Source organism: Penicillium cataractarum (genome assembly GCF_028827025.1).
Source record: "Penicillium cataractarum strain IBT 29864 chromosome Unknown utg000008l, whole genome shotgun sequence".
In the NCBI taxonomy this organism is placed as follows: domain Eukaryota; kingdom Fungi; phylum Ascomycota; class Eurotiomycetes; order Eurotiales; family Aspergillaceae; genus Penicillium; species Penicillium cataractarum.
Window position 1 is genome coordinate 705 of NW_026622744.1, and position 71,223 is coordinate 71,927.

The window sequence follows — 71,223 nt, forward strand, 5'->3', positions numbered from 1 at the left end:
GCTGCGGGGCTTAATATCCGTGGAGTTATCTAATTGATGAGAATACCGGCTAAATTATAGGCAGTCCGAGCTAGGACCACCGTTTTGGTACGAAGCCGAGTCGATGGGATTTCCGCGACTAGTATATAGCACACGGGTCCGACCGTTATGTCGTATATAAATGTCAGAATTAAAAGTAAAGAACCAAGAGTCTAGAGCTGGCCGTGGGATGTTGGAAGAGTGCCGACAATGCTACTAACTAATAAAATAGTTAGTAGGGCTGAGAGGCCGCAAAGATATAGCCGACGACGTCCGAAACGTGATAAGAGCGACTAGGAAATCATAGCACTAACTATGGCTATTCCGTAGGTGCCTAGTGAGAGATTGAAGGCGTTGTCTATACTGAACCCTGCTTGCTCGTAGAATGTTGACGCCTAGCCTATTAAGCTAGTCCCGTAAATCTGTTGTGTGATCTATACTATACAGGCGATCTCAGTTCGTCGGCGATTAACTCCTTTGAAGGTATCAAAGTATAACATACCGCCACCATCTTCTTTTAAGTACTTTTCAATCTCATTAGTTTACACTATTAGAGCCACTGTCTAGTCAATATTAATCTTGTGCTTCCTGGTTAGCCTTCTCAAAGACTTTTCGGTATCCTTTTGTTTCCTGTGGCGGATCAGCCACTATGGGGATTCCGGGGCGAATGTAACTGCGACTAGGATAGGTAGACAAATAGCCCACTGAAGTGTAAAAGGGACCCGATATGACTACTGGGATGCGTTGTCGACGAACTTTCTTAGTATTCCCGTAGCCAAAAACTGGCCAAGAACCTAATATAGGTTGATATTACTGAGTAGGTATGCGCGAAGCGTGATAGGCATTACTTCCGTAGCGTATGTGATTGCTAATGTCTGAAAAACGCCCTATGGAACACCACACAAAATTTGGGCCGCTAGTAATATCTGTATATCTACTGCAAAAAATGGTAATAAAATACTCAACATTAGGAATGTTAACGCGGACACTATGGTCTAGCGGTAGCCGATTCGATTAGTAAAATAGCTATTTGTAAGTAGCCCGACTATCTCGCCGGCCTCTGCTGCGGTTGATAAGGCGAATTGCCACGTCGAAGAAATTTGATACCCGGAGTTAGATGTTGGCGTTCCGTATCTTTGTTTGAATGTAGGGAAAGCGAAGAAGTTAAAAATTAGAAGGGTATCGAATCCTTCTATTATTAAGGTGGAAGATAATATGAATGACTAGGCTATAGCCTTAGGGTATAAGCGACACCCACGAAGGAAGGTTAATTCCTGTTTAGCCCGGGTGGCTGCTCTAGCGGGGAAATCGAGAGGTCGTAATCCCGGTAATGCCGTCGCGAACTGTGCGGTGAGGACGGCGGTATTAGTTAGACCGAGAGTCCCACTGTTGGGGCTACCTTGCTCTGTGTGTAAGTAGAATGGAGAAGAGGTTGTGCCGTCGAGGACCTCGTTTCTCTGAGTAATATTTGAAATGTTTTCTAAATTATTCGAAGGATACACCTCAGAAAAGGAAGCGGGGCTAATGACACCTGATATGTTATTTTCTTGGGATGTCGGCAGCATATTTTCCTTGGTATGATAAGGAAAGCTATCGTTCTAGCCTTTTTTCATCTAAATACGAGTAGCTTAATTGATAGACCTACTTGACGCCGTTAAATATTATCCGAGTGACGACGTATTAATGTATGAAGAGGTGGTAATAGGCTTTATGCTGAGGATACCTTAGGTGAACGTGACGCTACCTGGGAAGGTTCTCGCCTTGCTAAAAAGTTGAAAACCTTGGACTATATAAGCCATAGCTCTGCCGACTCGTGGTTGTTCCGGACGCGGCTTACGTCGCGAAAGCCACTGGATGTATAGCCTTGGCGTCCTATAAGATGGGGCGGGGTAACTATGTTAGTGGAGCGCCGAGTTCCGATATGGTCTAGAAGTCGAAGCCAAACTTTATTACGCTAGCGTACTAAGGCGGGCGCTTTTAATTATTTAACTATAAGGTCTTAAACACTCTGTCTGATCTAGTTCTAGCTAAATCGTGTAACCTTATCCTTACGATATCCCCCACACTACTAGGTCGTCGCCTCGCCTAGGACGGAACTAGCCTCTATTATCGGCACTTAAACTAGAAATTACTCACTTTAATATATAGCTTCTCGTAGTTCTACAAGTAGCAGAATTATTACACTCAACGCTCCTAGGGTACGATTACTACCTATTACTCCTATCGATTAATCTTCTCTAGTAGTTCTAGTCGTTCTCAAAAGCTAAATAATTCTCGATTTTCCTATATCGACTATCTTACCAAGACAGACCTCGGAAACCTAAAGCCGGGCGGTTAGATTCGCGAGCTACTAGACTGTGGCTAATTTCGAGCTCTAAGGTTTGCAAAAACCATAACAGTTTCCATGAAAAGAAACACCCATAGAGATATTCAAAAAAAGAAGTACAATAGCATCGGTGACTTAGGAGAGCAATTTAACTAATATAGGATTCGTGGGGTCAGTTTATACGGAGAGCACTTAATTAATACCTTTATACGCGCCAATTTAAAGGCATTAGTCTTACAAAGCCTCCAACGAATAAATACCCAGGATAGTATACACTTTATACGGGCTTTCAATATCAGTAAGTTCTCTTCCTTAACGCTAGCCTTGATTTAATGTGCGATGAAGAGATATATTCCTAGCCTCCCGCCTACACTGCTATCGTTCTCTATAAATATACACTCTATAAGAAAATACAATAACAAACCATACGCGACGGAGGATCTTAGAGCTTACTACGGTAGTCTTATTTAAAAGTCCTTAGCTACCACCTAGGCTTTTTCTTAACAATTTCCAATATTTCCGATGCTGCTATGTTATAGATAAAAGATATTGAAAGTATATTAAATCTGAAATAAGCACCTTGCTTTGCTCTAAATAGAATAAATAGAACAGCTATATAGCATAATAATGAACTATCTAGATAAGTCACTATTCATCCGCCCGGAGGTAAACTTAAACAGAATTATGCGATCCTATCTCTTAAGAAAAAGAATCAGGCCGAGTCTATGGCACCACAGTCCGATTTTGATGCTTAAGGGTGGAACCTATAAGCCTCAGTTCCCAACATTAGGCCGTTTTTAAGGTCGAATTTCAGTTTCTACCTATATAATTACTTGACAAATTGAGCTAAAGTCATTTCAGACTAAGTAAAGTACAGGTTTCATTACACTACCAGTCACTAATGTCCACCTTCAGAATTTGGGAAGCTGAGTGAGAACATTCTGCTTTAAAAGCGACTAGAAGAGCCTATTATAGAACAAGGCTTTTTATATTATGATGATCGCCAATTCAACCTTATAAAATCTACTAGATGTTAATTCTATGTATAAGAGGCTGTGGGTAATAGCCCACGGTAAGCCCGGACGGAGAACTGTATTGGGTAATACCAAGTTTTATGTCTTTGCTCTATTTGAGTTAGTGCTAGAAACTTGCTGAAGCTTATATATTAGTTTAGTTCGATTGCTAACGGGACTATGCTCCCTTCCGTTGCCTAGTCGCGACCTTCCTTGCCTTCCACTACCTAGAATAATTGATGATATCCCTAAGAGCAACTTATATGTAGATATATAGGATAGACAAAGTCCGCCCTAAGGACACAGTGTCCTTAATCACCCTAGGCGATTACTGATTATGTTTGTGTAAAATACCCTTTTACACTAGCCCACCTTACTCCTAGGAGCGCCTTATGTATAGGGGTCTACTCCTGGGAAGCATATGTGTAATACTTCTTATTAGTCGTACGTGACTCCTGCGGGTATCGTCTTTCTTGCGGGTTTGGTTGGCTGACGTTGTCCCCCGCGGGTTTCTAACGGTTTGCCTGGTAATATAAGCCTTCGCGTCTTCTACTCCCTACTTATAGAGAAATGTGCATAAGCCGTGCGAACCCTTTACCCCACATTAGAAGAACCAATGTCTATAGTACCTGTATAGAGTGTCGAAAGAAAAGAGTCAAGGTTCGGAAGCATTCACGTTCGTGTGGAAAAGAAACTAAAAAAGTGGCAGTGTTCCCGTATAATTCCCTGTGCACGGTACACAGTAACAGGATACATATATATTTTTGACCTAGCACGGATCGCAGACGCCGTGGCCATTTCCTTAAGTTATATAAATCTAATTAAGTACTTTGTATTATAATTAACTAACTCCGATATAGAAATTCGGATATACTTAAATCGTTAATTCTGGTAATTCGTAGGTTTAGAACGGACCAAGATACGATAACCTATAGAGTGCAAAGAAACGGATTCTCTAATAATTAAGCTAGGGTGTGATATTTACTTTCGTTTTATTTGAACTCAATGTTGTTTCGAGAGTGTATAGCCCAGACCTATTAGGTGATGTATTAGATCGTAGCTTAAAGATATCAACTAAACTAAAGATACTATAATCCGCTCGGCTACCAACTCTGCTTAAAAGAGGAATAAAGGATCTTTTTTTCATCGTGTTCGTTTAACGCTACGGCATTACTAAAAAGGTGGATACCAAGAGCTTTTGCGAAACCTGTAGTTAGAATATATTTTAATATCTAAGGCGTTAACGCTATTGTATACTTCGTTAGGAATTTCTACGCGTAGCATAATTCTCCGTTACCTAACCCGTCTTCATTTCATAGTACGAACAACCTTATCTAGAGGTTTTAGCATACGAGTATTAGTACAGCTAGTATCTTAGTAGACGCTCGATTATTATAAGATCAGGAAACGGTTGAAGCTAATGCTGTGGATAGCAATTTGAAAATTCGAAGGCTCTTACTTGAAGGAGTCTAGTAACGGTGGAGGAATTCTTAGCCTGTAGTCATAAGCCTAAGCGCTATTTACTAAAGCGACAGAGAGCTTCCAAATTTCATTCCACGTAGTAAGCTGAATATAGTATTTTAAGCAGAATTTAATAGTATATTGTAGCCAAGAGTGCTGCCGAGCTGATTTTGTTTCATATTACCAGTAACTAATAACAAGACGAAATTGTAAGATAACTTAGCCATCGATCGGGACTCCACCATTTAATCTAGGCCTGATGAGGACGGATGGTGTTAGTTCTCTCCGATAGAAACCGGAATATCCCCTATAGTACCGAATTCTTTCCATTTTCTAATATCGACTCGGTATTTCGGGTTGTGGTTACGGATCAGAATTGAATTCTGTTCTCTAGGCTACGTAGTTGCACGCTAAGTGAGAGTGTAAATTCTCGTATCCCTTATATCGTCAATAAGGTCTATTACACTAGAGGGCCCTAATATGGAACCCGGTTCGCTTATAGAGTAAATCTCCCGATAGCCACCGTTATAACGAATACTCATATTATTAATATCGTCGGTGGTTAGGATATTATTTGGGTTACCGAGTCTGTAGAACTCCCCGCTAAGTTAACGTTAGGAATTACATAAAATCATAACTTAAATCGGTTTGTGAAAGAGGCACCTTTCTATTTAAGCATTTTCAAGGCGGATATTATACTTTATATTATCTTGAATGATAATGTCGAGATATTGGTGGGTATCTATATCGAGGTTTGACTAAAATGGTAACACTTAGTAGGTGAATAAGGTAGTCAAGATTAATTAATACGTATAGTAGGGTGGCTTTGTATACTGTTAACAGAGTATTAGTAGAGGAGTAATACTTTCTTATACTAAAATTATTTTTACGAGGAAAATACTCTTCGAGTAAATATCATAATAACGTAGGCTATTTCTTCCTTCACCTAAGGTAGCGTTCATTAAATAATTAGAATTGTATCCGTAGTCCTAATCTAGGCGGTACTAAAAGTTAGTTAACATCTCAAAGTGCAGACTTCTATGCTAGTCATAAGATAAGGTCATAAAAGTTCGTAAGTATAATTTAATAGTTTTTAGTCAAGGCTATTATCCAATATTTCTTACAAAACTAGTAATTTAGGCTAAATCTATCTTATCGTAGCACTAGGATTAGTGGGTACTCGGAGAAAGGAGATACTATAGACCCGCTAGGATTAGTCATATATTTAGACTATCTAAATTGCCAGCTAGGGGCTTAGGAGCAATTCAAACTCTATGACTTCTATTGGTACACCTATACGGATAACTCATCTCTGTTCCTAACACATATTAGTGTTTAGTGTATCACGTGGTCAGGATATTAAGGAATATGGCTGGAACAGCTAGATTCGTGGGTGTTCGGCGAAAGGAGATACTGTTGTACTTCGTATATCTAGCAGGATTAGTTATATAATACGGCCCACTCAATTGACAATCAGGGCTATGGTAGTTGATATCCTGTTGGTGTACTAATTCGACTAATAGTTAGTCGCTATGCCGTAGGATATGTCCCGATAAAGGGCTATTTAGGGATGGTTGGTGATTAGCACGCGTCGGACCTAAAATTACGTGTGATTTTAGGGAAGGGCCGAAGCGGCGTATTTTTGCTTATCCCTAAATGTGGGTGTATATAGCAGCCTAAATATATTCTCGCTATCCCCCCCCTAAGTACCCTAAATCTTGGTATTTTCCGATTAGGTCTTTAAGATCTTTTAATAAAGCGGTCTGATCTATCTTTCTGCTAAATTAGATTTTAAGATTTCTATCTAGAAGGGGCTAACTATAGGGGAAGTAGTTTATATGGGGGATTTTTTTGATGGGGGATGCTAAGGCTAGGTCCCGCGGGTAGGCTATACCCTTTACGGCGACCCTTCTAAGCACACCTTAGTAGCCTTAGTAATCTGGTACTCTAGGGTTTCTAGGGCCTATAGTAAGATAGCTATCAACATATGGATGTTGTGGGGTTATATGACGAAGGACCCACTCATATAACCCCTCTCTTATCTAGATCTTCTCTAAAAAGATCTATCAGATTGATCCTTAACGATCTTGTATTGAATTGTATACTCGCATTGAATTGCCTACCTAGGCAGGAGACTATCTAACACTCTAATACTCTTTGCTTTCTTATGTGATCTTTTACCATGTTTCTAAGATATAAATACTGCTATGTTTCCTAACTAAATTGAATCAAGTTTATTATCCTTTGTGATCTCTCTTCTAGATCGGTGGTACTCTTCCACAATCGTGGTACTTCTCCTTTATAGAAGTGCGCACGACCGATAGACTTATAACCGTGTATTCAGACACTATATTGAGTATTTACTAATCCTTATGCACACTATCGTCTTGTGTGTATAACCACGACTTTATGGTCACCGCCTAAAGTCCGATAATTCTATAAAGGCCCTACTTATACGAGTTAGTTATTAAAAGAATTAGTGCATTATCTAGAATTTTGGGGATACGCTACTATTTATTTACTAAATAAATTCTATAAAGGCCCTATATATAGTCCACGTTGAACACTAGCGGTGTTCACAAACTCTACTAACAAAGCAATCCCGGCGCTAAACTAGGATAGTATTAGTACCCGCTGGTATTCAGGGGTAACTCCGCTGGTATTCATACCTTTGAAATAGCAACTAAGGTATATAATATTGATTTTCTTAAACGCCTCTTTCTTTATTAATTCCGGCAAGATATTAAGCATTATTTCTGTAAGTCAAAGCCGGAAGTTATGAGAAAGGGTAGTAGTATTAATCTTGTTAGTATTAATCTCCTATATACCACCGATAGATTGCCGACTGTGTTAAGGTACCCTTATAGCTAATCCCTATAGTAACCATAAGTAATAGATAGCCTATAGTAATTCAAAAACCTTAGTATTAGGAAAGTAAAGTATTAAGCTAAATAGAAACTAGATTTCTACTAGAGATAATAACGAAAGGCTATATATCGAGACGTATTCTTGCTAGCTAATTCGATGATCCTACCGCTTTAACGATAAATAACATAAAAGAGATAAATTCCCGTGATCTAAGCGTAATTTAATATCAGACACTTTACCTAATTATAGCGTGCTCGGAAACAATCAAAATCATTACCTAAAGATTATTAAAAACATAAAAATGAATTAACAACGCTCGTTAAGAATTAGCTAGTAAGTCTGTGAGTAGGCTATGAAATGATTAGCGTATAGGAAGCTTATAGGTATACTTAACCTTCGTGTATAGCTATATGATATAGCTATATAGGATAGTATAGGTAGGTAGGTGAAATGGATAGTTGCCTAAATAGGTAAGTGAAGTGGTATATAGATTAAAAGAATAAATTAAGACTTAGGATTTAAAACTGTTTAATAGGAATTCACGGTCCTTTTTATAATTTAAAAAACGGGATAGTCTGGCAGATTTATCTGATTCTACTAGATTCTATATGACCTAGTTTAATTATATGATATCTAGTCTTGAGATCTTCTAGAAGTATATTAGGAGTTCTGTTTAGACCGGTCCTTATAGGGTAATCTCTATCTATATTAATACTCCCCTGTAATCTATATATAGTTAGATATATAGATTAGTAGGTAGTAGATAGATAGATTAGCTTTTCTTAGTAGGAGTATTAATCTCTACTAGATTAGCTAGTTTTATGAATTCTTTAAATAGGACTTTATTAACATTTTTTGTTAATAGATTAGCTAGTTGATGTTTTGTATTTATATAGGTTAATTTAACCTTAGCTTCTTGAATAGCTTCTCGTATATAGTGATATTGGATATTAATATGTGTCGGACTCTAGGCGGTGACTATAAAGTCGTGATTATACACATAAGACGATAGTGTGTATAAGGATTGGTAAATACTTAATGTGGTATCTGAATACACGGTTATGAGTCTATCGGTCGTGCGTACTAGCAGAAGTACCACGATTGTGGAAGAGTACCACCGATCTAGAAGAGAGATTAAAAGGAATGATAAACTTGATTTAATTTAACTAGGTAACATAGTAGTATTTATATCATAAGAAACATAGCAAAAGGTTATATAATAAATTAATAGAATTAGAGTATTGAGAGTCTCTTGCTTAGGTAGGTAATTATATACGAGATCGTTGAGGATTAATCTGTTAGATCTTTATAGAAGAAGATCTATATGTAGAGAGGGGTTATATGAGTGGGGTCCTTCGTCATATGACCCTATAATATCTATATATTGACACACCCCCTTAGTTCTCGATGTGAGAGCAGAATGAGAGTAAGGTGAGAACTGAATAAGAGAAAAGAGAAATAGAATAACTAGATAGGAGGTGGTATCTCTATCCCTAGTTATCTGATAAATTTAGTGTGCTTCTGCCTAGGTAGGCACTTAGTGAGACCGTCTACGGGTATATCGGTGGTCTTTACCTATTAGATAGATAGGCGTTTTACCTGTACCTCTTGACGAATCTATAGGCGGTTAATATCTACGTAACGAAGTTTGGTCTGAAAGACTAATTTCTCGCGATTTAATAGGTTAACGGTTTACTTGTTATCGTAATTTAATACCTCTAGTTAATTAGTGTCGAATTCGATGAATGAGAAGAGGCGTTTAACCTAGTATAGCTGCTTAGCTACGTGTGAGATAGCTAGTGTCGGACTCTAGGCGGTGACTATAAAGTCGTGGTTATATACATAAGACGATAGTGTGTATAAGGGTAAATACTTAACGTAGTGTCTGAATACACGGTTATGAGTCTATCGGTCGTGCGCACTTCTATGAAGGAGAAGTACCACGATTGTGGAAGAGTACCACTGATCTAGAAGAGAGATCACAAAGGATGATAAACTTGATTCAATTTAGCTAGGAAACATAGTAGTATTTATATCTTAGTAACATGGTAAAAGATCACATAAGAAAGGATAGAGTATTGGAGTGTTAGATAGTCTCCTGCCTAGATAGGCAATTCAATGCGAGTATGTAATTTAATGCAAGATCGTTGAGGATCAATTCGATAGATCTTATAGAGAAGATCTAGATGAGAGAGGGGTTATATGAGTGGGTCCTTCGTTATGTGACCCCATAATATCCACATGTTGATATACCCCCTTAGTTCTCGATGTGAGAGCGGAATGAGAGTAAAGTGAGAACTGAATGAGAGAAAGGAGAAACAGAATAACTAGATAGGAGGTGGTATCTCTATACCTAGTTGTCTGATGAATTCAGTATGCTTCTGCCTAGGTAGGTACTTGGTGAGACCGTCTGCGGGTATATCGGTGGTTTTGACCTATTAGATAGATAGGCGCTTTGCCTGTACCTCTTGACGAATCTATAGGCGGTTGATATCCACGTGACGAAGTTTGGTCTGAAAGACTGATTTCTCGCGATTTAATAGGTCGACGGTCTGTTTGTTGTCGCAATTCAACACTTCTGGTTGGTTAGTGTCGAATTCAATGAATGAGAAGAGACGTTTGATCTAGTATAGCTGTTTAGCTGTATGTGATACAGCTAGTAATTTAGCTTCTGTGGTTGATGTGGTAATCGTCTTCTGCTTGCGAGATTTCCACTCGATTGGACCACTAAACAATGAGAAGATGAAACCTTCTGATGACTTCCTATCAAGATTGTCGGTAAAGCTTACATCGGACGAAGCAGTGAAGATCTGGCTATCTGATTGGCTGCTACCAAAGCAGATAGCTAGATCTTTAGTCCTATATAGGTATGAAATCAGATGGTCGATAGCAGCTAGGTGCTTCTCATTATAGCGTGTGAGAGATTTAGCTAGTAGCTGATTGGCGAAAGCGGTGTCTGGTCTAGTCCACATAGCAGGGAAAAGGGTCGAACCACACTTCTGCTAGTATAGTTTAACGGTTGATTGGTTGATTTGACCAGTGATCGGATCAAGACGTTGATTGCTGACTAGTGGTGTATTAGGCGGTTTCCTGCCTAGGAGGTTAAATTTAGCAGCGATCTTCTCAATGTAGGCTGATTGGTTTAGCCAGGTCTTTCGTCGCTGTCGGTCGCGTATAATTCGAATACCGATGAATTGGGTAAGTTCACCACAGTCCTTTATCTTAAAGCGCTGTGAGAGAAGTTGCTTTATCTGGTAAGCGTGTAATCTCTCACTTCGATGGTAGGCGGCCAGGAAATCGTCAATAAACACCATAATAACCATGCGATTATTAGTGTAAAGCGCAGGGTCTTCAGGATAGCTTTTGAAGCCTAGTAAGAGAAGCATCTCTTTCACGTCGTCTTCCCATCTCTTACCAGCGATTCGAAGACCATATACTACCTTATGTAGGCGTAGGACCATTGACTTTCGTCCTAGTCCTAGTAGGTATCGGCAGTACACTTCCTCTTTGAGATCACTATTTAGGAAAGCGTTAACGGCATCCATCTGAAAGGTCTCTAGGTCAAAATGCGTAATAATTGCTATAAGCGTGCGAAAGGTCCTAGCAGCAAGCGTACTAGTACGTGGGTCTTCTAGTTCGTCTGGTGTCTGTGTATCTCCGCGTACGTATAGACGCGCTTTGAAGCGTGTGAGGTATCCTGATTCGTCAGATTTATAGGCAAAGACCCATCTCATTAGTATAAGCTAGTGGCGTGGGCAATCCGATTGGTTTAGACCTTTACAATTCGATTGGTGTGTAAAGCTGATAAGGTCTTTGTTGATAGGTTCGAATGCATACATATCCAGAAGCTTATTGAATTCGATTCGCATAGCTTGTCGGAATTGGCTTTCGAAAGGATGACTAGCTAATTGGTGGTAGCTAGGTGGTGGCGGAGGAATTGATGAGATCGCAATCTTTGGTTGTTGATGTTGATTGGATGAGAAAGCTTGGATATAGGTTGTGAGGGATACGTGAGGGCGTTTTCTCTCACTTTCGTTATCGGTGTTAGAGTCAGAACGTGGGCGTTTAGTTGGTATATGAAGAGGTTCATATCCAGAAGGGTCGAAGTTTGTGTTGTCAATTAAGACGAAAGGGACTATATCCTCTGGTTCTGATTGGCTAGAACTCATCGATTCGTCTGATTTCGGTTCAAGCGGCGGTGTGATTGGTTGATCTCCGAGGATTTCGTCTGTTGGTATGGGTGTGGCATGATCGATATTGATAGTAGGACTACTACTACTTCCACCCCCGAGATCTTGCTGCACCGGTTGGTTGAGGTTGAATGGGATATCTATATTTTCGAGGATTTGATTGATCTCCTCCTCGTCAAGGGTATCAATCTGTTGAGATAGATTGGTTTCCTTATAGATTTGAATGCGTTGGTTGGGTAGCGAAGGATTGTAGGATTCTTCCTCGTTGAATTGGACGTCTCGTGCACGAATTACACGTCGTTTGGTAGGTATCCAGATGCGCTAGACGTTATAGGTTTTATATCCCACTAGATAGCCAATAGCAGCACGTGGTGCTAGCTTAGCTAGTCTAGGTAGCTTAGTAATGCGTACATAAGCTTTACATCCAAAGATTCGAATGTGTGAGAGATCTGGCTTTGCTAGTAGCTAATGTGGTGCGTTTTCACCGAGATAGGTAGTAAGCGCTTCGTGTGGAGATTGCCAGTTTAGTGTGCGGTGAGGTAGGCGGTTTTGAATATAGACGGCAGTTCTAGCTGCTTCATGCTAGAGATAGCTTGGTAGGTTTGAATCGATAATCATCTGCCTAGCCATCTTTGAAATTAATGCGCCATAACGCTCAGCGTAGCCGTTTTGGTTAGGTTGGTAGGGCGGTGTGGTTTCTAGATAGATACCACGTGATTGTGCTTCTTGATCGAAGAATTCAGATAGAGATCTCTCGTCATCTGAATGGATAGTGAGGACGCGTAGGTTGAATTGGTGTTGTACGAAATCGATCTGGTCGTAGAGAGATTGGGTCGAATCGGTCTTGGTAGATAGATCTTCTGCTAGTTGGTATTTAGTGATAGGGTCCACAGAGTGAGATAGGTAGGTCGTTCTGCCTAAGGATGGTTCGAAGTGTATAAGATCCTAATGCAGAGATTCGAAAGGGCGATTGTACTGTATAGGTCGTCGAGAGATTTGACGATGCGAATTAGCTAGTTTGTATGTCTCGTAGTGGTTGATAGGCGAAGATATATCTTTGATGGTGATGCCTGATGAGTGCTCTGGTAGATGAGATAGGACGTCCTTGCTAACGTGTCCTAGTCGTCTATGCTATAGGTCGACTGTCCTATCTAGCTGCTTCTTGGTGTGTGAAGAAGATAGGGCAACCTTGCTGAATTGCTCAGTGATAGGTGTAACTTGATCGTGTGAGACAGAAGTAAGAGATAAGTGAGAGGTCGGTGAAACATGAGCGTGGTTGGTAGTAGGTCGGTCAGTGGTTGAATTGTCCCATCGAATTAGGTAGATGCCTGATTTCGCGTTAAGCTTGCAGATAGGTCTTCCGTCCTTCTCTTCTAGTAGGCAATCCTTGCTATTTAGATAGATGCCTGCGCTAGCAGCTCTTTCTGCAGAGATTAGGTTGATGTGAAATCCAGGACAATAGGCAACTTGTTTTAAAGGGAAAGTGGTTCCATTAAGAGATTCTGATGGTTTGACGGATAGTTCACCATAACTAAGGATAGTGGTTTCGGTGTTTCTAACCATGACAGAGGACACAACGGGCCTATAGTTTGATAGTAGGTCCCTATTATTCGTGACATGAATTGATGCTCCGGTATTATAGCACTAGGTGTCGTTCTTCTTGGTAGGAATCCGGATAGTGCTTATTGTAACACTATCTTCCTCTCGAAAGAGAGTCTCGACCTGTTGTTTTGGTATATAGGTAGAGAAAGCGTCTCTAGTAGTTGAATTGGTTGAATTGGTCGAATTGGTCGAATTGGTCGAATTGGTTGAATTAGCTGGTTGGTAACGTCGAATTGCACGTTGATAGGCTATCTTGAATCCTCTAGATTCATCGCATCGCTTTTTAAATCGCTCTTGGACCTCTGGGTTAGGTTGCCACCCCCTAGGTCTTGCCTTAGGATTTATATAGCGACACGTCTCAAAATCGTGGTTACCAGAGTTAGGTATACCCCTATAAGGGCATTTCCTTCTTCTGGTTGATTGTGTAGGTCCTTCTTCGTCTGATTCGTCAGGTTGACGTCCTTAGTAGGTCGTATGTGCGATAGGTCGTCTTCTACCACTGCTGATTGGTGTGGTAGGTGGTCGGTATTGATCGACGAATTGATTAACCAGTTCGGTTAGGGTAGGTCTCTTTAGACCCTGTAGGATTGTATTGTACTAGAAGGTGTAGAAGCCCTGGTCACTAGGTTGGATAGTCTCTAGGAAATCGTATACTGGCGAGAGAGGTTCTTGGAAGTAGGCAATTCGTGCTTTCTCGCCTTCTGATTGGTTGATTATCCACTTCTGACCCTATGTAGGTAGTTGAGATAGTTTGGTTGGTGGAGCTTGTCGTTTTAACTTATCCCAATCGCGTAGGATTTGACGATTCTTCGATTGGTCGGATAGGGCAAAGGTAGCACGTAGTTTTACTATAGCTTCGTGTGCTGATAGGCCATTGACGATTTGACGTCCTTCTGGTGTGAGAGAGGATCGAATACCTTGCTTGAGAGATTCAATGGATCGTAGGTAGCGAAAGTAGTCTGATCTTGACGATTCGTATTCACTTAGTAGTATCTTATAGATAGCTAATTGGTCAGACGTAAGGTCGATGAGCCTGAGTGGCTGTTCAGGAAGATTAGATGTGTATATATTAGTAGGGTTTCTGATCACATCAGATATCTGTGGTTTAACTAGTTCCTGAGGCGGGGTAATCGGTGCGGATTAGTCCGGATCGGCATATTTCCACACATTATTAGCTAGTGCGTGGTCTTTGACCGCAGTGATCCATAGAACCCAGTGTACGTGAGATTTTAGTGGGTAGTGAAGCCAGGTGGCTTGTTGCGTGGTTGAATCCATCGCTTCTGTGTGGGAAGTGAAGCGATGTGAGAGTAAAGTAAAAGAAGATTGAATTGAATTGGTTAAATGTTTAGAGCAGAGGCGTCGGGCTCATAACTGTCGGACTCTAGGCGGTGACCATAAAGTCGTGGTTATACACACAAGACGATAGTGTGCATAAGGGTAAATACTCAACGTAGTGTCTGAATACACGGTTATGAGTCTATCGGTCGTGCGCACTTCTATAAAGGAGAAGTACCACGATTGTGGAAGAGTACCACTGATCTAGAAGAGAGATCACAAAGGATGATAAACTTGATTCAATTTAGCTAGGAAACATAGCAGTATTTATATCTTAGTAACATAGTAAAAGATCACATAAGAAAGGATAGAGTATTGGAGTGTTAGATAGTCTCCTGCCTAGATAGGCAATTCAATGCGAGTATGCAGTTCAATGCAAGATCGTTGAGGATCAATTCGATAGATCTTATAGAGAAGATCTAGATGAGAGAGGGGTTATATGAGTGGGTCCTTCGTCATGTGACCCCACAACATCCACATGTTGACATCTATAATATCTTCTAGATCTATAATACTCTATTTAAGTATCTTAAGAGGTTATTAACCTAGCTCGAACGGAAAAAAGTGAGCTAGAAATAAGTAATACGGTAAGCTCTTAAGGTAGGAAAGTAGAAGCTATCGGACTACTATAGAAGGACGATATAAGCCTACGGTTATCTCTATATAATCGGTATAATCCTTACCCTATTATATAAGCTTAATTACTTCTCTCGACCTAAATAGTCTAAAAATAGATATAAATAGCGTAAGAGATACCGGACTAGTTTCTATAACTATATCCGACCGTACTAAGTTCGAGTATCGAAGCGTCCTTATTCACTAACTTATTTAACTATACCTAGAATAAGCTTAAAACTTTCGGTAATACTAGACTAGGATAACGGTAAGAGTGAGGAAGATAAGATTAAGAGATATCTTAAGAGTAGTTAGTCTTATTCTAATACTTTTTTAACCCTACTAATATTAGAATACCTTAGGTATAATAAAAGAGGACCTACTTAAGTTCTAGAGGAAGTAAGAGTTATCCCTACTAGTACTTGTAACTATAGCACGCGATATTCTCTCTATCCTAGTAACCGGTATAGGTATAGAGCGTCTCTTTAACTCTATACGGGATATCTATCACTATCGTCGTGGATTACTAAAGCCGATAAGTATTTAGGATCTAATAATATATATATACTCTACTAAGTTTGAACTTACTAATCTTTACCTAGAGGGTATAAAGTAGGATAGGACGAGAAATAAGTAGGAGGCTAAGGATAAAGAATTAAATACTGATCGGGAAGAGGATTATATAGATAGGATTAGTGATACTAAAGAGGAAGAATCTATATCTACTCTAAGTAACACTCGGCTAACTATTAAGGAATCTAGCTAGTAGGTACCCTTACTAAGTACTCGAGTTAGAAGGGAAGATAAAACTAGTGATAGAAGTAATAATAATAATATAGTTCTTCCATTACTAGAGGGGACTAGCCGAAAGCGTACATCAGGGAGGATAATTAGACCTTCTAAGCGGCTTAGGGAGTTAGAATAAATAGAAATTGTTACGTTTCGGAATTTATGTCACTCTAAACTAATATAATCTAGAATTTTTGTAACTAAAATACCTTAAAATACTCTAAATTACTGCATAACTCTATACATCTTACCACTACCCCGCGTGGGCGGGTTTAGACGGGCAGGTTTAGACAGTGGGCGGACACCCCCTTAACCTGCCCGCCCATGGATAATCTATGGGGTACCCAAACCCGTCTACGGACGGGTTTGGACGGCTTTGGACATGGGCGGGTTTGGACTCTGCCGAGGTCTAGCCGAGAGTATCCTTTAACTAGAAACTACTAAAGAACGTTAATTAGAGAGAACAGATTCGACCACGACTACGTATAAACGAATAAGAACTAGCGAATAAGGACGTATAAGAATACACGAATAAGATATAAGAGATTTAGGAAGAAACTTAACAGAAGGTAACCTTAGTATAGGATCGTTAGCGTTAGTAAGCGGATTCCCACCGAAGGAAGGAGGATTTTAACGTCGGCGATCGTGTATACGTTACTATAAAGAACTAGAGTATAGATTAGCTAGGAAGAAAGCTTACGGACTAAGCTAGTAGACTATATCGTGTTATTAGAAAGGTTAGACACGTATACGAACCTAAACTACCGGATTCAATTCGAGTATACCTAGTTTTTTCCCCGGAAAAATTACGATTAGCTACCCGTACGGACCTACTCCTAGGGCAGAGGGTTAACCCACTACCGCTAGTTATAGTGAATGAAGAATAAGAATAGGAGATTGATAAAGTTCTAGCAGTCCGCGAGTACTACCGAAAGCTCTAGTATCGTATGAGATAGCGTAGACAAGATAATAAAGTTAACGGAACGTGGTACCCTACGCGAAATTTCAAGAATACGCCCGAGAAGTTATTATAGTTTCATAACTCGCACCCAGATAAACCAGGCCCTCTAAAGCGATTAAATGTGTAGGTAGAAGTAGCTTTAGCCAATCGATTTAAACCAGATCACCCGGATAACGATAGGAGTAGCTGATTCGTCAATTCAGAAAGGACTCGAGAGCGGACCTAAGGGGCCAGGTCCTTTAAAGAAGGGGGCAATATTACGATCGTGAAGGTCTGAGGACTCAACGGAAGTCAACTGGCGGGTGGATTGTTTACATACGCGCACAAGGAACCTTCCAGGATAGAACTTTCCAGGAAGAAGGGGAGCTTACATATAAAAGCAACTCCTCCTGGTAGATAGAACCCTTCTTCTCTTTCTCCTCTCTAGACTTAGTTTCTTCGTTGAAATCGCACCGAATTGCTTCAATTTCGATTAGCACGTATCACTATAGAGCAATATATAAGGTTTCCAAAACTACAATCCGTTTAATTTCATCCCCCCTAGTTATTAAGTTATTTATGTGTCGGACTTTAGGCGGTGACCATAAAGTCGTGGTTATACACACAAGAAGATAGTGTGCATAAAGGTAAATACACAATGTAGTGTCTGAATACACGGTTATGAGTCTATCGGTCGTGCGTACTTCTAAGAAGGAGAAGCACCACGATTATGGAAGAATACCACCGATCTAGAAGAGAGATCACAAAGGATGATAAACTTGATTCAATTTAGTTAGGAAACATAGCAGTATTTATATCTTGGAAACATGGTAAATGATCACATGAGAAAGCAAAGAGTATTGGAGTGTTAGATAGTCTCCTGCCTAGGTAGGCAATTCAATGCGAGTATGCAGTTCAATGCAAGATCGTTGAGGATCAATCTGATAGATCTTATAGAGAAGATCTAGATATAGAGAGGGGTTATATGAGTGGGTCCTTCGTCATGTGACCCCATAACATCCACATGTTGACAAGTACCTAGGTATCCTAAGAAGTAATCTACCTACGTAGAGTACGAAATAATAGTATTTATCCTTCCTCCTATAGTATCTAGTAGATTTACTAGTCTAGGCGGTTCTCTTTAAAAAGGTTAAGGTAACAAGCTTAGATTACCGGATCGTACTATAGCTACGGAGTAGGTCTTTAGTATATACCCCATTAACGAAGCCGAGACCTTAAGGTCCTATCCGTGACCACGATTCCCCTACGCTGTATGGTATCGCAAATCGCTTCTAAGGTAGTGGTCTCTTAGCCGTAGAGAGCGATGATTTCATCTTTATATAGCTCCAAATTAGTAAACGGCCGCGGTATAGCGGTATTACTTACGAGGAAGCGGGCGAGAGTGTAGGATTAGAAGATTCGAGAGAGGATGCAGGATAAACAGTGTATGTAGGATTAGAGGATTTGTAGGGTGTGCAACAAGGAATTCTACAGGGCCTCTCATTGGCTGTATCAGAATTACCTTACCTAATCGGTAGGCGGAAGGCTAAGCGGTGTAGGGACCCATAATTATTTCCGGCCTGGTCACTATTGACCTCGATAGGTTTCACCGCCCCTCATAATTTTTATTTCTGCTTGAACATACTATGTTACAAACTGTCGGTTGGGTCCTTGGTGAACTAAACCTATTTGTAATTCGTGTTTATTAGTTTTATTTCTGCTCATATCAAATTATTTGGGCATGCGATGCACTTCACCGAAGTTCTTTATGCGCACTGTTTGATTCGAGCCATAGATTATGGCTTTTTGAACGCCATCTGAACGACTTAGATTCTTTTAATAGTTTGACTGTACCCTACTTGAGAAGGTGTGGAGCCTTTGTTTTACAGGTCAAGACTGTATCATGAAGGGTGGCTAGGTGGTCCTAAGTTGTGTCCCACGTTGAAGATCAACTCTCATACTGTATCTTTTGAGCCAATCAACCATTTCGGCAGCCATAGCTTTCCTTCATTCTGCTATGTACTGTACAAAGAGGCAGGGACCATGTTCCGACGAGCTTTTCAAGGGTGAGAGAAGGTGCTAGGCCATGATCATTGTTACAGCCGGAAAATGTTTTCCATCAGAATAAAGACAACAATAACGAACGTGTATTGCTCTTCGGCCATGAACGTGATGGCTCGGGGACTATAAAGGCCAGCTTGGTTGTGACCTATCATGTGAGACATCGGGATACAGAGGAGTATATAAGGAAAATTTTGCAGCGTTCGAGGGTGGCTAGAAACTCGGAGTCGAGTATTGGGAGTCCATCGCAGTCAAGTACTGAGGTTCATCCGCAGTCGAGTATTGAGATGCCACCGGATCCACCTCTCGCGGAGTCATTATCTACTGGTCCAGACGCCGAATCAGTAGCTCGATAGCTCTGCCTTCTACCATGTGTCCTATTTAGCACTTCAAATGGCTGTCTTTTGAGCCTACTACCTCAAGACGAGAAGAGAACGGAAGCTGTGATTCGTCTGCTCTCTGCTCGAAAGGGAGACAGCCTTCAAAAAGATGGAACAGGGAGTACCTACTTAGTGAGCCAGGATATGATGATCTAGGCTATACAATCAGAACGTACGGGTCGAATAGAGAAGACGAACAGACCTGGTACAACGGTCATCCTATGATGACGTCATCGTTTGGCTGTTATATATCAATCCTTTTTCTCGGTTCAGACAACCGTAGAGTGCCGCCGCGCGAAGTAGCGAACGTGGCCTACGTGTAGATTGACTGATAATCGGCCTACGGTTACAAAGTGTTCTTCCCGTGCTGCTTAGAATTTGCCCCTGCCCATCTCAACACCGATAGTGGGAGCTGAACTTACGCCCATCGCGGACAGTGACCTCTGCTGTCCGTCGCATCTAGGCTGGCGGGCTGGGCCGCTTATGAAGAATGCACGTGTGTGGATCACGTTTCTCGCTACAGTAAACTCCCGTTTTCGGCACGGGCCTCCGTGCAACAGAATTCCGATGTGCCTAATGAAAGTGTGCCACTAATATCGCGCTAAACCTCATCTAGTAAGAACTAGTCTGTTTTTGGTCTAAAGTAGTCATCCACCCTTCTCTGCTTCCTCCCATTGATCTCGAATCGAGAAAAAAGATGAGCGATCCTCTCTATATCACGTAGATCTCTCTTAGTAATTCCCTCTTGGTGCTGGGCAAATTGAAGAGCTTTATGTATATATTCAATAGCTTTAACACGCGAGAGGATATCTAGCGGTGGTCCGAATATATATTCGTCCTGGTCGTCCTCGCTATCCTGAACCCTATTATCCCTACCTGTATTTTCTTCTGAAAAATGAACGATAATATCAGATAAATCAGGCTCTTCCACGTCGATGTTTTCTCCTAGAGGGTCTAGAAATTCATCTAATACCATAACCTCTATACTAGGAAGCCGGTCGGTCACCTCTACGTATAAATCACCTAGTTGAAGGTCCTTAGACGGAGACGTATTTATCTTATTAGTGCTAGGACTAATAAGCGTGCTCTTGATAAAGCACTTCTGAATAGTCTTATCTAGAACGTCACGTCTCTAAGCCTGGGTAATCTAATATAGTGTGTAATAGAGGCTCATTCTCTGCGTAGGATCGACGCCGCGGTCTATCATATTAACCATCTGTTGGCCAGAAAAGTGGGTCATTGTACCATTAGGCCAAAAACGTACTTAAGCACAGTATTCTAGCTTTATCTAGACACATAACCATAGGTCGTCGTTCAGGGGCCGTATACCCCCCACATACTCAGGCTGACACCATCCATATTAACCATTTCTTCCGATAATGGTGCTTAAGGTTTCTGATGATACCTGTGAGGGGCTGAAGTAAGACTTAATTCAATCTAACTAGGCCAACATGCTGTTTACAAAAAGCTTAGGGAAGAAAGGTTCGTCCCGCGTGTTCTCCATGTCAACATGCCAAGGTTCCGTGATACACGTGACCAATATCGGGCAACAGCCCGTGACAATACCCCCTCCTAGCCTTAACTTCGTTAGGGGTACGACGACATGGGTTCCGGTGTCGATTTGTTGGCGAATCACATCCGAAACGGGGCCGTATTGCTCCTCAAAGGCATCCAACGCGCTGCAGTTTTGGACCGAGTCTAGTCTTTCCCACGTCTGTTCCGCCCATCCTCTCCATTTCACTAGCGCTTCGTCACGATATCCTCGCCCAATCTTCCTCCGTCGTATAGCTAGGATTCGCTCAACGTCGTATTCCTCCTCCCCGTCGACTAGCAGCGGTGGTGGCTGCGAATCGTCCACTACTTGGGATGGGAACGGGTCCGTTGCCGCTGGGCGGACTAACTCGATGTGGAACACTGGGTGTATACCAGTAGGCACATCGAGTCGGACTGTAAACGGTGACGGAACGTCTACTACTCGGTATCGAGCATGTAGCCAATCTAACTTCTTTGACGGTCGCTGCGTGCGTACATTCCGAAGGTTTAGCCAAACCCAGTCATCCTTCTTATAGATAGGCGCAGCCTGTCGACGTCGGTTCGTTTGCTCTTCTTGAAGGGCCTGTGCAGAAGCAATAGCGGCCTGGGCCCAATCGGTGGCTTCTCGTAGGCGATTCACGAAGGTTTCGCCTGTCTTTCGTGGTTGGGTCAGGGCGTCCTGTAGCTGCCCTGCTTCGTCGATACCAATCGGGTCAATGTGGTAGCCGTGGGTGAAGAAGAATGGCGAGATTCCTGTTGAAGCGGCATCACGATTATTAATTGCCACTGCGACTATTGGTAGTAGATCTTTCCAGTTATCCTGTGCGTACGTCGTGAACACACGTAGAATTCGTTCGATCTCCTGATTGGCACGTTCTGTTGCACCGTCGGTCTGGGGGTGGAAAGCAGTGGATAATCGGCGTTGAATCGATAGCCTTTCGCATACCCTTCCCCAGAAAGAACTCACGAATTGGGGGCCGCGGTCGCTCACAATCGCTAGTGGTACCCCATGATGCATATAGAAGTGTGTGAGGAACACCTCTGCTACATCCTCTGCTGTTGTATTCCTCATTCCGACTAGAATCACGCCCTTTGTCAACCGATCTGTTATCACCATACAGTTTGTTGCTCCCGTGGATCCTGAGGGTGGTAGCCCGGTAATGAAGTCCACTGATATTTCGGCCCAGATTCGCTGGGGAATTGGTAGTGGTTTTAATAACCCATGTCTTGTGTCTCGCCATACTGAGCTCCGTCCACAGATTGTACAGTTACGAAGGAAACGTCGTACGTCCTTCGCTGCCCCTGGCCAGAAAAACCGTCGAGATAGTATCGAATAGGTAGCGTCTCGTCCTGGGTGCGCTGTGACGTGTGAATCGTGGATCTTCTGTATAATTCCCGTGCGTAGGACTTCGTTATCAGGGATCCAGATCCGTTGTCTGAAATGGAGCAGTCCCCGATCGTCTAGATGGCACTCAGATAGGCTTGTTTTAATGTTCGTTTCGGCAGCAATTCGGCGCTCTCCCTTTAGCAAAGCGTAGGAGATTCGTTGGTAGATCGAGTCGGACGCCCTTGCTCTTTTCCATTCCGTCTGTAGTTCTGGTTCTTCAAAGAGAGGGATATCTCTTTCAAAGTCAATCCCCTCACTAGGTTGGTCGTCGGCTGGTTGAGGGTCTAGCCGTCCTGTTTTGATCTTGACCCTTTTGAGTAGGATTCGGAAGCGATTCGATAGCCTTTCGTCAGTGATACTCTTAGGCATATCCTGGCTCCGTCGTGATAATGCGTCCGGCCTTACTGCAAGCTTGCCAGGGCGATAACGAAGGTCGAAATCGAACTCTGTTAGGAGATCTGCCCAACGCATTTGCCGTTCGTTCAGGTGTTGTGCTTTGCCGAAGTATCGAAGGTTCTTATGGTCTGTTACGATGGTGAATCTAGGCACCATTTTCAGCTCAGGTCTCCATTCGCGCAAGGCGCGTATAATCGCTAGAAGCTCCTTATCATGAATCTCGTAGTTTGACTCTGCTGGAGATAGCTTCTGGGATAGGTAGGCGCATGGCCGTAGTTGTCCGTCGGGGCCACGTTGCGATAGAACCGCCCCAGTTGCCCATCCAGAAGCGTCGGTTTCCACGACTGTTTGGCGATCCTCTTCGAAGTGTGCTAAGATTGGTGCGTTTATAAAGAGCTCTTTCAGTTCCGTGAAGGCCTGCTGGCAGTCATCGTCCCATTTGAAAATAGCGTCTTTCTTCATTAGCCGTGTTAACGGTGCCGAAAGGTCGGCGAATCGTGGTATAAACGGTCGGTAGAAGTTCGCAAATCCAATGAAGCTTCGCACGTCTCGTATAGACTTCGGCCTCTCCCATGCTCTGATAGCCTCTACCTTCTTTGGGTCAACGCGGATCCCCTTTCCAGCTTCGACGATAAAGCCAAGATACTTCACTGAGCCCTGCTCGAACTCCGATTTCGCAATATCGCATTGTAGACCCGCGTCCATTAGTTTCTGTAGCACATCGCCAACCTTTCGGCGGTGATCCGCTAGCGTTCCGTTGGTGTAGATGATTATATCGTCAACGTATGCCGACACGAAATCATCTAAGTACTCTCGCAGAGTCTGGTTAATGTACCTCTGGAACGTCGCCGGCGCGCCTGTTAATCCGAACGGGGTAACGTTCCACTCGTAGAGCCCATATCGCGTCCGGAATGCTGTCTTCCATTCTTCTCCGGGGTGAATGCGGATCTTATGGAAAGCTGCGATGATATCGAGTTTCGTGAACCAGCGGGCGTGCCCCATATTCCGCAGCGTCTCGCGAATCAACGGTAGAGGGTAGCGATCCTTCACCGTTTGTTCGTTTAACCCTCGGTAGTCAACGCAAAATCGTACGCCACCACCTGGCTTTCTAACTAACAAGATTGGTGCTGCTGCAGGTGATTGGCTCACCCGTATAAAGTTCTTCCCGAGTAGGTCTGTCAACGTTTTCCGTAGGTAAAGAAGTTCCTCTTTGTTCATGCCGTAGAGAGGACCATATGGTGGTGGCTCTTCGAAACCGTTTCGGTCGCGTTTCAGAGGGATCTTATGATCGATTCCTGGCCGGTGCGGAGGTAGCTGGTCGGCTAACTGTTGGCTGAAGGCGGCTAGCCATCGCCAGTAGTGTTTCGGTAGCTTATCCTTTGGGTCGATGTGCTTCTTGGGTCGTAATGCTCTCTCAATATCGTCTAGCGAAACCCTGCCGATTCGCAAACGATCCGCATCCGGTACGCTACGTACGAGTTGCTGTATAGATGATGCCTTAACCTGCACGACGCGTAGTCTCTTTACTCCATCAGGCCCGATAGTGCGATCCGCGCGGTTCCAACATCTTGTCCGCTCCCCAGACCTTGTGAAGATGTCTAGGTATCCTTTCCTTGCCGAATATCGTCCGTTCACGTCGTGTAGCCATGGGTCCCCAAGTATCATACTATCGCTTTGTGGTCCGATAATATAGGCAAATACGCGGCCTTGTTGCTGGCCGTGGACATCGAGGTCGAAATGGGTAATGTGGGTGATTCGGCACTGGTTCGGTACCACTCCGTCAAGGACTCGTGGCTGTATCTTAATGCGCGGAAGGTCGAGCGACTGGACTAAAGACTCGTTTACCGTTGCATAGCAGCGGCAGCCGCTATCGACGAGAGCTTGTGTAAATTGGATTCCATTCACTCTAGCATCGACTATAAACGGTAATGTCTCACGTTTAAGTAGCTTCTCGACCCCCTTCCGCTCCTGCTCGCGGCTTAGAACAGGAGCTATTTCGCTATCACTTGTAGGCCTTGCCTTCTTCACATTGACCGTACGCTCACGTCTTTTCTTGCTCGAACTGGTAGCGGTACGTGTACTATTCGGCGGTTGCGCCGGTAGGAGTGCGCACCTCGCGATAAGGTGTCCGGATCTCCCGCATCGTAAGCATTTCCCTTCGGCCCGTCGCTTATCCAGTTCGTCCTGGCTGACCCATTTCGCTTGCTTAGGGTGTTCCTTCTCGAATCGTTGGGGTTTCGTACGCGGTTCGGTACGGTTTACAGAGACAGTAGGGGTCCAGTCCATCTCGTCAGTCGTTCTCTTAGAGCGTGTATTCCGAGTACGATTAATATCCAGGGTGTCGTTGTCTGCACTAATCTCGTGGAGTCGTGTGATTAACTCCGAAAAGGTGCTAGGGACGCCGCGATACCGTAGCGTTTCGGTCATTTTTCGGTTAAGCGAAGCTAGCAAAACTTGCCGCTTAGGCTCGTCAGGCCATTCAAAAGCGCCTGCGTCAGCGAATTCCCTTTCTAACTGAGGTAGGAACCTCGCGAAGGACTGGTCTTCGCGTTGTCGTATTAGGTGAAGCCGTCTTGCTGCTCTTGCTTTGATGTTCGGGTCGCCATAGATGTTTTCGAGGTAGTCAAGAAGCTGTCGTGGTTCGCGGTCGTTTCGCTGTGTTTTCACGAACGAATTGGTGTTCTTTAGGGCTAGCTTTTCTAGCCGAGAGAAGACGTACGCGAATTGATCTTGTGGGCTCCCGATAGCTTCGCCGTCTACTGCTAGCTTGTTTTCCATCACTGTTCGCCAGGATGGCCACTCCGAAGAGCTCCCTGCAAACATCGCTGGGTCCGGTAGTCGTGGCCGAGGGCGTTGTATAGCTATCCCTGTTCTATCCTGCGTGACCTCGGTTTCGATTCGAGAGGGATTCGGCGGTGTTTTGCTAGGGATTGATATGTTCTGGAGTAATGCCTCAAGTTTTTCGATCCGTTCGTCTTGCGCGGTGTTCCGTTCGTTCTGTGCTGTGGTAGCACTCTCGTATACGGCGTGGCTCTGGGCGATTTGCTGCATTAATGTCTGAGCCCAACTAGGGGGACTAGACGATTCGCTATTTCTTGCCATTCTCTGCCGTGTGTAGCGGTTTATTCGTGCGTTCTTCGTTTCTCAATCGGCTTCGCGTCGAGGGTCCTATGGGTAGCGACCGGTACCGTTTCGGTTGCTATTCGCTTATATTCCGTTCCAATGTTCCAATGTGCCTAGGAATTGAGATCTTCTAGGGCTTTCCAATACGTCTCGAGCACTAAGGCCTTATACGCGAGGGTTCCGTTCCGTTGTGTGGCCGTCACTGAATCGCCGGGGATTCAGGGGTGTTTCCAATGAGCGCCTAGGTCGTCTTCCTAGGGCTTTCTAATAACCAGTGGTACTTCTAGGTGTAGAAGGAAGCTTTTTGTATGTGAGGGGCTGAAGTAAGACTTAATTCAATCTAACTAGGCCAACATGCTGTTTACAAAAAGCTTAGGGAAGAAAGGTTCGTCCCGCGTGTTCTCCATGTCAACATGCCAAGGTTCCGTGATACACGTGACCAATATCGGGCAACAGCCCGTGACAATACCCTGGTCTAATGGCTGGTAAATCGAGGTCGCGTTTGGTGGTAAAAAAACGACTTTAATATTAGACGGCGGTAGCGTATATTTAAGCGTAGAGAGATGCGCACTAAAGTTATCGAGTAATAGCACGACTCGTCTTTGTGTGCTAATATACCTATAAAATAAGCGGAACCATTCTTGTATAATATTACCGCGTATCTATACGTTCTTGTTCTATCGCCAGATATATCTAAGTGCTAGGATATTAAGTTTTCGTAGAGCACGAGGTATCTTCGCAGTGCCTATTAACCATAGAGGCATTCGATCTGAACTAGTAGTATTAGTCGTTACTACGAGAGTAATCCTAGTCTTGTCTTTTTTATAACTAGGACTATCCTTACTCGATAGACCCCTATTTAGCATTCGACGCCAGAATAGACCTATTTTATCTATATTATAGACATCGTTTAGCTAATATTAGTCGTAGATAGCCCGAATAGCTTCTATGTCGGAATATATCGAAGCCGGAACCGATACAGATTCGCTATAGGAGGTATAATATCGGATCGAATGGCGCTGTTTAAACCGTGATAGCCACCCTTCAGAGAAAAGTGGCGGGTCGAGATCTTTATACTGGGGTATTTTCTTCTAATATTCGACGGCTTTGCTCTGAATTAATGGGCCTGTTATAGGAAAACCGGCATTCTCGTGACGCTACTACTAGATATATAGGGCCTTATCTAATAGAGGCCACCGAGATGCTAACGGGCGTTTATTCTGACTAGCTAAACTAGTATTAAGGTACTCGTATTTGGATGAAAGAATCTTGGAGACGGTCGCACGGTTGATATAACGATTAAATTGAGATAAAAACCACTTAGCGTATTCTCTCTGAGTAGGTTTAGGGCGTGTCTCCGATACATAGATACGTAATACTTTTTTCTGAGCATCGGATATACCTTTGTTGGGTTGTTTTGGTATAGCTAGTTTAGCTGAAAGAGCGACCGAAGAAGGGGTGGAAGGGTTGGAAGGGGAAAAATCCTGCATTCTGATTGGTCGGTTTATATGACTAAGCAAAAATTGAAGAGAATTTTGTGTGCCAGACAAAAAGGTGTGCCGGTTGGCCTCTTATATATGGGAAAACTCTAAGAAGTGGGTCTATCCAACAGATTTTGGTGCCTAATAAAAATGTGTGCCTAACCTGGGAGTGCCGAAAACGGGAGTTTACTGTATTCTGCCGACGGAACTCCGGCGGCTTTGTAGCCAGGTTAATATTGTCCTTTACAGAAGAGCCAATAGGGAGCTAAATCCAGACTATAGATAAGAGATAGATTTAGCCGACGCTCAGAGTACCGTCTTGCTCATGGATGCCCCTGTCTTACTCCTCCCCTTTCATGCCGACTGTCTGTAATTAGCGTAACTATCTTGGAGCGCTAAGGTAATGTCATTACTGAAAGATAGTCAATTTCATTTGCGGTTCCATATCCAAAAAAAAAAAAAAAAAAAAAAAAAAAACGAAAGGTTTATCTAAATACAGGCCACACTAATAGGATCTCGTTTGAAGTGACACCAGGGCTGACCTAACCCGTGCCGAAAGCTGATCGCTTCATTGCCTCCGTCTCGTGGCCAGATAAAGATTTGCTTTGAGGTCTTGTACCAGCATTTTCGCAGCTCAATCCATAGCCAGATTAGAGCGTTATAATGTCAGCTGTCATAGTCATAGAGCTAGCAACTTTGAATAAACCAAGAAAATCCCTCAATCTACTGAACATATTGTTTCCACTAATCGCACATTCGGTTCACCAAACCTATCTGTCGCCTAGCTTACTAGAATGATATCTATTTTTTCGTCTTCAATTCCAGACCTTCTCCGCACGAATGGACCTCGGGATCGCGCTATTTACATGAACTGATAAATGGCAATTAAAAATTGCTCGCTAAGGCTACCTCGCTCGACTAGCGTAGAATTTCCCCACTTAAGGCCCTTCAAAGCTTCACTAACAGTAGTCTCCCCACAGCAATTCAGGTAGCGGCTATCTGTACATATCGACCTCGGTGATAATAGATGCTTGAGATTTGCGACAAACTCCGTGTTAGCCGAGAAGCTTTAAATAGTTCTTCCATGGCACGAAAGTGAGTGAGTGTAGTTAGAAAAATAACCTTACGCACAGAATGAGGGCTTTTTTCGCCGAGTCCTTGTTGTTTGGTTTGTCCTTTCTTCACCTGATTACCGCATTGCCATCAGCGGATGGAAGGAAAAGACAGTCTGAGCGTAGTGGAGCCATGGAGGTTGTCCAGGCTCAAGTTCCACCCCGCAAAAACTATGATAATCCTAGCTGCACTCAGACCATTTTCAACCATGTCTTTGCAAGTAGCTATGGTTTACCTTATGTGGGTAAGCAGCTGATGCTTTCATTGATAATTTGATTCCCTTGTAACTTTCATGGCTTTTCCTTTTAGGTACATACACCCCACCTAAAGACTGTGATTTTACTACGACTATTTTCAATATCTCTATAACATCATCTGGTCGCCAGTATGATCGTCTTGCTCTGCTTTTCTTTGGAGACATTGAGATCTGGAGAACTTCTACTGCCATGCCTGGTGGTTATGACATTTACTGGAATTACCAGAAAGATCTGACTATCTTTGACACTTTGATTCGAGAAGAACAGAAGGTGATTTTCGATCTCGACAATGTCTACTCAGACCTATACACCGGTGCGTTCAACGTCACATTAGAAGCGATGTACTTCAATGATCGGTATGAAGATCTCGATCCAGCAAATCTGGTATATCCTATATCGGCCTTAGCTTCCTCACGGAATATCTCATCTGTCATGACCCTTCCAGATGACGACGGAACTGTTTCTATTACTTTCCCAAAGAATATCAGGTCTGCAGTCGTGTCTATTCTTGCTTCAGGGAATGGTAATGAGGAATTTTGGTACACAAATGTTCCGTCTGAATTCACAAACACATTTCCAGATAACCCAGGGTGGTTATATGGCTATAGTCCATTCCGTGAGATTCAGTTACTTATTGATGGAAATCTTGCTGGTGTATTATGGCCCTTCCCCATCCTCTTCACAGGTGGCGTTGACCCCGGTCTGTGGAGACCCATCGCAGGTATCGATGCATACGACTTGCCGACATTTGAAATAGACGTTACTCCTTGGCTCCCACTGCTCTGTGATGGCAATACCCACACATTTAGCCTCAGGGCTTCTGGCTATGACAGCTCTACCGCAAGCCATCTTGGAACTGTTGGAGAAGATTGGTATGTTACTGGGTCCGTTTTTGTCTGGCTTGACAAAGAAGGCAAGCAAACCACGGGAAGCGTACGTCAAAAATCTTTCATTTAGATGGTTACTATGCTAAAATAATACAGGCCGTTGAAATTGATGCCCCCGAGGTGTTGTTCTCGTTTTCCCCTGACCTCACCACTACAACCACCAACGGAATAACGACAAATGAGTCTTTCTATTTCTCCCTCACGGCCGGCCGAGAACTCTCCATTTCTTCCACAATCCGCACATCCACAGGTTTGAAATTGGCTTCATGGACACAATCTTTATCCTTTTCAAATATCCAAAATATGACCTCAGGGGCTTACAACCAATCGCTTGCCATGACATCTACTGGAAGTTTTGTCAACTCCTTCTCGGAACTCACCAATACCTACCATTATCCCCTGAATCTTTTCAGCGCCTATATTATTGCCCCTACCGTCGCTACCCTCTCCTCAGTCTATACCTTGATTGATCGGAGCCAGATCAAATCGGGTCTCAACACTCTATCCTACCTTACTGGCACCGCAATTGGAGTGGAGAATTTGGAGACAAGGCAGAATGCATCAAGCATGTATTACTGGAATGCGACCATTGTCGAAGGGACCAGTGCTGATTCCGGTATTACTCAGCAGTGGTATACATTTGCAGGAAAACCTGGTAACTTGGAACATGGTGTGAGCGATTTCTCACGGACATTGAAGGAAGTTAATGATTATATGGTCGTTGACCATGAAACCTGGAAGACGATGGCGATTCCCAAAACAGATCCACTTCCAGTTGTCAATGGAGAGCCTACTGTCTGATACAGCCTGGTGGGGAGATGTCGGAAAATGGACCGATCTTCTCGAAGTTCCTGGCAATAAAAGTATCAACTCGCCCCTTCTTAAGCCCTGCCAAGACCAAATTTTGCGGAACCTACCCCCTGTTGGGCTGGAATAGCTCTAGGTACCATAAGATCATATAATCAGCCTTAGGCCATGTAATCTGAAGGTGTGAAATATTGCATTCAGTATGGTGTTTGGGGTGTCCCGTGTAACTAGGTGTCCCGTTATGTGGGAATGACGCTAACGACCACCCACGTTTGTAACCCCTTTCACTCCGCTCCGTTTCATGGCATTCAACATAGCTCTCCCAATAACCGAACGGGGCCCTGCCAAGGACTGTGACCATTTCTTGGAGATGTCCTCCGTAGTCTCTATCACCTCGTATTAGCCCACTCGATTGAACTAAAGTAATGTATGGTGTGCTAATCACTACTATATTAGGTTACTTTCAAGCCTCGAAACCGTATTTAGAGACGGTCCTATCTAACTTCGCCGCACAGACTGTAGATCGCTATTAGCACAACTCGACGGGAGTGGGGAATATAGCATGGTTTATAAAATGATCATGAAGCATGGCGTAGCTCACACCAATTTTCTCTCTTTGCTCTCCCATATTATTCACATTGTTACGATTCGTAGATACGGAAAGTCTTGCGAACGAACTGGCGAGAAGTGTTTATATGGGAGTTGCCGAAAAGGGAGGGCCCTATAAAGGCAATCCCTTTAGGTGGATTAGAATCTTCCTTCTCTTCTTCTTTCTCTAGATTTAGTTACCTCGTTTAAACAGTACCGAATTGATTTATAATCTTTTCGCTTGACCGTAATATACAACTAAATCTCACCCTTTATCTTTCCTTCTAGTCACTAGCTAAGCGAAGAGACGCGTACATACGTGCTCTCTAGCTACCTAGTGACTACACCACTTAACCGAACGAACCTACAAAGAACCGTTACACCAAGATAACTAGTAACGTGACCGAACGCCCCCGCCGTGGTGGCAGAAGATCCCTAACCCTCGATGAGTAGCCCGACGCTGAGAAGATCGAGGTGACCGATACCGACGAGCTAATCCGTTAGATCCAGAAAGACCCCGAGACCGTATGGAAGGTCTTATACAACCGCATAAAGGATATCGAAGACCTGAAAGGCTAGATTACTACCCTAACCGCCGACCACCAAGAAGAGATCGTCGACCTCCGTGAGTAGATTGTCTTAATGACCGAACGAGAGGATTCCGTTACCCGTAACTAGCAGGTGGAGGAGGAGTACGCCCGAATACGAACTAAAACTAAAACCCTCCGGAAGGAGCGTGATAGCCTATTAACCGTGATAAATATAATACGAACCAACGATAACCGTGTGTTACGAGAAGCCTCGGTGACCCCTTCTACTGCTAGTAACAGGAAGTCGACCAAGATACCTAATCCTCCTATATTTAACGACGGAAAGGATATAAAGTTCAAGGATTAGAAGACCGAGATAAAGCGTAAGCTTCTATTAAACGAGGACCACTATCTAACTTCTACCCACTAGCTCGCGTACGTGAGTAGTCGCTACGAAGGAAAGGCACTCCGATATATTAACCCCCGAATATAAGAAGACGCTACCGCCGCGTACCGAACTACGTAGGACGTTTTCGACTACCTACAGAGTGTCTTCCACGACCCGAACTATTAGCAAGTTACCCGTGACGATTACCTCGCCCTAAAGATAGAGCCTAAGCAGGATTTCGGTAATTTCCTAGCCGAATTTACCTACCTTACGGAGGAGGCCGAACAGCCTATAGATCTTCGAAAGCGTGATCTATACCGGAAGCTTCCTACCCTCCTCTAGAACTAGGTAATAATTAATATAGATTAAGTGTCAACATGTGGATGTTGTGGGGTCACATGATGAAGGACCCACTCATATAACCCCTCTCTACATATAGATCTTCTTCTATAAAGATCTAACAGATTGATCCTCAACGATCTCGCATATGATTGCCTACCTAAGCAAGAGACTCTCAACACTCTGATTCTGTTGATTTATCATGTGACCTTTTGCTATGTTTCTTGTGATATAAATACTGCTATGTTACCTAGTTAAATTGAATTAAGTTTATCATCCTTTGTGATCTCTCTTCTAGATCAGTGGTACTCTTCCATAATCGTGGTACTTCTCCTTCATAGAAGTGCGCACGACCGATAGACTCATAACCGTGTATTCAGACACTATATTGAGTATTTACCAATCCTTATGCACACTATCGTCTTGTGTGTATAACCACGACTTTATGGTCACCGCCTAGAGTCCGACAGTTATGAGCCCGACGCCTCTGCTCTAAACATTTAACCAATTCAATTCAATCTTCTTTTACTTTACTCTCACATCGCTTCACTTCCCACACAGAAGCGATGGATTCAACCACGCAACAAGCCACCTGGCTTCACTACCCACTAAAATCTCACGCACACTGGGTTCCATGGATCACTGCGGTCAAAGACCACGCACTAGCTAATAATGTGTGGAAATATGCCGATCCGGACCAATCCGCACCGATTACCCCGCCTCAGGAACCAGTTAAACCACAGATATCTGATGTGATCAGAAACCCTACCAACACATACACATCTAATCTTCCTGAACAGCCACTCAGGCTCATCGACCTTACGTCTGACCAATTAGCTATCTATAAGATACTACTAAGTGAATACGAATCGTCAAGATCAGACTACTTTCGCTACCTACGATCCATTGAATCTCTCAAGCAAGGTATTCGATCCTCTCTCACACCAGAAGGACGTCAAATCGTCAATGGCCTATCAGCACACGAAGCTATAGTGAAACTACGTGCTACCTTTGCCCTATCCGACCAATCGAAGAATCGTCAAATCCTACGCGATTGGGATGAGCTAAAACGACAAGCTCCACCAACCAAACTGTCTCAACTACCTACATGGGGTCAGAAGTGGATAATCAACCAATCAGAAGGCGAGAAAGCACGAATTGCCTACTTCCAAGAACCTCTCTCGCCAGTATACGATTTCCTAGAGACTATCCAACCTAGTGACCAGGGCTTCTACACCTTCTGGTACAATACAATCCTACAGGGTCTAAAGAGACCTACCCTGACCGAACTGGTTAATCAATTCGTCGATCAATACCGACCACCTACCACACCAATCAGCAGTGGTAGAAGACGACCTATCGCACATACGACCTACCAAGGACGTCAACCTGACGAATCAGACGAAGAAGGACCTACACAATCAACCAGAAGAAGGAAGTGCCCCTGTGGGGGTATACCTAACTCTGGTAACCACGATTTTGAGACGTGTCGCTATGTGAATCCTAAGGCAAGACCTAGGGGGTGGCAACCTGACCCAGAGGTCCAAGAGCGATTTGAAAAGCGATGCGATGAATCTAGAGGATTCAAGATAGCCTATCAACGTGCAATTCGACGTTACCAACCGGCTAATTCAACCAATTCGACTAATTCGACCAATTCGACCAATTCGACCAATTCGACCAATTCGACCAATTCGACTAATTCGACTAATTCGACTACTAGAGACGCTTTCTCTACCTATATACCAAAACAACAGGTTAAGACTCTCTTTCGAGAGGAAGATGGTGTTGCGATGAGCACAATCAGGATTCCTACCAAGAAGAACGACACCTGGTGCTATGATACCGGAGCATCAATTCATGTCACGAATAATAGGGACCTACTGTCAAACTATAGGCCCGTTGTGTCCTCTGTCATGGTTGGAAACACCGAAACCACTATCCTTGGTTATGGTGAACTGTCCGTCAAACCATCAGAATCTCTAGATGGAACCACTTTCCCTTTGAAACAAGTTGCCTATTGTCCTGGATTCCACATCAACCTAATCTCTGCAGAGAGAGCTGCTAGCGCAGGCATCTATCTGAATGGCAAGGATTGCCTACTAGAAGAGAAGGACGGAAGACCTATCTGCAAGCTTAACGCGAAATCAGGCATCTACCTAATTCGATGGGACAATTCAACCACTGACCGACCTACTGCCAACCACGCTCATGTTTCACCGACCTCTCACTTATCTCTTACTTCTGTCTCACACGATCAAGTTACACCTATCACTGAGCAATTCAGCAAGGTTGCCCTATCTTCTTCACACACCAAGAAGCAGCTAGATGGGACAGTCGACCTATGGCATAGACGACTAGGACACGTTAGCAAGGACGTCCTATCTCATCTACCAGAGCACTCATCAGGCATCACCATCAAAGATATATCTTCGCCTATCAACCACTGCGAGACATGCAAACTAGCTAATTCGCATCGTCAAATCTCTCGACGACCTATGCAGTACAATCGCCCTTTCGAATCTCTGCATTGGGATCTTATACACTTCGAACCATCCTTAGGCAGAACGACCTACCTATCTCACTCTGTGGACCCTATCACTAAATACCAACTGGCAGAAGATCTATCTACCAAGACCGATTCGACCCAATCTCTCTGCGACCAGATCGATTTCGTACAACACCAATTCAACCTACGCGTCCTCACTATCCATTCAGATGACGAGAGATCTCTATCTGAATTCTTCGATCAAGAAGCACAATCACGTGGTATCTATCTAGAAACCACACCGCCCTACCAACCTGACCAAAACGGCTACGCTGAGCGTTATGGCGCATTGATTTCAAAGATGGCTAGGCAGATGATTATCGATTCAAACCTACCAAGCTATCTCTGGCATGAAGCAGCTAGAACTGCCGTCTATATTCAAAACCGCCTACCTCACCGCACACTAAACTGGCAATCTCCACACGAAGCGCTTGCTACCTACCTCGGTGAAAACGCACCACATTGGCTACAGGCAAAGCCAGATCTCTCACACATTCGAATCTTTGGATGTAAAGCTTATGTACGCATTACTAAGCTACCTAGACTAGCTAAGCTAGCACCACGTGCTGCTATCGGCTATCTAGTAGGTTATGAAGCCTATAACATCTGGCGCATCTGGATACCTACCAAACGACGTGTAATTCGTGCACGAGACGTCCAATTCAACGAGGAAGAATCCTACAATCCTTCGCTACCCAACCAACGCATTCAAATCTATGAGGAAACCAATCTATCTCAACAGATTGATACCCTTGACGAGGAGGAGATCAATCAAATCCTCGAAAATATAGATATCCCATTCAACCTCAACCAACCGGTGCAGCAAGATCTCGGGGGTGGAAGTAGTAGTAGTCCTACTATCAATATCGATCATGCCACACCCATACCAACAGACGAAATCCTCGGAGATCAACCAATCACACCGCCGCTTGAACCGAAATCAGACGAATCGATGAGTTCTAGCCAATCAGAACCAGAGGATATAGTCCCTTTCGTCTTAATTGACAACACAAACTTCGACCCTTCTGGATATGAACCTCTTCATATACCAACTAAACGCCCACGTTCTGACTCTGACACCGATAACGAAAGTGAGAGAAAACGCCCTCACGTATCCCTCACAACCTATATCCAAGCTTTCTCATCCAATCAACATCAACAACCAAAGATTGCGATCTCATCAATTCCTCCGCCACCACCTAGCTACCACCAATTAGCTAGTCATCCTTTCGAAAGCCAATTCCGACAAGCTATGCGAATCGAATTCAATAAGCTTCTGGACATGCATGCATTCGAACCTATCAACAAAGACCTCATCAGCTTTACACACCAATCGAATTGCAAAGGTCTAAACCAATCGGATTGCCCACGCCACCAGCTCATACCAATGAGATGGGTCTTTGCCTATAAATCTGACGAATCAGGATACCTCACACGCTTCAAAGCGCGTCTATGCGTACGCGGAGATACACAGACACCAGACGAACTAGAAGACCCACGTACTAGTACGCTTGCTGCTAGGACCTTTCGCACGCTTATAGCAATCATCACGCATTTTGACCTAGAGACCTTTCAGATGGATGCCGTCAACGCTTTCCTAAACAGTGATCTCAAAGAGGAAGTGTACTGCCGATACCCACCAGGACTAGGACGAAAGTCAATGGTCCTACGCCTACATAAGGCAGTATATGGTCTTCGAATCGCTGGTAAGAGATGGGAAGACGACGTGAAAGAGATGCTTCTCTCACTAGGCTTCAAAAGCTGTCCTGAAGACCCTGCGCTTTACACTGATAATCGCATGGTTATTATGGTGTTTGTTGACGATTTCCTGGCCGCCTACCATCGAAGTGAGAGATTACACGCTCACCAGATAAAGCAACTTCTCTCACAGCGCTTTGAGATGAAGGACTGTGGTGAACTTACCCAATTCATCGGTATTCGAATTATACGCGACCGACAGCGACGAAAGACCTGGCTAAACCAATCAGCCTACATTGAGAAGATCGCTGCTAAATTTAACCTCCTAGGCAGGAAACCGCCTAATACACCACTAGTCAGCAATCAACGTCTTGATCCGATCACTGGTCAAATCAACCAATCAACCGTTAAACTATACCAGCAGAAGTGTGGTTCGACCCTTTTCCCTGCTGTGTGGACTAGACCAGACACCGCTTTCGCCAATCAGCTACTAGCTAAATCTCTCACACGCTGCGATGAGAAGCACCTAGCTGCTGTTGACCACCTGATTTCCTACCTATACGGGACGAAAGACCTAGCTATCTGCTTTGGTGGCAGCCAATCAGATTGCCAGATCTTCACTGCTTCGTCCGATGCAAGCTTTGCCGATCATCTTGATAGGAAGTCATCAGAAGGTTTCATCTTCTCATTGTTTGGTGGTCCAATCGAGTGGAAATCTCGCAGGCAGAAGACGATCACCACATCTACCACAGAGGCTGAATTGCTAGCTGTCTCACACGCAGCTAAGCAGCTATACTGGGTTAAACGCCTATTCGAATTCATCGAATTCAACACTGAACAGCAAGAAGTGTTGAATTGCGATAACAAGCAAACCGTTGACCTATTAAATCGCGAGAAATCAGTCTTTCAGACCAAACTTCGTCACGTGGATATCAACCGCCTATGGATTCGTCAAGAGGTGCAGGCAAAGCGCCTATCTGTCCAATGGGTCAAAACCACCGACATGCCCGCAGACGGTCTTACTAAGTGCCTACCTAGGCAGAAGCATGTCGAATTCATCAAACAACTGGGCATGGAGATACCACCTCCTAGCTAGTCATTCTCTCTTCTCTCATTCAGTTCTCACTTTGCTCTTATTCTTATCACACATCGAGAACTGAGGGGGTGTGTCAACATGTGGATGTTGTGGGGTCACATGATGAAGGACCCACTCATATAACCCCTCTCTACATATAGATCTTCTTCTATAAAGATCTAACAGATTGATCCTCAACGATCTCGCATATGATTGCCTACCTAAGCAAGAGACTCTCAACACTCTGATTCTGTTGATTTATCATGTGACCTTTTGCTATGTTTCTTGTGATATAAATACTGCTATGTTACCTAGTTAAATTGAATTAAGTTTATCATCCTTTGTGATCTCTCTTCTAGATCAGTGGTACTCTTCCATAATCGTGGTACTTCTCCTTCATAGAAGTGCGCACGACCGATAGACTCATAACCGTGTATTCAGACACTATATTGAGTATTTACCAATCCTTATGCACACTATCGTCTTGTGTGTATAACCACGACTTTATGGTCACCGCCTAGAGTCCGACATTAAGGCTCTATTACCCTTGAAGAGTTCGTGCAGAAGTATCAGATTACTACCCGTTTAATTTCGTAGTAGATCGCTAATCGTGTAAGTAACCGTAACCCGAACCGTACGAACCCTTCGAATCGTACTTTAAGCGACCTATAGAACTCGAAACCCTCAAACCGCCCTAATAATAAGGAGAAGGCTACCCTCCTAAAGGAAGGACGTTACTTTATATACCGCGAATAGGGCCATATCTCTCGAAACTACCCCACCAAGAAGTCCACCCCTATAAGTACTACCGCCGCCACCGAACCGAAGCGAAAGGATTCGAATTTGAAGAAGACGGACGACCTAAAAGCCGCGGAAGAGAACGATAGCGATTCGGGAAAAGAGTAAACCTAGGGTAAGTCTCTATCCTAGGTTCGATAGTATTAAAGGTGGATTTACGGAAACTGTTATCCTCTGCAGAAGATAGTTTAACCTTTTAAGCTAGAGTAGCTATCAATAGACGAACAGTGAGCGTTTCTTGCCTTGTAGATACCGGAGCAGATAGGTATATCTTTATCGACTACGACCTTGTGAAAATAATAATTAATAGCCTAGGCCTACGGACTAGAAGACTCCCCCGAGAGTATCCGATCACTAGGTTTAACGGATCCTTACGAGAACCGATTACCCACGTAGTGAAACTCTCGTTAATAATTAATAAGCGCGTACAACAACGTTAGACTATATTAGTAACGGATCTTGGAAACCATAACCTGATTCTCGGAAGGATATAGTTCGAAACCTATAGGATACTTCCTGATTACAAGAACCGAAGGCTTTTGTGGCTAGACTAGCCCTCGCTATAAGACCAGGTAAAAACTAGTATAGTGAAACCTATCCCGAGATAGATCCTAAAGCGACCACTAGTCAACGATCTCTACTAGAAGGACGCAGACCGGAGAGACTAGTTAATAGAAGCCTAGATCGTGAAGGAATCCCGAAGAACGATTCGAATAACCTATAGAGCCTCCCACCAAGAAGACTTAGTGGGTAAGATGAACCGATCTCTCCGAGACGAGTTAGTTATTTCCCAGAAGAAGAGACTTAAGGTCGACGATCTTCCCCGGAAAGGTATCGAGATTATAGCGATCGGAGGAGTCGGCTTCCACCGTTATATATAACGTAAAGGAATAGAGACGTTCGTAACCTCGATAGCCTAGATTAATCGAATTCTCGAAGAGAAGCAGAGCCTAGAACATACACTAGAAGCTAAGGAGATTCGTGCGCGTGTCCTAACTACCTATCATTAGTTTATCGATATCTTTTCTAAGATCGATTTAAATACTTTGCCACTACTGAGAGGTAGTCCCGATCATAGGATTAAACTCGACGGATCTGTCTACTTAAATTACTGTCCCTTATACAAAATAAGTAAAGAAGAACTACGCTTTACTAAGGATTATATCACGTAAAACCTCGCGAAAGGGTTTATAGTACCCTCTATAGCACCGTACGCCTCACTAATCCTAATAGCCATAAAACTAGGTAGAGGCCTCCGATTCTGCGTAGACTACCGGAAGTTAAACGAACTAACTAGGAAAGACCGTTACCCTATCCCTTTAATTGACGAACTACTACAAAGAGTAGGGAGGGCAAAGCGGTTTACCAAGTTAGATATCTAGTAGGGTTTCCACAGAATTCGGATACACCCGGAATCCGAAGATTTGACGACCTTCCGCACTCGATATAGTTCGTATAAATATAAAGTGATGCCTTTCGGATTAACGAATAGACCCGCGACCTTCTAACGATACATAAACTATACCCTCGGAGATTATCTAGACGACTTCTGTACCGCGTTTATCGATAATATCTTGATCTATACAGAGGGTGACGAGTAGTAGTACGTTAAGCACGTTAGAAAGGTCCTAACTAGATTGCGAGCTATAGGCCTACAGGTAGCTATCTAGAAGTGTAAGTTCCACACTATAGAGACGAAGTTCTTAGGCTTTATTATCGGAACAAGCGGCATTCGCGTAGACCCTGCCAAGATTGAAGTGATCGACGTATAGTAGTCGCCGAGTATAGTCAGAGGCGTGTAATCGTTCTTAGGAATGTGTAACTTCTACCGTCGATTTATTAAGGACTACAGTAAGATTTCTAGGCCTTTACACCGATTAACCAGGAAGGAAGTGTAGTTTAAATAGGACGACGCGTGCTAAGTAGCCTTTCAGAAGCTAAAGCATATACTAACGACCACGCCCGTATTAGCACACTATAACCCTTACGCACTCACGCAGATCGAAACCGACGCCTCGGATGGTTATTTAGGCGCTGTTCTTTCGCAGAAGGGAGCGAACGACGGTTAGTATCTAGTGGCGTATTTCTCAAAAACCATGAATCCTACGGAGCAGAGCTACTATACCCACGATAAGGAGATGCTAGCGATTATCCGCGCACTAGAAGAGTAGCGAGCCGAACTAGAGGGCTTATAACGTACAGATCGATTTAATATCTAGACTGATCACCAATCCCTCTAGTATTTTATAACTACTCGAATACTAAACGCAAGACAAGTACGCTAGGGAGAGTCCCTCTCACGGTTTCACTTCTAAATCCGCTACCGCCTAGGGAAGGGTAATATGGTAGCCGACGCACTATCTCGAAAGGACCGACCGACTAGCTAGCGAGCCGAATAGATCCTGTTACCCCGAGAAGTACTAGAGTAGGGTACCCATCCAGATAATCCACTGCCCGTGGAGCTCACCCCCGTCTCCTACGGACTTACGGGATCATTTACTCCTAACGGAGCTAGTCTAGCGACTCCGAGATACACCGAGATTTTGAAAAGAACGGTGTTATCCCCGGTGGTCGAAAGGGTGATATTAGCGAACTGTATAAGCGAGAGTCTTCTCGAATATCGTGACTTAGTGCATTCTGATCAGAAATAGATAATAGAAGAAGGACTACTGCTATATGAAGGGAAGCTTATAGTTCCCGACGAAGGCGACCTACGCGCACGATTACTAGATAAAATCCACCGATAACCGTTAATCGCTCATCCCGGAATCGAAAAGACGAAGCGTATGCTTATAGCCAGATACCACTGGCTAGAGATGATTAACGACGTGAAACGATATGTGGATAACTGCTAAATCTGTAAGCGGACGAAGGCATAGAGAGACCGAACCCTAGGATTACTATAACCCCTACCGATCCCTGGAAGACCGTGGTAACATCTCACGATAGATTTCCGCTCGTTCCCGAAAGACCGTAGAGGATATGATACCGTCTGCGTTTTTGTGGATAGACTGAGCAAACGGCTAATTTCGATACCTTGTCACGAAGATATTGATGCAAAGGAAACAGCCCGGTTATTCATAGACTATGTCTATCGATGGGTAGGATTACCAGAGTCGATTGTTTCCGACCGAGGGCCTTAGTTTGTATTAGGATTCTGGAAGGAGTTCTGTCGAATCCTCGGAATTGAAAGAAAACTATCAACTTCTTATCACCCCTAGACGGACGGTCAAAGCGAGATTATAAATCAGTATATGGCATAGCGACTACGACCTTTCGTGAGTTACTACCAAGACGACTGGTTAGACTATCTTGCAATGATAGACTTCGCTTTCGTAGCTTTACCCCAGGAAACGACGGGAGTCTCACCCTTCTTTGTTGAACGAGGGTATGAACCCCGGGTGTCCTTTGATTGGAAACCGGCGGAAGCCTTGGACTGGCTTAGTCAAATTGTACCTCGATAAAGGAACGAGTCGTAGAACGAAGAAGCAAGCGATTACACTAACAGGATGCAGGAAATATGGGAAGATACGCAGAGAAAAGCTACATATGCGCAGGAACGTTAGCGTTAACAGGCGAATCGGCACCGTAGGGCAGAGGATTTCGGTGTTGGTGACCGAGTATTTGTGACGATAAGGCACTGGAAACTAGACCGACCAGGTAGGAAACTTGCAGACCAAGCGAGTGGACCTTACATGATCGTGGAGAAGGTTGGTAATACGTACAAGCTAGACCTCCTAGAATCGATTCGTGTGCACCCAGTTTTTTCGGCAGAGAAACTCCGATTAGCGGCACGAACAGAACCGTTGCCTAGGCAACTACAAGACCCGAAACCCCCGGAAGTCGTTGACGACGAGCCTGAATGGGAAGTCGATGAGATCGTGGCAGTGCGCCTACACTACCGAAAGCTTCAGTACAAGGCGAAGTGGATCGGCAACGACGATGACAATTGGTACTACGCGCGCGATTACAAGAATGCGCCTGAAAAGCTGATGGAGTTTCACCGAAAGTACCCAGATCTGCCAGGTCCGCCAGTACGATTGACTGCATGGATTGAAGCTGCATTAAACGATCGCTTTGAGCCAGATCACGCAGATGACAACAAAGCGATCTGATTGGTCGATTCAGAAAGGAAGACCCGAATGCACGTGACCTGGAGGGCCAGGTCCTTTTAAACAAGGGGGCAATGTTACGATTCGTAGATGCGGAAGGTCTTGCGAACGAACTGGCGAGAAGTGTTTGCATGGGAGTTGCCGAAAAGGGAGGGCCCTATAAAGGCAATCCCTTTGGGTGGATTAGAATCTTCCTTCTCTTCTTCTTTCTCTAGATTTAGTTGCCTCGTTTAAACAGTACCGAATTGATTCATAATCTTTTCGCTTGACCGTAACACACATATTCATATATTTTTTCTTTACATGTTCGCCGATCATGTCCATGCCTATAGACAAGCCTCCTCAAGTGATTCGGGTGATTCTCTGGTTCGAGAAATATGTCCCCTTTGTATCCATCATCTTATTTCTAGTGCTGGTATGCTTGTCAGGTGCCTTCTTGGGTAAAGTCTATTCACGGCCGGAGATTTTTGGACCTCCATATAGCCCCGATATCAAGCCCGGTACAGACATGCCACTTATCATAGTATGCTTTCTTGTTCGTGTCGCTAGCAACCACTAACCAGCAATCTAGGCATGTATCGGTGTCGCGTTCTTCTTGTTGTCTGTCTGTATGCCACATAGCACATTATGGATGTTGGCCTGTCTTGTTACTCGGTTCACTCTTGCCATGGGTCTCGTCGCTTCTGCAGTCCTTCAATCGCTCTATTTACCGCTTCCTGTGGGATCATGCGAAAATTATAAGGTATGGCGAGATCCCACTAATATTTCAGAAGAAATACCTACCATGTTCGAGGTATTACCAACTACTCGGGTCAAAAAGAAATTCGGCGGACGTTCTACCAATCGGCCATGTGATGCACTGGTCACTATTTGGAAATTTGAGATTGTCTTAGCGTGAGTATACTTGTTTTTCCCTCGAATTATCTTTCCCTAAATCTGATAACAATTCTAGGGTTCTGACCATGATTTTAAGTCTATGTGCCTGCATCCTCGTGGCATATACGGTTATTGCAAATAATCCATCGACATCACCGCCTGTGGCTGCACAGTGGCTGGCAAAAACTTTCAAGTTTGGAATAGACTATGTTAAACGCCTGTGGGGCAAGACTAGACATGACAATGAAAGAAAAGAAGCTGAAGCGAATCTCCTTCCGACCGATCCGGAAGCCTTGGGATATGAGATGAGCATCAGAAACCGTCCGATATGAATTAGCTGTCACCTGTATTTTCCTTGTGATCAGTTAAGCCCGGGACCGCTTACCCCGCCTCAAATAATATCTTCTTACCTTGGATCTATCTCATCATGCTATCTATCTTAACAATCACGGCGCCTCATCATGATTAGAGATTCCTCTACCCAGGCCCTTAGCCTTTCGTAAGTAATCTTAGAACCTCGCGTACGTATCGCGACTGTGATAAGCCATGAGTGGTTTTTTTGTTGCGTCACGCCTCCAGTACAAAAAAGGAACAACAGATCAATCATACATAGTCTTGATGACAAAATGTTAAATAGCATTGGTAGCTTTCTAAGATGATAGACAACGGATGCCAAATGAGCATTTGACAGATAATACTTGGCCAGTGTCAATGCACTAAGGACAGGCGATGCTTGGATTATAGATTAGATAATCTATATCTCTAATGGATATATGCTCAAGCAACCAAGAGGGTCTAAGTATGACCGGGGAAAATGTTACCAGGTACGGTCATCGGGGCACCAGGGCGCCGTCTAGGGCGTACCACCAGACAGCGAGGAAAGAAGTCATATTCGTGGAGGTGCTGGACTTTCCCATATTTGTAAGTATTCGTACTCAGGATTTGCGGATTCCCAATTCGCCGGTGCTCTGGGTCGCTCCATTATCAAGTGAAAATGACGGGCCGCGAAATACGTGCCGCCTATCGAACCAGATTGTGGGGGATACTCTGGTTTGTAATTATGTTTTAAGAACGGTCTGAGCGACTAGAAGTTAGTAGAGGGATATGAAAGGAGTTACGGTGAGCAGGTGTTGATAGTCGTCGAATTATAGTTGATCTATGTTTGCACGTTTTAAATGCAGGGGGTCGTTTCAGTCGCGGCCACCGGAGCGTTAGGGGCGGCGCTCACTGACTGTTTGTGCAAAACAATTTATTTACATATTTTAGAATGGGTTGTGGGCAGAAAATTACTTGTTCAATATTTCTCGGATTTCAAGGTTTACCTAGCAGTCCATATACCCATCCTCACTATGTCCTTACCTGACATGAACGGGTATACCCCTCGGCCTTCACCAATGTGCCAAGTTGCAGGCTGGACACCCATACCCTTTGACCTGAATGACTCAACACTAATGAGACACCCTGTTACCAATATCATCAGCCCCAATCTTCTAGCGCTTTCATCGGACACGATAATCTGCCAGGAAGCTTTAGAAATAGCTACCCACGTATTAGTGGACTGCCCAATTCTAAAGCACTTACGAACGGAATTAAGGCGGAAGGTTAGGGACGCGTTTATTAGCGTGTCCGCTCTGCTGGGAAGGTCTAAGTTCGTTATCAGGAAGTGGGACATTCCACATGTTCAGATAGGGATAGGTATCGTTGAGGTAGTCTGTATATCGACGTCAGGGCGAGGGGTCAGGCTAAATGAAAGCATCATCATAATCATCATCGACTGTAATTGAGGATTCTACGGTAACTACAAAATGCTGATTGTTAGAATCAATAGGTCGATTGGGATATATGGTATGGTGCTAACTAAAAAAGCATAGTAACTCCACAAAAGGGACGGGACAACAGACGCGGCACTGCAAAAATAGTATATTAAGAAATATAACCTCCAAAAGTAGTAAGCCATTTTTCTTCATTATTTACTTCTTGTTCCTGGCTATATCTCTGTCAATAGATTCTCCATCCACTGAAAGGGCTATCCACTACAGAAGTCCCGATAAGAGAGGAACAGGTTTTACAATGGCCATCTCAGCCTCCGTTTGCACATGTGAGCGTTTAAGACTTTAATCAGCCCTAGTTCCTCGCGTCTCCCTTCCTAAAAGTCCAGGCTCAGGTCCAAGGTGCCACCACCTGTATCTCTAGGTCTTCATCGCTTGAATTTGTTTCACTAGTCAAACGCTGTGCGGCGCTTCGTGACGTGACGGCCTTTCTCTCGAAGCCTGGGCGTTTCAAGAGCTTATACAGCCACTTTTCCAGCTGAGAGAAATCATCGAGAGAGACCCCGTCCGAAGCTAAAGGTGACACATTATCATGGTTAACCAAAAAGAAATATTAAAATAACGTAGATAAGCATGGAACGGGCCTACTGTGAGAGGAAACCCAGCCCCAGCAAGCTATGTCGGCAATAGTAACGCGGTCGCCGACGAGGAAACCATTACGAGACTTAGCCAGTTGGGTTTCCATGGTGCGATAGAGACGACGGGTCTCATTGTCGTAGCGGCTAATACTGTACTCGATCTTCTCCGCTGCGTATCCTAGGAGCATTCAGTCAGCATCTGATTGATCAGCTGGGTGATCATATCCCTCGGTAACTAACTCCTAAAATGCTCTAGCTGTCCTTGCATGGGCCCTAAGCCACCAATCTGCCACATGAGCTAAACCACAGCGTTAACTATCTTGCAGCTGAGGCATATGTTTGTGGGCGATGCACGAACGAACCCAGCTTTTTACCTCCCAGTGCTCACGGGAGTCCTTTGGGTACGAGACTCTATAGTTTTTGTCGTAACAATCAACAATGTATTCAAGGATGGCTCCACTTTCAAAGACACATATTCTCTTCCCATCTGCCCAGGTATCCGTGAATGCAAGGATCCGGCCATTGGGATTGATCTCCAGGAACCAGGTCTCTTTCTACTCATTGTCCATTATCTGGATGGGGTATAACGATCAAAACCACACGTGTGAGCTTCATAATATTTTGGGGATATTGTTTCCTCAAACCTTGTACTCAAGCCCAAGCTCCTCAAGCAGGATCGGAACCTTGATCCCATTTGGCGTTGACGCAGTGTAAAGAGTGATGTCAGGCTTGGTACCCATACTGACCAGTTGATTTCGTCTTTGTGATGTGAAATATGTCCTATTACCGAAAGTAAATGCCCGAGGAGCAAAATGCAAACGGAAAAAGAGACTATTACTTATATATAGCATCGTCCGCTCGTGGTGAAGTCTGAACGCCTGGTGCTGAGTCTGAACCTAAACTTTCGCTGAGGAAAGATGTAACATGATTTGTAATGAGCCAATCCATACGAACAGACACGGCTTAGTACCAATTTGTTGGCTTTGGATTTTTACCATCTTCTTTACCGCCAGTCTTTTCAATAGTCTCGGGTGCCATGCGAACCAGTGCTTGGATTCTTGGGTTCGAGCATCTACTGTGCACTACAGAGCGAAGATTTTGGAAAACCTATGGCTCAATTGATAAGGGAAATTTCTGGGGCTTTAGAACCTCATATTTTCTTTATTTCACCGGTCCCTATTGATGTTATGAGCTAAGCCTCCTCCACCTAGGCCTAACGTTGCGCGCTACTTATATCGGTCCTAGGCATGCTAGAAGGCTTTGTTCTAGCATATCTGGTCTTTTAGCTTGTTTGGCTAGTGCGCCTGGGCACGTGCCGTGAGAATTGAGATAGCTCTTAAAATGCGTGAGAAATAACACTGACTGATACTTATAGAATGTCAATTAACTAATCACTCCAATCTCTCGCCATGAATGGCTATATACTTCATGTAAGCCGACCATCTATGGTATCCTACGCGATATGGATTAGAAATTGTGTCACTCTTGACTCCGTGGCGGGAAATACTCTGATAAGCTGTTGCGGCTTACTGGAATAAACCTGGAAAGCACATGAAAATCATGAAATCCATGCCCCCTACCTTACCTTCTTCGTTCTCATATTCATTATTTCAATCTTATCCTAATTATTTCTCCCTTCGGAGGGTCTGAACCATGGTAACACGGTACTTACTAAGAAAGTAGCAATATCTACTCCCGAGTGATGGTTAGTCAATTTAGTGTAAGGTGAAAGCGGTTAAATGTTTTCGTCCAAAACTTGAAATCATATGTAATATGTTATCTTTAACAATCTTTTCGATAATTTCCCTTACAGGCTTCGAAGTATATGATTCATTGGTGAACCGAAAGCATTCGAGGCATATTCTTCGTTATACTTGAATGCTAATTCTTGTAGGTTGGGGATTTGTCTAGCTTTTAAAAAGGAATCTACTGATTACTCAGGTCCTTATCCATGTACCTAAAACGGCAACATATGAGATATATGTGCGGCTGAATCTATCTAAAACGCCAGTCTTAAAATCAGCACTTTTCATGAAAGAGACGATGGCAAGTGCATATTGAGAAAACGAAGTTAGAGAAAACGGAAGCCGAATTACATAGATTGGAAAAGAAGGCTGCCCCGGAAGACATCTAACCAACATTTGCCACCGTATGAGGAAATATCGGTAGCTAGGGACCTCGATTTGTCAATACAAAGAAGCAAATGGAAACTTGCAAAGATGTCTATAATTTTGGAAAGTTATTGAAGATTATAATCAGGTCCACATAGGATATCTTGTCCAAATACGTCTGCCACCAGAGTCCAGTGGCTCGAATCCGGGAGAGCCTGATCATCAAGAATTCTTTCTTTACTAATGGAAAGGTTACAGTACTGTTAGGAATGCTCCTAATTGCTAAGCTACAAATATTCTCGGTAATAATGTAACGAGACTTGTCCGTTACTCACTCCATATAGCCAACTTATGTATAACGTGTGAACGCACATCACTTGCGACACGTCCTGGCAGTGACTCTTGTAGGCCTCTAACGGTCGTTTAATCACGGCTCTCCAAAGTAGGAGGGCGTAGGGTGAGGTAATGGTCGTCAGGTTCAAGCTCAAACTGGTAACTACAAAGTGCGCAATTGCGCACATGATCGCAAGTTTCTCTATCCCCAGGATCTATGCATGTCGCATTCTATCCCTCTGCTAGTCGCAAGCAAAGTTAAAGGAAATACTCATTTCGAAGTCACCATCTACTCGATCCAGGGAGCCATCTAACCAGCAAAATTTAAACTTGGTTGGCCACCGGTGGCGACTATAACTTCTCTCCTACACAACCTTCTCAGTGAAAGAGTGGCATCCGCGCAATAAGTCCCCTAGAAGACTCAAGGCTTGTTGATAAGCAGGAACGCTAGCACATATGGTGCTTTGTGAGAGCTCGGCAACGAAGTCCACTAAAAACTTTCTGTCAAAAGCAAGTGGACATGATTCTGCAGCCAATCCCAACGTCAGAGCACTGCTGAGAGTCACATGAAGAAAAATCCACCATCTTCGGATTGAACATTTCAACTTCAGCAGTTCCAAATATGACCGTAGAGTAGAATAACAACGGGTTAAATAGAGCTCGGCAATCTCCCTGTTATATTCGTTGTCTTTCGAGAGAATAGCTGGTCGGGACAGGCAAAGCATGACGGAGTCCGAGAACATCCGAAAAGTGTAGTGTTCGATACAGTCATTTCTATTCTGACACTTCGCGACATCTTGTATGTGAGGGAGGGATCGGACTTCCACTCGATGTATGAGCCCTCTAAATTCTCGTATTCTCTGCAGAAAAAGTGGCTCCGCAGAGAATTTGGCGTTGGTTAAAGCTTGTCCGATCTTATTTGCAACGATAAATAGATGATGACAGCTGTCGGGAAAAGAGAACAAGCTAGTACCGGGTGTGGCGGACAAGGGGTTGTATGGGAATTCCTCATGAACAGTTATTGAAGATGGACGGTCATACAACAGAGACAAGCGTATCCTGCCAATCTAGCGATCGCCTTGTAGTTTTTCAGTGTTAGTGCAAGGTCTGTTAGAACGTGTTTACTGATAATTTACCAAATGTAGAATTTCACTCGAGCCTCATGTCTCCTGGTCGGCTCAGATACAGTACTTGGGTCTTGGGAGCAGTGTATTCCAAGGCTTTGAGCAAGACGTACATTCGAGCCTAGGACATTGGCTATCAGAGAACTGAGGGAACCATCTGAGATTTCGGCTCTTATGGTGTGGGCAGACTTACCGAGCATAGACCATGACGCTCCAGCATCAGCTTGGTTCCTTAAAAAGTTGACAAGCAGCAAAAGAGTTTAGACAACCTCAATGTTGGGATATGAAATGAAATTGCTCAATTTCAAACATTGAAACGAGCAGGATGCTAGGTGAGTTGGTTAAATCCGTACATAGTGGTCTTTTCCGGAATTTTCTTTGATAATGATAATGAAGACTTACCAAACACACGAGCTTTGGGAATTTCGGACACCAATTCCGACGACGCAATTTGCACACTGCAAGCTAAAATTACGGAAAGAAGCGCGAACCAAGCCGGAGTACATTCTGGTGGAGGCTGTAGCAATGCGCTCATTCCCGCTTTTACCCTCACAATGAGGAAGTGAGATAGCGTAGTTTCAAATTGCGGCAAATCTATAGTCCAAGGCATAATCCGATAGATGGACGCCTGGAAAAAGCGGAAGTGGCTTTCATTTATCAGCATTCGAAAGTGGGGCGTCACGTACGATCATAACCTACAATTACAAAGTATCGTCCTCGGGTAGAGCGCTATAAACTTTTTCTGAGCCGTCTTCAGGGCTCCAAAGGTTAACAAGCGGAAAACTTGTGCTCGAGGCTTGAAGACGTAGAAGCTCGAAGGTAGCCTGTGGGCTCGAGGAAGAATTAAGAGACTGATGCTGCGATTCGGTTGTGATTTGGCAGGGGTTCAGCTTTTGGTAGATAGACAAAAGATTCGGGAGAGATTCCGATCCAAGATGTACTTTAGAGCGATAGGGGAAAACTGGATCTACATACACACCTTGGGTCAAATCGGCCCTTTGAAGGGCTTGTCTGGATAACGGCAGCGACTCTACTCGACTAGGGGTATTCTCATCCAATCTAGCCTGTTTGGATGCACTTGGACCCTGCAAGCCATAGTCACAAAGATCGGGATGGCCGCGGGCTTCGCAACTGCCACATGGCTGGCTGTGATTGCATTTGACCTTTGGGCGCTTGCAAGGATAGCATGATTTCGCAAGACGGTATCGACGCCGCTTGAAAAGTAGATAGTCAATATCATGCTCGGGAACATTCCTCGTCGGATCAGGTTTAGACATATTCATAGACCACACAGACTCTCGTTTAAGGCAGAGTGAGGCGCCAGATAAATTCGCACTTTTCGTCCTCGGTATTCAAACAAAGGAAAGGGAACCAGGTCAACAGTTGTAGAGAGAGGTACGGTAAGGCTGAAAAAAGGCGGATTCTATGCCCAGAAATCCGAAGTGGATGGGGAAACCAGAGCTCAAGGGGCGAACGGGTTTGGGCTGCGTCGCTTAGAGCTTATGTAAGTTTTCTCATTTTAACTAACTAACAAGGGAATTGCGGGCTCGGGACACCATATAAGAGGATGTTTTGGTTCCATGGATAGTTAACAATGTTTTTTCTTGAAGATTATATGTCCATCCATGTTGGCAGGAGATAAAATACCCGGACAGCACAAAGGTCAAACGGTTGCATATAACGTGCAGTCATCATCAACAAATGGCTCCTCGCCTCTCTCCATCCGCCACCGGTTCGTTGCCTCTAACGCCCCCGGTAACCCTTTAAATAACCAACCCCATTTCCTCAGAAACCCTTCCGACATCTCCCACCCCATGATGTCCCAGGGCGGCGACCACGCAATGATGCCGCGTCGCTCGATCTCGTCATCGGGAAAGCCCTGGTATAGCCCGCCGATGCAGTCGGACCAGAGCTCATCCTCGTCGAAGGTGCCAGCGGCCCGGATCAGGCGGTCTCGTCCCTCGGGACATGGGAAAAGGTCGACCCAGTCGCCATGCGGCACCGTTTGTTGAAGTGTGGTGGGCAGGAGTGTTGAAGGGAGTATTTCAGGCTTGGTAGGGTAGGGGATGATATGGATAAGTTCCTCATCACATCCGAGCGGCGTGACAAGGATGCCCGAGATTAGATCGCGGTTGACGGCCAGGGCGCGGAGGGCATTGAATTGGAGGAGTGTGATGAGGTGATCTGGACAGAGGGGGAAGATAATATTGAACTGCCCTTTTCTAGATTTACCTGGCAATAGGGGATTTCTTGCATTGTATAGTTTCTTGATGCGGGATGCTGGGACGAGAGATATAGATTGCTGCTCAACGGCCCAGCATTCCACCAACGCTTCTGAATTGGCCTGTGTCCCGGTTGCAGCACCAGATGCTTCGGCTTTATTTGCTAGGGCTTTGCGTTTTCCTACTGGACTATCAGTTTCAATAATTGGGTACCCCTTGATTGGACTGGTCATGGCTCCTGATTTGGACAAAAGAGAAAACGAGGCCGCACTTACGGTATGCTCTTGTGTTCAGTCTAGTCTGTGCCCGTCTGCGTGCTGCGGCATCCTTGGTCCCAGTCCAGTCGTCTTCCGTGCTTATCGCCTGTACCTGGTGAGCAATTCATGTCGTCTTAGTGACTCAAGGCGGCCTGGTACGTACCTCGGCCAACTGTGCCATCGACGCGAGCTTGATGCGTGGTGCTGTTGAATTTGTAGGCGTATACGTACTAATCATGATACTAGCAGACATTGGAATTGCGGTGATGATACAATTGGTGATGAATGATGCAAGCTTCTTCTGGTCAGCTAAGTCGGTTTATGTAGCCTGCTCACATCGACGAATCTGACACCCCGCTGTGGTGGCGTTGATATGCCCGCTATTCCGCAACGGAGACATGGTTTAGGAAAATTTTACGACATCATTGGCCAATATCACAGTACCTAACTTAAGGAGGTCTAGCGCTATGCAACCTGCTCACATGATGGATCGGGATCAAGAGCTCTAGCATCACACATGGTCCGTCCACTTGATTAACAAACGCAACCTCATGATTTGTCGGCGGGCGGCTAACTCAGAAATTAGCTACATGGCAGCAAGCACCACGCTTCATGCTGCTGGCTCACTCGCTCACTCGTAATTCTCATATTGGCCCGTATCTTCAAAATGCCAAGTTTAATACGACGTGATTGGTCCAAGCGCAATGCAGCTTGCTCACGACATCTGATGCTCGAAATCAACATCCAAGATGCAAGTATCTCGGATATTGTTGAATAAGAGCAATAAAGATCGTAGCAGCGCCTTACTTTCGACGCATCTTTCGTATCATTAAAAACATAGAACTCAGTCCAAGACATTAAGTCATCTGTTTTCTAGTATTACACCCTCATTGACTCAAGTACACGTTTTGAACATGACTTTCCACCCCGGCACTCTTCCCGATCTCCATGGCAAAGTATTCATAGTCACAGGCGGGAATTCCGGCTTGTAAGTCTCACCTCTCCCCTCTCACCACGAAGCCTGAATCGTTGATCTCACCAAAACACAGAGGCTACTACACCGTAGCCCACCTAGCAGAACATGGCGCCCACGTTTATATGTGCACCCGATCCCTAGATAAGGGCGCATCAGCCATCACCAACATCAAGAAAATTCAGCCTTCAGCTCACATCGACCTCCTGCAAATGGACCTCATGGACCTCAGCAGCGTCGTCGCGGCCGCCGAGCACTTCCTCACCCTCGAAACAGCCCTGCACGGCCTAGTCAACAATGCAGGCATCATGGCGACGCCCTTCGAAATGACTAAAGATGGCCACGAGGCCCAGTGGCAAACCAACTACCTCGCACACTGGGTTTTGACGGAGCACTTGCTTCCTCTGATCCTGCAGACCGCCAAGACACTTCCTCCAGGCAGCGTGCGCATCGTCAATCTCACTTCATCGGGCCACTTAGGTGCACCCAAGGGCGGCATCAATTTCAAGGACCCATCTCTCAAGGATAGCGGCCCGTGGACGCGATATGGGCAGAGCAAGCTCGCCAACATCCTGCACGCGAAGGTCCTACACAAAACTTACGGCCCCGGATCTCCCAGAGCGCGGAGCGGGGAGGGCGAGATTTGGGTTTCGTCTGTGCATCCAGGCCTAGTTGAGACGAACCTCGCCACGTCGGTGGAGAGCTCTGGGTCGGGCATAGTGAGTGTTTTCTTGGTTTTACGCATGCTGGGATTGATGTGGCCTGCCGATAAGGGCTCATGGACGACTTTGTTCTGTGCGGCAAGTCGGGATATGAAGGCGGAGCAAAGCGGTACATATTTCGAACTTTTCCGGCGCTTTGGGGAGCCGAGGTGGCAGAGCAGTATGGCGAAGGATGGGAAGCTTGTAGTAAGGTTAGAGGAGTGGACTAGGGGGGTGATGAGGAAGGAAGGGTGGAGTCGGTAATGGCGTTAACTGATTTCCCTCTTTTTCATATATATAATAGATTTATTATTTCACCTTAGTATACATCCTTGTTCATTTCTCATCGTGACCTCAAAAAATATGGCAATGATTGCATTCCAACCACTATTTTCACCCGGATGGAAACATTTGGTATGGTTACTACGGGCCTTCCGTACGGTATTCATGGTATAAATTCCGCCCCAAATTGTGCTATCTGATCCGAACTTTCCCACCAGTCATGTTTTGCCTGGTAGTTAGAATCGGTGGTCCTCGTGATAATTGCCAATGGGGCCAATACACTTACAAATCAGAAACGGACTGTAACTCCGCAGACCGTCATCAACATTGGTGCTGGAGAGATGCCGAAGGCATTTAATCATATTCTAATTATGGCTATCCAACACATCAAAATCCTAAGTTCTTCTGCGCATGGGGTTCTTGCTCTAATGTGGTTTCCAGATTCTTGGTTTAACAGGAGATGCATCAACGAGCAATGGCAGGCAAAGAACAGGCCATGGGTCCAGATCATACGACTAGACTTAGAATAGTTACCGACCTTGGGAATGTCTACGAAGATCAGGGCAAGCTAAATGATGCAGAGGACATATACCGGTGAGCACTAGTAGACTACGAGAATGACCTTGTCCGGAGCACAATAAGACCCGGCAACTGTTAAATGCCTAAAGCGCTACAGATGTAAAAGTAGCGTCCTACCATCCCCACCGGAAATAGATCGATCACTCGACCGTGAAAATATCTGTGAAAAAGATCAGGGGCTTTACAGATACTACTTTGTTGACCATTTATCTAGACAGGGCGTGTCGGGAAAAAGATAGCGGGAACAACGACGGACTGCGGAGTTTAACGATCATCACGCCACTTCCCTTCGGATGCGACGTATGAAATTTGTCGAGAATGAAGCAGGATTTCAGAGGCATTTTGCAGGCTCTTCGTGATATGTAGGAGGACAAGAGGGGAATGGAGGTCAAAGCTCCTCCCACCAAGGTCTCTGAAACTCCGCAAGCTCCGTAAACCCCGCAACTCCGCAGGTCCCAGTGAGAGAGACGTAAGGCATCCAATGATGTCGAGACCTTAGTCCCAAAATACACGAAAACGGAGGTGGCTGCTTTGAAATTATTAATATACTGCCTTGAATTATATGGTAAAAGTCCGCAATTGAAAGCTATGGAACTGTCTTCATAAGCTTGATTTTGTCAATCTCATCGTACGGATAATACATAAATACTCCACGTCTTGCGAATAACTTTGTCACCCCTCATCTCTTTTATTAACACTACATTGAGACAACATAATGGCTGTTATTGAACTGATATTCCCCAAGTTCAAGCCAGATCAGACTTCAATCGACGAGCTCGAACTCAACTGGCCTATTATAAGCCCAAAATTGACTAACCCAAATCCGGGAATCGTGCGTGCTTTTCGCGGATGGATTCTCACCGAGAATGGGCATAATGTGAGAGAGGAGAATAGGGCATTTCTGCTTTTTGGTAAGTCCATATACTTAATAGTCCTCTTCCCTACTTAACTATGATACTAATGTAACGATGTTATAATATATAGAATGGAATAAAGTGGAATCTTTCCACGCCTTCTTAGCCTCAAATCAATTTGCGGGTTTCGTTGCAGCCATCGAGCATCTGGCAACTGGTCCGTCCATATTACAGCTTTGTGAAGTCAACCTTAGCCCAAAGGATGCGGCATCTGCGTCTAATGTTGAGATCCTCCGAGTGGCCGTTCCAAGTGCTATGAAAGTGGACGCGGCTCTGAAAATGTGGGAGGAAATATCTCAGAAAGCTAAAGATAAATATGGAGGTGAAGTTGCTATCACTTACGGCAAAAGCCAGAATCTTGAGGAAGTAATCGTTGCAGGCATCATTGGATGGTCGAGACCGGAGGTAAGGCAGGATGTCAAGTCATAAGTTTACGCAATTTATTAATCTCTTCTAGGGTTCTACTTATGCTACAGGAGGAGGGGCCCTGGAAGATTCTCTTGAGTTACTGAAGGCTTTGGGAGATGTATCACATATCACTGTCAGCATTGGAGCTATGGAGCTTCCACCTTTGTAAACTATCTCCTATCGTGTCGCTCGCTATCCAAGCCATCTATTACTTATATATAGCGAAATGATCTGCACTTTAAAAGAACATTTTATTGACTTTAGGATACAGTCTTAGAAACCTAAACGTCACAAAGTCATGATTAAAGGCTACCAAATCCAGCTTTAGCCCGAGATATCACTCAAAACCGTGTCACCCTTTCATGTTATTTGTCTGACCTGGAGAAGCCAAACACTTTGATCTATTCACCAGCATTATTGCAGTCACAATAGGAGAGGCAGAGTAGAAAAGAAGAGGGAAAGGATTTCTGTGTTTATAAGAAAGGGAGCGAGTTTAAAATCGTAATTGTTAAGCGTGACCGGCTTGGCAGAGATCAGGCACATTTATGCCCAACTAATAGAGCAGTGACGATAAACTATTTAGCGTGCACTCTCTTGCGAGGAACTTTGCGTTATGGAGACACAAATGTGATCTTCCATTAGCACGTCTTAGCCTCTTTGACGACATCTTAGTTACAACTATGCAGCACAATCTCGACCAAATCTAAATAAATTCGGCAAATTATGTTCGTCACAAGTGAATGATAAGCTCAGGGCTCGAGAAGTTCAATCAATTGCCTAGTAACATTCGTCTAATTATGAACATGAAACAGCTAATTAACCCATCGTTTTGAGCTTGCCCACCCTCCATCCATCAAAATGTCTTCACCCGTAATGAAGCTTGCCTCGGAACTACACAAAAATGCAACAACGTTCGCGATATCACCGGGAGTTCCTACTCTTGTGACCGCACTATTGTCGATCAGATCCTTCAATTGCGCCTTCAGTGGTCCCTGCATCTCCTGGTGCCCCATAGCCGTCGATATCAGCCCAGGGCTAACCGAATTAATCCTTGCCCCCTTCTTTCCCCAGGCTGCGGCAGACGCTTGCACACGGACTATGTTGGCGCGCTTCGAGATGCCATAGGCCCGGAGGCCTGGGGCATTCTCCTGGAGATCTGACGGCGGGGCCAGCTCGGGGTGTCCGAGGAGTTTGTCAGCTGGGGCAGTAGCTAGGTGCTTCTCCAGATCTTCAGAAAGAGTGCCTTTCGTTTGGTGGCCGGCAAGACTCGCTATCACGACAAGGGCTGTGTCGGCCGAGACAACGGAGAGGAACGCATCGATGACATGTGCGGTACCCAGGAGATCCACCTGGTAGATTCTGTCTGTAGAAGCCTGGGCGGGCGACAGCCCCGCTGTATGTGCGATCGCATGGATATTTCCCAGGTGTGAGGCTTGTTGTGCGAGGTTTTGCACCGAGTCAAACCTGCCGACGTCGGTTTGGATTGCGTGGACGCTATGGCCCTCTCTACGCAGAGTCTCGGTCGCACTGTCAAGCTGGCCCTGCGAAAAGTCGGCAAGGACGAGATGTGAACCACTTCCGAGTCGACGGGCAATCGCGAGGCCCATACCCCCAGTCCCGATAATCACAACTACGTTTCTCGACATGTTCCCAGTTGCGTGGTCCTGGAAAGCCAGACCACAAGGGAGGGGCTCGAGGGGTATTTATGCCCCGCGTAGACGGTCGATGCTCGGTTATGCATACACCAGTCAGGATGAATTATTTGTTTTGTGAGTGAAGTAGCGGACATTCATTCATTTTGGTTCTTTTTCCCATTTGCCAGCAAAAGTCAGGCTGTGCTGACAGATCCGCTACGCCTTGGCTCTCCCAAAACGGGAAATGTACTGCCATTTGCTTATGGAGAAAGATTATGACACGACAGAGAACTGTTGGTCATTGCGTACGCGATAGACAAATGGTTTCACTCACTGCATCAATCATTCTCAACGTATAGATGGCTCATAATCCTGCTCCTTCTGAACTGGAGTTTATCCACGACCAGGTTGCGAAAATGGCGCATATGCAAGTCAAATGAGGAACAGGTGCACGTTCATGTAAACAGGGATATTGGGAATTTTTGGCCCTGGTCCTCCCATAGACCCATAGCTGATGGCCCGGTTATCTCAAAAACAAAGGATTCCTAGTCAACTGAGAAGGGGAGGGAGTACTGTAACACATTCCTACTTCTCCTTCTCCTGCCAAATTCGGTAACCAAGGCTTAATCCATGATCAAAAATACTCAGCTGTAAGGTGCTGGGATTTCAGCTTCTCTGTGACGGAGTCATCAATCTTCAGCTAAGCAATAATTATAGCTCTTTTAGGATTTTGGAAATAAAAGATCTACCACTAGTTTTTGTTCAGTAATGGAAAAGGGTATTTGTTTCAAGTACCTCCATAGGCGTTGAGAAATTCGCATAATGTCAGTTAGTCTTCCGGCCCTTTGCCCCGGTTAGTCTATTCATTTGGTCGGTATACTCACCTCCACGATGGTAGCTAGTAATATTTTCTATCTATTCTCTTGGTTGAGGTTAGGGTAAGATGGTGAGACGCCCGTTGCAAGTACTCCAACTTCACGCCAGATTACTGTGGTGGCTTGGATTTCTCAAATACATACCTAGTGCGAGTATTCAGTTTTGCCATTTAATCTCCATTTTTTCATGGAAACACCAAGAAAGTGCGACTCCAAGAAGAACCTTTTACGCGCCCTCGTAGATATATTTAGTTAGTTAGTTATATAACGTTCTTTTACTAAGCCCCAACCTAGTAAATCATTATTGGCACTAATAAGCGTACTGAGAGTAAATCTTGCTGAAAATCGAAAAAGTTTGATTCAAGGAATGGTTATGAGCGCGGAAGTTACCGATGTTGAGCTAAAACCTGGTGATAACCCTCAGTTACCTGTGATATTTCCTTGCTTAGATTATTTTGCTTCTATTTAAAATACTACCGAAGAGCTACCCCGCTCCAGGCTATTCAATGAAGGTGATCCTGATATATATTACAAACCCCTATAGGAATTCCACTTCATGCGATTAGGTGCCACCCGCTGCCTGCTTCAAGATTGCTCACCAATAACCTCAATATGCTGTTTAGCACTTGGCATTGCCAGGCACGTTCTTGCACTTCGAGCTGGTCTTTCCACCCTTGACACTGACGCCGTTCCACGTCCAGCCAGAGCAAGCCCCAGAGGCACACAGGATGTACACGTTAGTAGCGCTGCTGTCAACAGTACCCTTTACGTTGCTCAGCGTCAGACCAGTGATGGGAACACCGTTGGTGGGGTTGCCAGTGGGGCTGCCATTCTTGTAGTCCTGCTCGATGACAACACCATACTTGGAGATTCCGGACAGGGTGATATCCTTGTACGTAACGCCCTTGACTGAGCCAGTCGCGCCGTAGACAGTCTTGACACGGACACCTTCAACGATTATAAATTAGCTACATAATCAATATGCCTTTGATACATATTGTACGTACCATTCTGGGAGTTTTTGATAGTGCAGTTCTCAATGGTCACCTTATTCACAGCGTTATCCGAACGTCCACCCACGGAGCCGATCGAGATGCCGTGGCCTCCAGTGCACTGAGCTCCTGTGAAGGAGATATCCTAGACAACATCAGCACATATTTCAGAAGGGCCTCACATTATGCCTTGCGTACCGTGCCAGAGTTAACTGCCAAGCAGTCATCCTGGTTGTGGACAATTGGGTTGGTGATGTAGACACCAGTACTGGACCCAATATCGAAGGCGTCAGTGTTGTGACCGCCCTTGCTGTCACCGTCGGCATTGTTCACAGTAATTCCATCTAAGGTAAGGGCATTGGCCCCATTGATGCTGAAGACCTGGACGGGGGAATTCTTGATGGAGATGTTCTCGATCTTGGAGTTGATCATCTTGTGAGCATAGAAGAACTTGGGCTTAGTCTTGCCGCCGTTGGTTCCCTTTCCATCCCACCAACGGGCACCATCTCCGTTGAGGACAGAGCCAGAGGCTCCCTTGACAGTAATGTCAGTTCCGGAGACAGAGACTAGAGGGCCGGACCATTCCTTGTAGCCGAAGGTAGTCTCTCCCTCGAAGATGACCTTGAGAATTGGTCAGTGGAAGGCATTCAAGTCAGGAAGATTGGGTCTCTCACGGTGGTTCCCTTCTTCAATCCAGTCAGATCAAGAGTGGTGCCAGCGGGGACAGCCACGGAAGACAAGACAATGGTCGAGCAGGAGGTCTTGGACTTGATCGCAGAAGCTGCACCCTTGGAGCCGGAGAAGGTGCAAGTTGAAGCACGCTCCTCAAGAGTTGATGTGGCAATGACATCGAGTTCTGGGACACTGTCGGGAATTGCCTGGACGGCGGCAGCGCCGAGCAAGCCGACGAGGGCAAGTTTGAGGGTAGGGACCATGTTGGAAAAATTGATTCGCAATCAAGAGCGTGATGAGGTTGATGGATTCTCAGGCAAACACGAGATCGACGTATTGTTTTATACTCGTGTTGCCCCTACAAGACGGTCTAGATTAGGATTAGACCAGGGACCACTTAATCTACAGGGAAATTGCCTGAGTTGGGTTGTGGATATACAAAATAGGCAACCATCACTTCATGCAATATATTGCTTGGTTCCTTAGCCCCGAGGGGAAGACCCTGTTTCACCTGTAGCCTGGGCAGAAGCCCTGCAGGGGATGCCCGCGGTAATATGTATAAATTAAACTTAACCGGGAAGGGATGTGCTGATTGGTGGAAATTCCGATAAAGTGGTTTGCTACCAAGACTGCACCTTTATTTCTGCAACCTCACGAACTACTGTACCAACATCCATGGACAACCGTGAAACGTCCGTTCTACGGCTGTTATACTGGGTGGCTGTTTCGAAGAAAGACACCAAGGGTTTTAAAGTGGGGATTCTATATCTTTCGGTAGCCATCGACAAATGCCTTTCACCAAATAGACAGCGCTTGCCATGATAGCTAGGGGCAGAGTGCCGTTTTAGGTATGGACCCGGCGCGGAGTGGATGCTCAAACGGTGTTTCCGCCGGGGCAACTTCGGGCAATCATTGAGCACCGTTTACGAAGGGGGATCATCAGCCACTAGCCAATCATGGGCCGATTTACTCAATAATTTCGGCACTGCAGACTCTTGCCAACCGAAGCCGGATACTCGGTAGGTACGACAAGAATTCCTAGGTCGGTCCGAACCCGTGGAGCTAACTTAGTGATTGATTTTATTCCAGATCTTGATTGGCAAAGTTGATTAATCAAGGCAATGACTGGCGAAATGGCCATTCACGCTAAACGGCTTTGCCAGGGAACCCAAGCTAGACTGCGCCAGTGGGCTATTCTCAGTGCGATATTTATAACTATCCTCTGGTTGGACTGCCTCAACAATTAATCTGTTCTCTAACGCATTCAGATATATCGCTACTAGAATTTTTGCAGCGGCGAACTGGGTCCAGTCTTTAGCGGAATTGCTAGTTTCACAACAATCTCGCACACCTCCTACTTTTGACCAACGTCGTACGGAGATAAATGATATCACTAACATTTTGCTGCGCCATTTTCCATAAATCCCCACCGCTACTACTATCTTGATTTTGCTATCACTGTGGGACTTTCCGACAAAATCAACGCCAATCATATCGCTCCAATTCACTGTCTGTTGTAAGCGTCTTCCAACATCATTTCTAATGTCACAAGAATAGACATGGGAATATTAACCAGAGACCTATCGATGTTCTAGGCACGTAGAACTCACTTGAATTTGTATGAGGTCCTTTCCCCAAACGAGACAAAAAGAATGATAGACTCCCTTCTTGAGTACTCCGAGAGTTGTTCCGAAACCTCACCCTTGGCTGTTTCAAGTATCTCATTTTGCATCATTCCTTTCATAATAAAAACTGAAATACTTTCCGGTAGTCGAGAAAGAGACGCGCAGTCACCTACTGTTCATGCCTGAGATGAACAATTTCACTCTTCGGCAGATAAACACCACGAACACCAACAGGAATACACTGGTATATGCTAAAGTCTCCGTGCCTTATAGCTGTTTCGAAGGGCATTAGTGTAGTCCGAGGGTTAAATTGCCAAGTCCGGTGAACTGATACATACCCCCAAGCTAAATACTGTAGTCAGCTCCACTGAGGATTTAGTCCATAATCATACTTCATAGTAGGTAGTAAGGAAAATTGTTGTTAGAAGCACTTGGTGGTGATCTACTACCGCCGCACTACGAGTTCAATCAAAACAGGAAATTAAATTACAAGCCAGCTCCATATTCCCACAATGATTCTAGTCCCGGAAAAAAATGATATAAAGAGGGTGCCCTGAAATTACCAAGCCCTCCTGCAATTCGTGTTATTTATTTGTTTCTCCCAAGCCCTTGTAATCCTAGCATCTGGAGAGAGAGGACTACGACCTACGCTTATAGTATTACGATCAAATAGAATGCGACAAAAGCTGGTTAACGCAATGGAAATTCTGATGCCCACGTAGTAAGCAAGTGGACCCGAAGCACAAGGATACTGACGTCTATATTCTGTACTTTGTATGAATGAATTTGGCTATCTGCGCGCTACGGACATCCTCGGGAGATGTCGGTGCCGTAGAGGGAGATTGCAGAAATCAATAATCGGTCGTGCTAGATTATACTACTCTGCGAGGGTGCATAAGGTATTCCCTCCCTAGAGATATCAATGCCCTGGGATTCTTTTTTACTCAATAGATATCGTTGGCTACAAGGCTTGTTCGAATCTTTCATCCTTCGTCACCTAGTAGTCGGAAATTATTTACATATCCCAGAAATATAATGGCGTTCTACTACAATGAGAAGATTGCCCCCTGGTTTAGAGGAAGAAGACGGCTGATCAACTATGAAATACGAGAAGAATGAGGTCTGTATAGTCATCGTAAAGTCTAAAATCCTCCGGCCAAAAGATCCCGAATGAATAGTAAGAAGCGTGGGCGGAAGAGTCAATTCCAAGTGGGAAACATTCAGCACCTCCTATCACAGCAATTGACATTCCTACGAAGCTCTGACTGACTAGTAAAGTAGTTGGCGCGTATTATTGCTGGATGACCACACCGACCGACATGGTTGATTGGATAGCTTACGCCACCGCGTGTTCCGTCCACGCGTCGGCATCGGTCCTCCACATACTCGAAACGGTACCAGGGCAAGAGACCCGGGGGGAGGGAAGATGATCACTCGCCCGCGGAAAGATAACTATAACTGCTAAGGAGCAGAAAGAATCTACCCGGTATGCCGATTTTTAGTCTGAATAATCATCGTCTCAGTCAAGATTGCTTCACCTTGACAATCACCTTCCCGGCGATGGGCGCAATGAAGGAGCCCTCTTCCACGGCGCAATGATATCTGGGGCTGATCATGGGGAACCGGTTAATCAACTGCTTTACCACTCTGAATTGACGGTGGAAAAAGGTGGAGCGGTCAGCTCTCGTATTGGAATCTGCGATTGGCCCTTGGGGAGAATCCATCCTCGTCAATGCCTCCGGGATGTGGGCCTCACTCAGCTACCCCGGAATTGTGTGGGGTCCCCCCGCATGACTGACGGGCTCGAGATGCTTGTGATTCTGTCGAGCATGTATATAACGCCAAAGCTGCACCGTCTTGGGGCGAGGATTCTCTGCTAGTCTCCGCCCAAGACCATACTCGACCATGTCGGACACGCAAGTCAGAGAACGCCGACCAGGAGATCTGGCTGGGCTCGATGAAAAGATTGGCAATGCTCAGGTGAAAACACTGGGCCATCTGCGTCTGCGAGATGCTGAAACGAACGAGGTCATTCTCGTTCCAACCCCTTCATCCGATCCCAAAGATCCTCTCAATTGGTAGGTAGCCCGCCCCCGTTCTTATCATCGTTGCTCTTTGACGTGCCGTTGTATCTTATAAATGCCTAGGCCACGATGGTTCAAACTATACACAGCAGTGGCCGTCTGCTTCGCCATGATCTTGTGTAATTTCCTCGCAGCCGGTCCGACTCTAGCCATCCTGCAGACAGCGCAAGATTTCTTTCCCAACTGGAAGGAAACCGGAATGGCAGGCCCGATCGCCAAAACCGCGTACTTCTTCAATTGCACCGCACTTTTCCAGGGTCTGGGTAATCTATTCTGGATGCCCCTCATCAACAAGTATGGTCGCCGTCCAGTATACGTGACTGCGTTCACTCTATACACGATCACTGCAATCTGGTGTGCGGTCGGCAAAGGATACGCCAACTTCCTCGTGGCTAGAATATTCATGGGTATCGCTGCAGGTGCTGGAGAGTGCCTGGCACCTGTGACAATCGCTGATGTCTTCTTCCTGCATGAGCGTGGAGCTATCACTGCGTATGTCTCTTCTCGTTCCGCTGTGACTGGTTCTTCACTAATGAAATGCCTAGCTTGTACAATGCTTCGCTGAACCTGGGTGTCGCGAGTGGCGCTATCATTGATGGCTTCATTGTCAAGCTCCATCCCTGGCGATATATCTACTACGTGGCGATTGCCTTAATTGGCAGCGTCACGCTCATTGTGTACGCGACTTTCCCCGAAACTGCGTACATCAGGAATATCGCATCCGATGGCACTGTTACTACCCTGACTTCTTCGGGGCAGCGTATTTGTCGAAGTACCAAGGGTGAAGAGGCGGGCACTTCTACAGTTCATGAAGTAGCCTCCGTGGAGCCGGCCAGTCGCAGTGTCGGCCTCTTACAGGGACTCAAACTCTACCATGGCAAATATACCCATGAATCTCTGTGGCATATGACAATTCGCCCTGTGGGGCTCTTGATCCTGCCTCCTGTTCTCTGGGCGACCCTGGTCATGTCCGTAACAATCGGCTTCATCACCGCAATCACGTCGAATGTTGCTTCCGCCTTCAACACTGCTTACGGGTTTGAGGCATGGCAATCGGGCCTTTGCTTTTTCTCAGCTGTTATTGGATGTTTCTTCGGTATCATTCTTGGTGGTAATTTCTCCGACTGGGTAGCGGACTACTTTACTCGACGAAATGGTGGTATTCGAGAGCCAGAGATGCGTCTACCAGCTATCATGATCGGTGCTATTACGGGACCACTTGCCCTCGCGTTGTATGGATGTGGTATCAAGTGGCATATGCATTGGATCGTCCCAACCCTGGGTATTGGATTGAGTAAGGCCCACCTCCAGAAATTCTCTATGTGGGTAAAGTCCCTTACTAACATTTATACAGTCAACTTTACAATCACGCAAGCTACAAATGTATCTCTCGTGTACACAATTGACAGCTATCGTCCGATTGCAGGAGAGATTGTCGTTACCCAGCTCGCCTTCAAGTCTGCGTTTGGTTTCTTGTTGGGCTTCTACACCAACCCCTGGGTAGACACTCATGGTTATAATGTAGCCTACGGTGAGATGGCAGCCATTTGTGGCGGTGTTCTGATTTGTTGGATTCCGTTCTTCATCTGGGGGAAGAAAATCCGTGAGAAGACTCTTAGCTGGCGTGTTATGAGCTGGGTGCGATGGGACGATGATCGCGAGGTGGGAGAATGATTTTTTTTTTCATTTCACCACTAGTCTTCATTTGTGTTGATGTACGTAGCGAGATAATCATTGCAGAAATATGTAGGAAGATAAGCTAAGGACGAGGCGAAGAGATCTAAATAAGCTACTTGGGGACCGAAGACATATCACGTTTTGTCTAAGCATTGTGTCTCAAGTTTAATATTGGACTAAAATGTATAATTGAAACGCCCGCTGATCTGTATATGACGAAAGCAGCTTAATTAGCTGCAATTGCGAGAGGCGGTCTCTACCAACCTCCTATTCTATTAGCATCATACTTGTAGCGCTTACTGCGCTAGTGAACAATTCATGGTCCTTTTGGTAAGTTTCTGACCTATAAAAGTCGGGTTCGGTATATCTTCGGTGTAATCTAAATACATCGTACAGTTAACCCCTCAGGAGATCTGACCTATGGGTCTGTAAATCTCCCGCTTATTGGTGATCTCACGGGATGAATGATGTGTCACTACTAAAGTCTTTTCTGTATCTAGCATCTATCTAGCCAAATTATGAAGCATCTAAAATGTCTCTCACAGTTCATTATCCATTCTTCACTGCTTTCATGTAGTTTTCCATTTGACTTATAGATATCCTTCTTCTATACTAGTATCAAGAGTGAATTATAGCTCTGCCTCCGTTGTACCCCAAGAAAGCGGGGATTCTAGTTTCTCTCCATTATCATGCGGGGTTTCGAGAACGATTGACATTGTACTATATGTTAAACCAACCTTTAAATTACAATCCGGTGTTGCGAATATATTTAGGAGTACTGGCTGTCCTTACGTGTGATACATGCACGTGGTTGTTGCAAACACATGTATAGTCTTGTTTCTACACCCCGCATACGAATGATTTCCACCTCGATTCTTTTCCCTGAAGACTATCAGCGATTCCTGTGGAACCACTGAGACCATAACCAAGACTTGGGACCTTGTGCCGGTAAATTCCTAATCTAAGGACATGAACTAAGTGACGAGAAACACAACGGTTAACAATATTTTACCCAGCAGTGTTGTTATTTGAAACCAAGGATTTCAGCTTTGGGCATTCTCTAACAGAGATCTGTGCTGACTCTCTGAATCTTCGTTTCCAAGGTCACAACCATGGCAACTTCTAATTATGCAACCCCCAAGTGGTGGAAAGAAGCGGTGGTCTACCAAGTTTACCCCGCAAGTTTCATGAGCAGTAAATCTGCAGCACAGGCAGATGGCTGGGGCTGTGTGCGTGGCATTACCGAGAGAGTGCCTTATTTGAAAAGTCTTGGAGTCGACATTATCTGGACAAGCCCTAGTGAGTAGCATCTTTTTTCTATACCGAACATATAAGCCCAACATCAATAACCGGCATGCCATTCTCAAGCTTTATAAGTCTAACACAACATCGTTTTTTAGTTTACAGGTCTCCGCAAGTTGATATGGGCTATGATATCGCTGATTATAATTCAATTGACCCTCGCTATGGAACTTTGGCCGATGTCGACTCGCTGATCGAAACCCTCAAGAAACACGATATGAAGCTCATTATGGACCTCGTTGTCACACATACCTCAGATCAGCATGACTGGTTTTTGGACTCTGCTCAGTCAAGGGATTCTCCAAAGCGCGATTGGTACATCTGGAAACCAGCACGCGGATACGACTCGGCGGGGAAACCTTTACCTCCGAATAATTGGGCCCAGATTCTGAACGATTCCCAGAGTGCGTGGACTTGGAATAGAACAAGCCAAGAGTTCTACTTGACTCTCCACACACCGGAGCAAGTTGATTTGAACTGGGAAAATCCTGATGTTGTCGCTGCTGTTCACGATGTGAGTCGACACTTACTGAGACTTTGGTTGTTGGCATACGACGAACTAATCTCTCCAAGGTCATGCACTTCTGGCTACGCCGCGGTATCTCTGGATTTCGAATGGACGTAATCAACTTGATTTCCAAGGATCCGTCCTTCCCTGACGCTCCAGTCATTGAACCAAACTGCGAGTTCCAACCCGGCGAGCGGTTCTATACCAATGGGCCGCGTTTCCACGAATTCATGCATGGAATATATGACAATGTTCTGTCAAAGTATGACACTATCACTGTGGGGGAAACGCCATATGTCAGTGATATGAGCGAAATTATCAAAACGGTGGGATCAACAGCTAAAGAACTGAACATGATTTTTATCTTTGACCACATGGAAATTGCGGATATCAAGACCAAAGGAGAATCAAAATGGAGTTTGCGTGACTGGAAATTGACAGAGCTTAAACAAATATTGTCCGGTTGGCAAAGGAAGATGATCGAATGGGATGGATGGAATACGGTCTTTCTAGAGTGCCACGATCAAGCTCGGTCTGTTTCACGCTATGTAGATGATAGCGACAGGTTCCGCGCGCGTGGTAGCAAGCTACTTGCGCTTCTGCAGTCGACTCTCGGCGGAACCTTGTATCTCTATCAGGGTCAAGAGATTGGGATGCGAAACTTTTCAGCCGAATGGGATCCGGATGTTGATTACAAGGATGTAGAAAGCATCAACTTTTGGCAGAAGACGAAGAAGCTCTATGCCGATGATCCGATGCAAATGGACAAGGCAAGAGACCTTCTTCAGAAAAAAGCCAGGGATCACGCCCGAACGCCAATGCAGTGGAACGACGAGCCCAATTCAGGATTTGCAGGGCCCAACGTGATACCCTGGATGAGAGTGAATGATGACTTCAAAACAGTGAACGTGAAAGCGCAGATGGAGTCCCAGGAACGAGACCTGTCTGTCTGGCAATACTGGCAGCTCGCTCTACGGGACCGCAAGACTCATAGGGATGTCTTTGTGTATGGTGATTACCAGGACGTGGACTTTGAAAACGAGCAGGTTTATGCATATTTAAGGACAGGTGCTCAAACAAAACAAAAGTGGTTGGTGGTGATGAACTGGACTGGCGAGGATGTTGCCTGGAAAATCCCTACATCGATAGAAGTCGATTGGATGGCTTCTTCATCGCTCCAAAGGAGAATTCCAATCGAAGAGGGTGCAAATGTCAAGCTTCAGGCCTGGGAAGGTGTTATGATGTGCTGCAAATAGATACGAGAAAGCAGGAGAATTATGATGCGAACAACCAATTTGACCAATGTTTCCAAATACAACGTTCTGGCGACGGCTACTCTGCCTAGAGGGGCGGTTTGAACCTCAATTCGTAATAATTTGGATTGGGATCTGGCAAATATCAAAGGAAAGGCATGCACCACAAAAAAAGGTGATATAGTACAAAACATGCATCCTAAGCCTTAGCCTTGGGCTTCGCCTTGCGGCCCTTCTTCGGCTTCTCCTCGCTATCATCGATGAATCCATCGTCATTCGCGGCGGTGGCCTTCTTTCCCTTCTTGCCTTTGGCAGCAGCAGCCTTCTTCTTGGGTACGCTGACGTACTTGTCCTTCTTCAAGTCCAGCTCCTCTTCTTCATCATCACCCTTGGCCTCATCCACAACCTCTTCTTCGTCCGACTCTTCAACGACGTCTTCCACGTCAGGTCTGTCCTTGGATTCCTTCTTCGGCGCAACGACATTGCTCGCTTTCATGAATGGAAGCGGATGTGACCGTTGGTTATAGAGGCGTGTGAAGGTGGCCTTGGTCTGAGTCTCCAGCTTGACTTTGGATTGATCCATGGGCCCCAGGCCAAGTTCAACCATCGCGTCAAAGTCATCACGCGTCAAGAAGTATGCATCCATAAAGTCGATGACCTCATCCACACTCTCCTTGCCTTCGTCTCTGAGACGCTTGACGGTCTTGTCCCAAAGCAAGGGCATATACTGCTGACGAATTTCGTCGCGATTGCCCGAAGTCCGGAGACGCGTGTGACCTTGGATCTCCTTCACGAAACGTGACAGTTTGCCTAGAAGGGATGAAGGTTAGTCAACGTATCTACATCATGTGCGGAACTGGAATCTTGCCTTGCTTGCTGTTCTGGCCAAGCCATGTGGTAAACTGTGGCCTCTCGCTCATGTTGCCAAATACGAAACTGGCCGGTCGTACAAAGCTGAAGATAGCGTGGGTCGGCATCAAACTCCATTGCTGTTGGGTTCCATGAATCATGCGGTCCACGAGATCTCCGTCACTGATACTTGATGCTGCTTTGTCAACTAATTCCAGTTGTTTCAGATTGTTCTCTTTTTTATCTTCATAGCTTGTGGCGAGAGTGGGATTGGTGCGCAGATAGTTCTCCTGGAGCATCAGATAGCTAAACTCGTGGTCGTTGAAGTAAAGTTCCGTCTTGTCGTTGAGTGTTGAGGTGGAGCTTGGTGCGAACGTTTGCGCGTTGAGGATTTTGCTTGTGATATCCCAGGGCTTGAGTATAACATGCTTCTCCCATGCCTTGGCCATCTGTTTGCCTTTGTCGAAACCGATGCCTGACTGATCCTCCATGTTTGACAAGTCCAGTTTGATTGCAGATAGCATATTAATGATTTGTCGAATATCAGCATGTGAGCCTTCCACCAGAGCCTCCATCACAGACGGAGGGAGCTTCATCTTCTCACGGAAGCATATGGTAGAAAGTCTGGCACGGAGTTGATCTATCGACGGGCGTCTGAACGGAACATCGAAGGTGATGTGGTCAAAGGGCTTCATCTTTGGTAGTCGTCGTTCGTTGCAAATGAGAATAATCGGAATGTTGGTTTTCTTGACGATTGCTGCGACTGCACCAACGCCTCCACGGTCACCGGCTGACATGCCGTCGACTTCATCCATGATCAAGACGAGGTTGCGCTTCTCACTTTCAACCTTCTTTCCTTCTCCGGCAAAGTAGCCTTGCAAAGACGTCGTGTCCAAAACACCCAAGGTACCATTCTCCACCAACTTTTTGCTTCTGGTGTCGCTGGCGTTGGTTTCAACAATATCATATCCTTCAAGCTTCGCTACCAGGTGTGCAGCTGTAGTCTTGCCAATTCCTGGTGGACCATGGATCATGACGGCACGATACACGCCTGAGCCGTCCGGTCCGGCCTTCTTGAAATCCCCCTTTGCGTTTTTGTGCCAGTTCCGTAACCAATTCTGGATTTTCTCGACGGCACTTTTGTTACCGCAGATCATGTTGATTGAGGTGGGCGCATACTTGGTCGTCCAAAGTTGATCATCAACCGGCGGGCCCTGAGCTGGAAGCGGAGTTGGACCATTCTGCTGTGTCTTAGCCTTGGCCTTGGCTGCTTCCTTTCTCCTTTCTTCAGCATCAATCTCGGCTGCCATCTTTTCAACCTTTTCTTGATCCGCTTTCTGCTTTGCCGCGTACTTTTCTGCGGCTTGTCCGGAGCCACCATTAGCGGGCAAACGGCGGATGAGTTCGAAAAGACCGTCCTCGTTGATGGTTGTGATATTAAACTTTGCAATGGTCTGAAGCTTCTTGGGACCTGCGTCACTGCCGAGAACGACGAAACTGGTTTTAGAGCTAGGGGCTCCAGTGACTTTGCCGCCGTATTTCTTCACCAATTCCTGGCCTTCCTCGCGACCCAGTGTATCAAGGATGCCAGTAAATACAAACGCCAGGCCCGCCAAGCAGTTCTCAGCGCCGACAGGAAGTTCTTTGGTGCCAGCGGTCGGGGGTGTGCGAGAACGCTGCGCGCCAAACTGCCATTTCTTGGTCTCTCCATTCTCGGGAGGTGGCGATGGCGGCTTAATGGTCGGAATGCTGTCGAAGATTGACTGAATCTCAGGGTTCTCCGGTTCTGGATCTTTCTTCTTGGGTGTGGCCCTTGGTTTCTTGGCAGCAGGAGAGGCAGTCGACTTAGCTCGAGATGCTGGCTTCTTCTTCGTTTCCTGGTAGTCATCATCCTCGTCCTCGTCGAT

At 45.0% G+C, this 71,223-nt stretch overlaps 11 protein-coding genes across 11 annotated transcripts in view; 5 read left to right on the forward strand and 6 right to left on the reverse strand.

The window, feature by feature from the left end:
- Nucleotides 1-1,013: 1,013 nt before the first annotated feature.
- N7496_009127 (uncharacterized protein) lies at nt 1,014-1,583 on the reverse strand (the record flags this gene model as incomplete). Its single annotated transcript, XM_056702041.1, has 2 exons — nt 1,014-1,210; nt 1,277-1,583. 2 exons carry the CDS (start codon nt 1,581-1,583, stop codon nt 1,014-1,016), a joined length of 504 nt encoding a protein of 167 aa, XP_056551041.1.
- A 27,180-nt stretch (nt 1,584-28,763) lies between these two features.
- N7496_009128 (uncharacterized protein) lies at nt 28,764-30,576 on the forward strand (the record flags this gene model as incomplete). The annotated part of the gene is made up of 3 exons (XM_056702042.1): nt 28,764-28,875; nt 28,941-29,821; nt 29,872-30,576. 3 exons carry the CDS (start codon nt 28,764-28,766, stop codon nt 30,574-30,576), a joined length of 1,698 nt encoding a protein of 565 aa, XP_056551042.1.
- Nucleotides 30,577-45,694: 15,118 nt separating this feature from the next.
- On the reverse strand, nt 45,695-46,681 carry N7496_009129 (glutathione S-transferase family protein; the record flags this gene model as incomplete). Its single annotated transcript, XM_056702043.1, has 5 exons — nt 45,695-45,876; nt 45,952-46,119; nt 46,182-46,239; nt 46,304-46,495; nt 46,586-46,681. 5 exons carry the CDS (start codon nt 46,679-46,681, stop codon nt 45,695-45,697), a joined length of 696 nt encoding a protein of 231 aa, XP_056551043.1.
- Nucleotides 46,682-51,172: 4,491 nt separating this feature from the next.
- On the reverse strand, nt 51,173-52,241 carry N7496_009130 (DUF3425 domain-containing protein; the record flags this gene model as incomplete). Its single annotated transcript, XM_056702044.1, has 3 exons — nt 51,173-51,915; nt 52,007-52,094; nt 52,152-52,241. The coding sequence occupies 3 exons, from the start codon at nt 52,239-52,241 to the stop codon at nt 51,173-51,175; spliced, it is 921 nt and encodes a 306-aa protein (XP_056551044.1).
- Nucleotides 52,242-52,902: 661 nt separating this feature from the next.
- N7496_009131 (uncharacterized protein) lies at nt 52,903-53,926 on the forward strand (the record flags this gene model as incomplete). Its single annotated transcript, XM_056702045.1, has 2 exons — nt 52,903-52,976; nt 53,038-53,926. 2 exons carry the CDS (start codon nt 52,903-52,905, stop codon nt 53,924-53,926), a joined length of 963 nt encoding a protein of 320 aa, XP_056551045.1.
- Nucleotides 53,927-55,238: 1,312 nt separating this feature from the next.
- Nucleotides 55,239-56,014, forward strand: N7496_009132 (uncharacterized protein; the record flags this gene model as incomplete). The annotated part of the gene is made up of 3 exons (XM_056702046.1): nt 55,239-55,434; nt 55,508-55,842; nt 55,895-56,014. 3 exons carry the CDS (start codon nt 55,239-55,241, stop codon nt 56,012-56,014), a joined length of 651 nt encoding a protein of 216 aa, XP_056551046.1.
- A 643-nt stretch (nt 56,015-56,657) lies between these two features.
- N7496_009133 (uncharacterized protein) lies at nt 56,658-57,491 on the reverse strand (the record flags this gene model as incomplete). Its single annotated transcript, XM_056702047.1, has 1 exon — nt 56,658-57,491. One exon carries the CDS (start codon nt 57,489-57,491, stop codon nt 56,658-56,660), a length of 834 nt encoding a protein of 277 aa, XP_056551047.1.
- Nucleotides 57,492-58,973: 1,482 nt separating this feature from the next.
- Nucleotides 58,974-60,281, reverse strand: N7496_009134 (glycoside hydrolase family 28 protein; the record flags this gene model as incomplete). The annotated part of the gene is made up of 4 exons (XM_056702048.1): nt 58,974-59,302; nt 59,362-59,491; nt 59,545-59,967; nt 60,021-60,281. The coding sequence occupies 4 exons, from the start codon at nt 60,279-60,281 to the stop codon at nt 58,974-58,976; spliced, it is 1,143 nt and encodes a 380-aa protein (XP_056551048.1).
- A 3,267-nt stretch (nt 60,282-63,548) lies between these two features.
- On the forward strand, nt 63,549-65,401 carry N7496_009135 (uncharacterized protein; the record flags this gene model as incomplete). Its single annotated transcript, XM_056702049.1, has 4 exons — nt 63,549-63,721; nt 63,791-64,219; nt 64,273-65,021; nt 65,082-65,401. 4 exons carry the CDS (start codon nt 63,549-63,551, stop codon nt 65,399-65,401), a joined length of 1,671 nt encoding a protein of 556 aa, XP_056551049.1.
- A 1,106-nt stretch (nt 65,402-66,507) lies between these two features.
- On the forward strand, nt 66,508-68,470 carry N7496_009136 (glycoside hydrolase family 13 protein; the record flags this gene model as incomplete). The annotated part of the gene is made up of 3 exons (XM_056702050.1): nt 66,508-66,703; nt 66,805-67,220; nt 67,280-68,470. Coding segments are annotated over 3 exons (1,803 nt in total), but the record flags the coding sequence as incomplete, so codon positions are not given.
- A 196-nt stretch (nt 68,471-68,666) lies between these two features.
- The window catches only part of N7496_009137 (replication factor C subunit 1), a gene marked incomplete at both ends in the record, with an annotated part of 3,398 nt that continues 841 nt past the window's right edge, over nt 68,667-71,223 (reverse strand). The window contains 2 exons of the mRNA XM_056702051.1: nt 68,667-69,277; nt 69,336-71,223. The exon at nt 69,336-71,223 is cut by the window's right edge and continues 433 nt beyond it. Coding sequence (XP_056551051.1) covers nt 68,667-69,277; nt 69,336-71,223 — 2,499 coding nt within the window. The remainder of the gene's footprint in view (nt 69,278-69,335) is intronic.